Source organism: Zea mays, chromosome 1 (assembly GCF_902167145.1).
Source record: "Zea mays cultivar B73 chromosome 1, Zm-B73-REFERENCE-NAM-5.0, whole genome shotgun sequence".
NCBI lineage: Eukaryota > Viridiplantae > Streptophyta > Magnoliopsida > Poales > Poaceae > Zea > Zea mays.
Genome location: NC_050096.1, coordinates 167,959,176 through 168,031,264, shown reverse-complemented (window position 1 = coordinate 168,031,264; position 72,089 = coordinate 167,959,176). Strand labels below are relative to the sequence as shown.

The 72,089-nt window shown below is 47.4% G+C and overlaps 1 protein-coding gene across 1 annotated transcript; it reads right to left on the bottom strand.

Annotated features, from left to right (window-relative positions):
* Positions 1-39,514: 39,514 nt before the first annotated feature.
* Positions 39,515-44,019, bottom strand: LOC103640507 (putative disease resistance protein At5g47280). Its single transcript, XM_008663275.4, has 4 exons — positions 42,974-44,019; positions 40,932-41,682; positions 40,626-40,837; positions 39,515-40,494 (listed from the first exon to the last, which is right to left on the bottom strand). The coding sequence occupies exons 1-4, from the start codon at positions 43,785-43,787 to the stop codon at positions 39,656-39,658; spliced, it is 2,616 nt and encodes an 871-aa protein (XP_008661497.1). The 5' UTR covers positions 43,788-44,019; the 3' UTR covers positions 39,515-39,655.
* Positions 44,020-72,089: the final 28,070 nt, after the last annotated feature.

Genomic DNA, 72,089 nt, shown 5'->3' with positions numbered 1-72,089 from the left:
TCCCCCTTCGCCGGATAAGCACTGCAAGCTCACTGGATCCCTTTGATGCATAAATTACCTATGATTTTTCAACCACAACCCTCAGCCTGTTATTTTATGCATGATATGATTTTGAGACAAGTTATTATGGCCACCCAGCCGCTTGCCGCAATCAATCCCTAATATATATGTTCCAAATGATTTGAGAAAAGGTGTGAGTTTCAAAAGAAAATGCTTTTCAAAATGTGTATGATGAAGGGTTTTCACCCTTATCACCTTGTGAGTGGCATAATCAGGGACTCCCTGGTTTAGGGGAGGGCCTAAGGTGTTGGCTCAGCTGGTTTAGGCGTGAGCAGAAGGATTGTCTTCTCATATAAGGACCGGTTTGTCATCTTCACTACCTGTACTCTTTAATAGTACAACCACTCGAGGCTGTGTGGGCAGTCACTCAATCTGAACTCGTGCGGTCCGACCCCAGGGTTATGAAGGTTGGGGAGCACCGGGAGGATAAGGAGGGGGAAAGTATTGTCTGGTTTGGACATGGTGGTGGCCTGACTCCTTCTGGATAACCGTTAAGGTTAGGACGTGCGGGGAAAGAAAGAGATTCGGATTCGGGTCTCACTAGCTATGAGATCGCAGAGCCGGACTAGTGTAACGCCCTGAATTTGGGGGTAGAATTTTTTCTTCTTTGCTCACACCAAATTCAGGCGTTACCCTTTCCTTTTCCCTTTCCCCTCGCTAAACCTTGATCTTTTCCAAAGTTATAGCGAGAATTAGCTCGATATCTTGTGTAAGCAAAACCTAGAACTATTTTTGGTTGTTGCATCATGCCGGATTATGCACCCTTTTTATTTGTGGTTGGGTGAATTGGAGAATTAGGCATATAAGAAATAGGGGATATAGAAAATGGAAAAATAGGAAAAAGAAAAAACCTTTTCTTTTTCTCTCTCCCCCTTTCCCCATTTTGGCCCAACCGCCCCCCCTCCCCCTTCGCGTCGGCCCAGCTGGCGGCCCAGCCCCCCCCCCCTTCCCTCCCCCACTGTGGGCCGTCCCGGCCGGCCCAACTGCGCCCCCCTGCTTTGGGCCCATGGCCGGCCCAGCCGCCCCCTCCCCCCTTCTCCCCAAAATTTCCCTCCCCGCGGGCCCCGCCCGTCATCCTCCCTCCCTCTCTCCCTCTCCCTAACCCTAACCGCCGCCGCCACCCCTTCCCCAGCGCCGCCGCCGGCCGCCCCCACCTCGGTGAGGCCCCCCCTCCTCTCCCCCCCTTCCCCCCCGCCGGCGCCGCTCCCAGGCGCGCCACCCCTAGCCCGCGCCCGCCCCTCGCCGCAGCAAGGCCGCCCCGCCCCGTCTGCTCGGCGCCCCAGCTCGGCCGCCCCACTCCGCCCCGACCCCGCCCGGCCCTGGCTCGGCCGCCCCCCGGCGAGCTCAGCCCCGCCCCGCCGCGCCTCGGCTCGGCCGACCCGTGCTCGGCCCCCTCCGGCGAGCCGCCCCGCCCCTTCCCCGCCCTCGCCTCGGCCGCGTCCGGCGAGCCGCCCCCTGCGAGCCCGCCCCGCGCCCTGGCTCGGCCGCCCCCGGCGAGCCCGCCCCCCCCCCCCCCCCCCCCCCCCCCCCCCGCGGTGAGCCCGCCCGCCCCGTGCCCCAGCTCGGCCGCCCCCCGATGACCCGCCCGCCCCCATACTCGGCCGCCTCTCCGGCGAGCCGCCCCGCCCGTCCCCGGCCATGGCGCCCGCGCCCGGCTCGGCCGCCCCCGCCGCGCTCGTCCCCGGCGAGCCCCGCGCCCGGCCCGGCCGCCCTCGCCGTCGCCCGTGTTCGCCCGCCCGCCCCGGCGTGCCTTGCTCGTGTCGTGATGGCCCCGGCGCGGCCTCGAGCTCGGCCAGCGCGCGGCCCCGACGCGTGCGTGACTCGTTCGCGGCACGTTAAACGTGGCTTTGCGCGTGCGCGTGCCCGCGCAGCGCCTTGGCATAGCTCATCGTGCCCTCGACGCGACGCATAGCGCCCTATCGCGTCCACGACACGATCGTCTACCCCCCCTCGTATCTTATGCGCGCTAATCTCGTTGTTTATATTAATAAAATAGGAGTCTCAATTTAGAAATTTGTTGGGGGCCTTCGGCTTACGAAGGTCCTCAAAAGCAGGATTTAACAGTATTTCTGGAGCATAATGTGTGAACAGGTACCTTCGGACTCGAGTCGGAATCATAGTAGGAGAAGCCTAAAACAATACGAAGGTTGACACAGCGCCGAAGATGTGAGCGGGAAAGCTTCGGCGTGCAAGCAGAAAATGAAACCGACTTAAAGATAAAAAGGCTATTCAGACCTCGGTGGATTACTATAGAATTATTACCAAATGTAAAGGGCATGAATGTAATTTTGTATGGGCTGTGTCCCGTGTCTATAAATAGGTAAACAGTATCCCCGTACTGTTCACGGGAATTTGGCATTTGCTTTTGCGTCACACCTGTACTTTCATCTCCTTCCAAGATGAAGGTACATTTGTAATTCGATGTCATTTCTGTTTCTCCGCAATAATAATAAATTGATAATAATATTTAATTATCTATGTTATCCTTCATATTCCTTATGATTCATTCTTCGTCATCGTATGTTGTGTTTATGAAGGTAAGTCCTTCATAACCTTCGTCCGAAAATCATTATATCCTGAGGGAAATAATGCTTCGAAGGACGAAGGACTTTATCGATTAACATTTTCTGTGTTGCCTTGTTCTTAACTCATAGCGTTTGAGAACAAGTCTCCAACATTGGCGCCCACCTCCGGTGAACTCACTTCCACTCTTTGAGTTTTTTGAACACCTTCGGCGATCATAAACCTTCCCTATGGCGCCGAAGAAAGCTTCAGCAACTGGGACTGCAGCTCTCCAACCGCTGGACCACAATCAGGAGACTGTCTCCCTTCGGGAGGCCCGAAGCCAGAAAAGGAAGGCTATTAGCCCGACACCGCCAGAGGATGAGATAGACCAAGAAATCAGAGACATGGAGATGCTTCATCAACAGGTGCAGAGGAAGAAGGAAAAGATGGCCAGGCTAGCTGAATTGCAAAGGCAGATAGACGAAGCCTCTGAAGAAGTTCGTCATCTTACTCAGGATGAGCAACACCGAAGGCCTCAGCACCAAGACCTTCATCAGGAGGGTTTCCTCAATGAAGATGACTGGTATGACAATTTCCATCATGGGAATTTTGTTTTTGATGATGCTTCTCCTCTGTCCGCTGAGCTACAGGCTACACCTTGGCCTCCGTCCTACAAGCCGCCTCAGCTTCCCATATTTGATGGCCATACAGACCCGAAGCAGTTTTTGATGAGCTACGAAGCAACAGTATCTTCGTATGGTGGCAATGCTGCAGTCATGGCCAAATCTTTTGTTATGGCTATCAGGAGTGTTGCTCAAACCTGGTACTCCTCCCTTCGACCAGGAACGATCACTTCATGGCAAAAGCTGAAGGACTTATTGTTAACCAGCTTCCAAGGGTTTCAGACGAAGCCGGTCACTGCTCAAGCTCTATTCCAGTGCACCCAGGATCACGAAGAATACCTTCAGGCGTACGTCCGGAGGTTCTTGCGTTTGAGGGCACAGGCACCAACAGTGCCCAACGAAATTGTCATTGAGGCCATGATCAAGGGGCTTCGGCCAGGACCTTCAGCTCAGTACTTTGCTAGGAAGCCTCCTCAAACTTTGGAGAAGCTGCTCCAGAAGATGGACGAGTACATTCGGGCCGATAATGATTTTCGCCAAAGAAGGGAGGAGGCTTTCAGGTTTTCTGAAATGACCAGGGGCTTCGGAGGAAGATTCTATCCGAGGCACGTTAGGTCAATCCATAACTCTACTCAAAATGATGATAGGGGAAGCCAGCAGCAAAGGCCACAGTGCTCCTCACATGCTTCGGGGCAACAGCAAGGCTCCTTCCGACCACCAGCTCCAAGAGGCAGAGGCGCCAAGGGCTTCGGCGGAAGATTTGGAGATCAACCAAGAAGAATTTTTTGCTTATTCTGTGGTGAGAACAAGGGCCATACCACCAGGATGTGCCATGTTACCATCCAGAAGCAAAAGGAAATAGCCGAAGCTGCAGCACAACAGGCTCAGCCGAAGCAGGTCATGCACACTGCTTCGTATCATTCGCCTTACATCCCAGAATATGTAGGCAACCACCCTGCAGTTTCTGTTGCTTCAGCGAGTCAACCTCAAGCTTCTTGGCAACAGCCTCCGCCTCCACCACCGCTGCAACAAGGACAACAGCCAGAAGGGAGCCAATATGGCCCACACCAAAGGGACTTCAGAGAACAGTCCGAAGCTCGCACAGTCAACAGCACTGTGCCAGAGTCGAAGCACATCTATTGACAAATATCCTACCTTGATAGCGGTTTTTTTTCATTCAGTTTTATTTTCCGTGTAATAAAGGACATTTTTCAAATTTCATGTAATAGTTTCGTTCTTTGCCACAAGGAAAATATATTTTCTTCACAGGCTTAAGTCGTTGAAGCTTAAAGATTTGCGATAACAAGGAGGACCTTCGAATTATCAAAAATTTCTTCGAAGCAACAAAAAGTCGTTCTAAGGAACGCAGAGTAAGTTTGCCGAAGTCACAAAAAGCCGTTCCAAAGGGAGCGCAGTGTAAGTTTTTTGCTCCAAAGTCGTTCCCAAGGGAATGCAGAGCTTACAACGAAAAGTCAACGCTGATACCGCCTAAGTAAAAGGCGAAGTGCGAAAAGTCAACGCGAATACCGCTGAAAGTAAAAGGCGAAGAAGCTCCTAAGGGAGGCTTACAGCGAAAAATAAACGCTGATTCCGCTGAAGTAAAAGGCGAAGAAGCTCCTAAGGGAGGCTTATAGCAAAAAGACAACGCTGATTCAAAAAGATTATGTGTTTTATCGCAGGAATGTGTGTGTATCTTCGGAATAAACATCACCTTACATAACATAACATCATCGCATCATTTCGCATAGCATAAGCATCATACATCATGCTGCATATGGCACAAGAGGCGGACACAATATCGATCTTCAGAAGAATGTTTTGAAAAAGGGGAAAAAATCATGCTAAGTCACAAGGAGATAAACTATTGATCTTCACGAAGCTTGGATATTATTCATCAGAACATTACGGATATTGTTGTGACAAATAAAAATTCTTCTTCACAAAGCATGAAAAGAAGGGAAGGTGTTTTTTCGTCAAAGACTCAAAAACGGTACGTGTGTAAAATTTCATGCATCGTAAAGAATTGAACAATAAAAACAGGTATATTACATTCAGGGTTACAAAATGTTATACATATTACATTTCATAAGTCTTTACAATGGTACTTAATCCTCTCTCAAAACAACTTCTGCAGCTTCGTTCAGGAGCCGATTAACAACTTCATCCATGATAGCCTCAGCCATCTTTTTAATTTCGTCGTCTCCTTTCGGGTGAGGGCCCGGAGACGCTTTAGCAGGATCTGAAGAAGGACAGGATACGGCTACATTGCTATTACAAATTGCGAACGAAGTTTAAAATCGAAAATTACAACACAATAAAAACCATTAGTTAATACCTATTTGCCCTTCGGGTTCTGCGCTTTTTTCAGCAGCCTCAGCTACTTCTCTAGCATCGTGAATGCCTTTTTCGCTTTTTCGAATAATTTCTCGGGCCATTTCTCGGCCACCATTATCCCAGACATCGGTGAAAAATTTTCCACCAACCATGCTAGCTTCGGCCGAAGGATCTCTTGCATCTTCGAAGGACAAGGCAGCTTCGGATTGCGCTAAAATCTTTACATGCTCGCAGCCCTTTTTCTCCAAAATGGTGGCAATTCCCCTGGCACCCGAGAAAGCACATATGTCTCCGCGGCTATTTAAAATTTCCTCGAAGGCCTCAGCTTCGTGATCGATCCATTCGATGGGACCTTCGGGGTTGCCTCTTGTAAAGTTTTCTTCACTCGAGAATGCTCCGACGCTGGCGAAGCTAGCTTTCAACTTCTTGACACACTCCATAGATTTGTTGTAGCATCTTTTCTTGGACGAACGAAGCTCTTCAACAGTTCCCTCTAAATGATTTGCCCATTGGTCGCTAAGTTCTCGCTTCGTTTCTTCAAGAATGCGTTCCTCTTTGGCTCTGGCCAGTTGTCTTCGAAGATCTTCAATTTCACGCTTCTGAGCCTCAGCTTGACCTTTAAAAGTAGCCTTGTCTTCTTTTATTCTATTTATCAATGAATGTAATATTTTATCTTTTTCGAGACCTTCGTTCCTTAGTTCAATTACTTCGGAACGAAGGTTGCTCAGGGCAATAGCGCACCCTTCGTCTTCGGCATCTTTTTGGGCCATGAGGGCATTGCTAAGTATAAGGCCCTGCAAGGAAGAATGTGTGTGCGTCAATAGATTTAAGCAAACGAAAAATTTTGGTCTCAAGAAAAAGTACAAAGATCTCATTTTTTGTACCTTTAAGCTATTGTATGCCAGGCTGTCGGCCAGATCGTTTTTCGACAGCACCGAGAGCCCGTCTTCTAGTGTTGGGAATCCGAAGCTCTTGCTCATCTCCCGACAGACAGAAATCTCCTTGCTGTCAGGGAGACAATACAAAAAGTCCTATTCTCCACTGCCGTTGAATATTAACGCCCCCTTTGGATACTTCAGTTTTTGGGCGTAAAGCTGGGCCTCTTGCTTTTCTTTTTCCGATAATTTTTTCCCCGAAGCATGACGAACAATATAATCAAGAACTTTGGGGGATGCTTCGGGGGCAACAGCACTGATTTCTTCAGCAAGAATTGGCTCCGTTATTCTTTCTTCCTCGGTTTCCAAGGATTTTACTTTCGTGGGCTCTGAGGGCCCAGCTTCGGCTTCAGTTTCTTGCTCTAGAGCCTTAGTATCAAAAATTTCAGATTTCGCTTCGGAAGTTGCAACAGTCTTCTTCGGAGTTGTGCTTGAAGACTTAATTGTTTCCAGGACATCTAACACATTGACCATTCTCTTCCTTTTCGGAGTCACCGTTGGCCCCTTTTGGATTTTTGTCGTCTCAACATTTGCTGAAGGACTTAAAACTTCTGATATTTTTGATTCTTCAGTTGATCCTTTTGCTTCTTTCATTTTTTCTGACGATGGCGCTTCGGCCATCTCTTTGGTTTCTGATAACAAAATCTTTGGTTTTTCCAATTCTGTTTTTGTTGGCGCTTCGGCCATTTCTGCGACTTCTGGCAGCAAGGTTGGCTTGATTGGCTTTTCAGCTTTGGTGGCCGAAGAGGTCTCTCCGGCAAACTCAGGCACCGAGGCTGGTTCAATATAGCGTGGCCGATGTGTGAGGACCTTTATCCTTTTCCTTTTCGGTGCTGGCTCACTAGAAGCAGTTGCAGCTTCTTCTTTCGCAGAGGTTGTGCTTTTTCTTTTCTGCCCTCGAATGGGATAACGATAATCAGGGTAGACAAACCCGATTGCGTCAAACACTCGGTTCAGTCTTTTCTTTTTTCGGCCTCCGAAGGCTGCTGACAATGCAGTATCTTCGGCCTTCGAGTAAGTCCCAAGTAGTTCATCACTTAAATTTTCAATACTTTTTAGCCAGTCATCATCTGGCTCAACGAATTTATCTCCGAACTTGAAAGTATACTTCAGTCTGATAAGTCCACCTTCGTCAGCCTCCTTTATGGTCTTTTGCGGCATTTCCCATTTTTCCGCGAGCGGCCATACTCTGAAGGCAATATGCTCTTGGACCAAATCTCTCGTTCCAATAAAAGAACAAATAACTCCGAAGGCTCTCTGGCATTCTTCGGCAGCTTCATTCATCTCAACCTTCGACCTTCGCAGGCCGAAACTTTGCCAAATAGGGCGCATAATTATACCTTTAATATCTTCTCGTGCTGTCAGGTCATTCTTCACATAAAACCATTCTGTCATCCAGTCGCCGGGCCATCTCTTTCGAAAGGTTGGCACGGGACAGCTTGACCTAGACCGAGAAACGAAACTGTAGCAGCCAAAATTATTGTGATACTGTTCCTTACCCCAGGGTTTTGTCTCGTATGATAATTCGTGTATGTTGCAGAAGCTTTTCGCATCAGGTTCCAGACCTTGGCTTCTCACGGCCCACACGAAGATATTCAGCCTTATAATTGCTTCGGGGGTAAGTTGATGAAGATAGACTTCAAACATTTTCAGCACTTCTACGACAAAGCTGCTCAGAGGAAATCGTAGTCCAGCTTTCAAAAAGCTTCGGAACACTACGACTTCATTTTCCTCGGGGGTCGGGCAAGTTTTCTCTCCTTCGTCGACCCTCACAATGGATAAATCCCGGAAGTATCTTCCCCTCATGTTGACAAGATGATTTTCTTTGATACCTGACTTGCCAAAAACTGAATGGCTTGGTCGCCAGGGGCGATCTTCGGAATCTTCACCACCACTATCCACATCATAACTGTCGCTGTCATCAGTATCTTCAGACAAACCTTCTAAAATCTCTTTGGTGATTTTTTCTGTATTGGTCTTCGACATTGCTATAAGAAACCCCAGATTCTTCTCTTCATCAAGACTCAGCTTCATCTCGGCAGCAGCCTTCTTATCTTCAGACATCTTCGGAAGCACTAAAAAACCGTTTTCAATGCCGAAGCTTCAAAACTTAAAAGCTAAGAAAATCTTGGTGCGCAAGAGCTAAAAATTGAGTGAGCGGGAGCAGATGGCAAGAGAGCGTGCCAAATGAGCTTGCGGTATGATCTTATTTATACGCCCAGTGCGTTGAAAATTGAAAGACCCCGCCTGTCAGTGAATGTTGCTATTCTAGCAAGGGAAGGTGTTTTTTCGGACCTTCGGCTTAAAAGCCTTCGTCCATGTCGCAATCTAAATTTATTATTTTAAAACAAATTAATATTGCGAGGGGCTACTGTTGGGGGCCTTCGGCTTACGAAGGTCCTCAAAAACAGGATTTAACAGTATTTCTGGAGCATAATGTGTGAACAGGTACCTTCGGACTCGAGTCGGAATCACAGTAGAAGAAGCCTAAAACAATACGAAGGTTGACACAGCGCCGAAGATGTGAGCGGGAAAGCTTCGGCGTGCAAGCAGAAAATGAAACCGACTTAAAGATGAAAAGGCTATTCAGACCTCGGTGGATTACTATAGAATTATTACCAAATGTAAAGGGCATGAATGTAATTTTGTATGGGTTGTGTCCCGTGTCTATAAATAGGTAAACAGTATCCCCGTACTGTTCACGGGAATTTGGCATTTGCTTTTGCGTCACACCTGTACTTTCATCTCCTTCCAAGCTGAAGGTACATTTGTAATTTAATGTCATTTCTGTTTCTCCGCAATAATAATAAATTGATAATAATATTTAATTATCTATGTTATCCTTCATATTCCTTATGATTCATTCTTCGTCATCGTATGCTGTGTTTATGAAGGTAAGTCCTTCATAACCTTCGTCCGAAAATCATTATATCCTGAGGGAAATAATGCTTCGAAGGACGAAGGACTTTATCGATTAACATTTTCTGTGTTGCCTTGTTCTTAACTCATAGCGTTTGAGAACAAGTCTCCAACAAAATTGGTTACGTTAGTTATTTTGTATAGCTAATCGTCTATCTCATTTAATGTTAATCTACTAAAAGTGGTCACGTTTACACTAGTGCATGTAGCTAATCCTTATTATTGAAGCTAAGTAGAATTAGAGCACGTAACGTGTAGTTATTCGTCTACCCGTAGTGCACCTCGAGCATAAGCTTTAACCCTCGTGAGACCTTTCCCCGCCTCTTTCTAACCATGGTAAATTCATTATCGTATGTGATATTCTATGCATATTTACTTTATTTGTTCTCTTGTATGGTGTACTGTTTGTTTCCTAATTTGAATGGATGGATGTATGTATGCTTGCAAACGCATAGAGAACGATTCGGTCGAGGAGCCTGAAGAACTCGCAGGAGAAGCCCCTGAGCAGCAGTCGGTTGGTGGAGGCAAGTGTCCCTTGACCTATCTCTGTCCTATTCATTCTTTAATTCACCTCCCGCATTACACATTTATGCCTAAGGATTGACTAGTTTTGTTATCCATGTCCTTGTTTACCTATTTGGGTTGGATTATTATTGTTTAGCTTTATGCTATTGCTCAACTATAATCAATGAACATGATGAGATTATCTATGATACGCTGTTTTCCCCTCTTCTTATGATGATGTTCTACTTGTGGCCTTTAAGGGGGCTCGAGCGGTTTCTCGAGTGCCTCTCCGTAAGGACCTGTTCTATGGATGACCGCCCGGGAAAACAGTGCAACCATGAGGGTGGAATGGGATGCCCTTAGCTGAATAGTTAGAGGATCCGGGGTGTAGTTCGCTTCGCTGTCGTGCCGTCAATGGGGCTCGGTGTATGCGGCTCGCTCTACCAAGGTGGATTTGTCCCTTGGGGAGGAGTGCGGTACATTTAGGAAACCTAACGGGCGGCTACAGCCCCGGGGAATCTTTGTAAAGGCTACGTAGTGAGACCCTGCCTACACACCTTGGGAGTGTTCAAGGGTCCGTACAACCCGAGGCAAAAAGGGAATCACGACTCATGGGTAAAGTGCACAACCTCTGCAGAGTGTTTGAAAACTGATATATCAGTCGTGCTCGCGGTTATGAGCGGCCAAGGGAGCTCCAGTGATTAGTGGTACTTGATCAGAGACACTTTGGTTTTACAGGTGGCAATGAGACTGATGGTTTTGGTTATGACTATGGTGCTGGTAAGTGGTATTCTTTCCGTTTGGAAAGGGTACATCGGGCTAATAACTTGGGTTAATGCTCAAACCTGGCTTTCTATTAGTAAATAATAATCTGACCAACTAAAAGCAACTGCTTGACTTATCCCCACATAAAGCTAGTCCACTACAGCCAAACAGGATACTTGCTGAGTATGTTGATGTGTACTCACCCTTGCTCTACACACCAAACCCCCCCCCCCCCATCCCCAGGTTGTCAGCATTGCAACCACTGCTCATGCGAAGATGAAGCTGTGGAAGGAGACTTCCAGGAGTTCCAAGACTACAACGAGTTCTAGGCGTGGGTTAGCGGCAACCCCCAGTCGGCTGCCTATGAAGACCGCGTTTATCTACGTTTCTTTTCTGCACTTTGATTTATTGTAAAGACTATGTGGATGTCTCAGACACCATGATGTAATCGACTATTATTCTTTTTTTAATACTATTTGAGCACTGTGTGATGATGTCCATGTTATGTAACTATTGTGTATGTGAATTGCTGATCCTGGCACGTACATGGTTCGCATTCGGTTTGCCTTCTAAAACCGGGTGTGACAACTAGTGGGTAAAGTGTACACCTCTGCGCAGAGTTCAAACCTATTCGAATAGTCTGTGTCCACAGGAATGGACGAGTCTGGTATGGTATGGCAATTAATGTTTTGTTTTCAAAAAAAGGGTGCTTTTGAGAAAAGTGGTTTTTAAAAGGTTCGGCGGTTGAGCCGTGAGCTATGGTGGACGGGAAGTCCAGTAGCTGTTTTTGAAAAGGAAAACCAGTGGGAAACTGCTGGGATACCTGGATGGTTTAGTCCAGGGGATTTTGTTATAATACTGAAAAACTTCCTGCTCCTTTTGGAGAGGATGCGCTTTGCAAAAATACAAATTGTTTTTCAAAACAACTCTGCATAAAATATTGTTGTTTCTGCAAAATATCATGAGCTCCACATATTCCATGCATTATATCTGATTTCCCCATTCTGCGGGTGAAGGTGGGCTGCTGAGTATGTTTGTACTCACCCTTGCTTATTTGTTGTTTTTCAGAAAAAGGAGATCGGGTGAGAGTTACGACTGTTCCCAACCTTGCCTGTGGCTGTTGGACCGCTGATTTGCTTCGCTGCGTATATCGGGCTGGTTCAGCCCCACTCTGATGATATGTCCCGAGTTGTGGACCAACTCTTAAAGTTGTTCGCCACCTTTGTAGGTTTGTCTCGTTTAAGCAGATTTGGTATCATCGATGTATAAATGTGTTTACTAGCCTCCTGGGACTAGTAATTGTTTCACATTTGAGTCCCAGAGGATTGGGACGCTTCACCACCCCAGGCGTGGGGGACGCTACGACAGCGGGGAGGATCGGAGCCCCTCGCCCGAACCACCCGGTCCGCAAGCTTTCAGCCGGGCCATACGATGGGCGCCGTTCCCGACCTGGTTCCGAACCCCGACTACCATCACCAAGTACTCGGGGGAAACAAGGCCGGAACTGTGGCTCGCGGACTACCGTCTGGCCTGCCAGCTGGGTGGAATGGACGATGACAACCTCATCATCCGCAACCTCCCCCTGATCCTCTCCGACGCCGCCCGAGCCTGGCTGGAGCATATGCCTCCTGCGCAGATCTCCAACTGGGATGACCTGGTCAAAGCCTTTGCCGGCAACTTCCAAGGCACATACGTGCGCCCTGGGAACTCCTGGGATCTCTGAAGCTGCCGTTAGCAGCCGGGAGAATCCCTGCGGGACTACATCCGGCGATTTTCGAAGCAGCGCACCGAGCTGCCCAACATCACCGACTCAGATGTCATCGGCGCGTTCATTGCCGGTACCACTTGCCGCGACCTGGTGAGCAAGCTAGGCTGCAAGACTCCCACCAGGGCGAGCGAGCTGATGGACATCGCCACCAAGTTCGCCTCTGGCTAGGAGGCGGTCGAGGCCATCTTCCGGAAGGACAAGCAGCCTCAGGGGCGCCAGCCGGAAGACGTCCCCGAGGCGTCCGCTCAGCGTGGCACCAAGAAGAAGGGCAAGAAGAAGTCGCAAGCGAAACGCGACGCCACCGACGCAGACCTTGTCGTTGCCGCCGAGCACAGGAACCCTCGGAAGCCTCCTGGAGGCGCCAACCTGTTCGACAAGATGCTCAAGGAGTCGTGCCCCTATCATCAGGGTCCCGTCAAGCACACCCTTGAGGAGTGCGTCATGCTTCGGCGCTACTTCCACAAGGTCGGGCCACCGGCGGAAGCTGGCAAAGCCCACGACAACGACAAGAAGGAGGGCCACAAGGCAGAAGAGTTCCCCGAGGTCCATGACTGCTTCATGATCTACAGTGGGCAGGTGGCGGACGCCTTGGCTCGGCACCGCAAGCAAGAGCGCCGGGGGGTCTACTCGGTGATGGTGGCGGCGCCAGTCTACCTAGACTGGTCCGACAAGCCCATCACCTTCGACCAAGGCGACCACCCCGACCGCGTGTCGAGCCCGGGAAAGTACCCGCTCGTTGTCGATCCCGTCATCGGCAACGTCAGGCTTACCAAGGTCCTCATGGACGGAGGCAGCAGCCTCAACATCATGTACGCCGAGACCCTCGGGCTCCTGCAGATCGATCTGTCCACGATCCGGGCCGGCGCGGTGCCCTTTCACGGGATCATCCCCGGGAAACGCGTCCAACCCCTTGGGCAACTCGATCTACCCGTCTGCTTCAGGACTCCCTCCAACTTCCGAAAGGAAACCCTCACGTTCGAGGTGGTCGGGTTCCGAGGAACCTACCACGCAGTGTTGGGGAGACCATGCTACGCCAAGTTCATGGCCGTCCCCAACTACACCTACCTCAAGCTCAAGATGTTGGGCCCCAACGAGGTCATCACCGTCGGCTCCACGTACCGACACGCGTACGAATGCGACGTGGAGTGTGTGGAGTACGCCGAGGCCCTCGCCGAATCCGAGGCCCTCATCGCCAACCTAGAGAGCCTCTCCAAGGAGGTGCCAGATGCGAAGCGCCACGTCGGCAACATCGAGCCAGCTGAGACGGTTAAGTCCGTCCCTCTCGACCCCAGCAACAACACCTCCAAGCAAGTCCAGATCGGCTCCGAGCTCGACCCCAAATAAGAAGCAGTGCTCATCAACTTTCTCCGCGCGAACGCCGAGGTTTTTGTGTGGAGTCCCTCGAACATGCCTGGCATACCAAGGGATGTCGCCGAGCACACGCTGGATATCCGAGCGGGAGCCCGACCCATGAAGCAGCCTCTGCGCCGATTCGACGAAGAAAAGCACAGAGCCATAGGCGAGGAGATCCACAAGCTGATGGCTGCAGGGTTCATCAAAGAGGTATTCCATCCCGAATGGTTAGCCAACCCTGTGCTTGTGAAAAAGAAAGGTGGGAAATGGCGGATGTGTGTAGACTATACTGGTCTAAACAAAGCATGTCCGAAGGTTCCCTACCCTCTGCCTCGCATCGATCAAATCGTGGATTCCACTACTGGGTGCGAAACCCTGTCATTCCTTGATGCCTACTCAGGGTATCACCAAATCAGGATGAAAGAGTCCAACCAGCTCGCGACTTCTTTCATCACACCCTTTGGCATGTACTGCTACATTAATATGCCATTCGGTTTGAGGAATGCGGGTGCGACATACCAAAGGTGCATGAACCACGTGTTCAGAGAGCACATTGGTCGAACGGTCGAGGCTTACGTCGATGACATCGTAGTCAAGACGAAGAAAGCCTCCGACCTCCTCTCTGACCTTGAAACGACATTCAAGTGTCTCAAGGCGAAAGGCGTAAAACTCAATCCCGAGAAGTGTGTCTTCGGAGTCCCCCGAGGCATGCTCCTGGGGTTCATCATCTCCGAGCGGGGTATCGAGGCCAACCCGGAGAAGATCGCGGCCGTCACCAACATGGGCCCCATCAAGGACTTGAAAGGAGTACAGAGGGTCATGGGATGCCTTGCGGCTCTAAGCCGCTTCATCTCACGCCTCAGCGAAAAAGGCCTACCTCTGTATCGCCTCTTAAGGAAGGCCGAGCGCTTCACTTGGACCCCCGAGGCCGAGGAAGCCCTCGGAAACTTAAAGGCGCTCCTTTCAAGCGCGCCCATCTTGGTGCCCCCCGCTGCGGGAGAAGCCCTCTTGATCAACGCAGCCACAACCACTCAGGTGGTCAGCGCCGCGATCGTAGTCGAGAGACAAGAAGAAGGGCATGCATTGCTCGTCCAGAGGCCGGTCTACTTCATCAGTGAGGTACTGTCTGAGACCAAAATCCGCTACCCACAAATTTAGAAGCTACTGTACGCGGTAATTCTCACGCGGCAAAAGTTGTGACACTACTTTGAGTCTCATCCGGTGACTGTGGTGTCATCCTTCCCCCTGGGGGAGATCATCCAGTGCCGAGAGGCCTCGGGCAGGGTTGCAAAGTGGGCGGTGGAGATCATGGGCGAGACAATCTCGTTCGCCCCTCAGAAGGCCATCAAGTCCCAAGTCCTGGCGGACTTTGTGGCTGAATGGGTCGACACCCAGCTTCCAGCAGCTCCAATACAATCGGAACTCTGGACCATGTTTTTCGACGGGTCGTTGATGAAAACAGGAGCGGGCGCGGGCCTGCTCTTCATCTCACCCCTCAGGAAGCACCTCCGCTACGTGCTGCGCCTCCATTTCCCGGCGTCCAACAACGTGGCCGAGTACGAGGCTCTGGTTAACGGGTTGCGCATGGCCATCAAGCTAGGGGTCCGGCGCCTCGACGCTCGGGGCGACTCGCAGCTTGTCATCGACCAAGTCATGAAGAACTCCCATTGCCATGACCCGAAGATGGAAGCCTACTGCAACGAGGTTCGGCGCCTGGAGGACAAGTTCTACGGGCTCGAGCTCAACCACATCGCTCGATGATACAACGAGACTACGGACGAGCTGGCTAAGATAGCCTCGGGGCGGACAACGGTTCCTCCGGACGTCTTCTCCCGAGACCTACATCAACCCTCCGTCAAGATCGACGACACGCCCGAGCCCGAGGAGGCCTCGGCTCAGCCTGAAGCACCCTCGGCCCCCGAGGGTAAGGCACTGCGCGTCGAGGAAGAGCGGAATGGGGTCACGCCTAATCGAAACTGGCAGACCCCGTACCTGCAATATCTCCACCGAGGAGAGCTAACCCTCGACAAAGCCGAAGCTCGGCGACTGGCACGACGTGCCAAGTCGTTCGTCTTGCTGGGTGACGGAAAGGAGCTCTACCACCGCAGCCCCTCAAACATCCTCCAGCGATGCATATCCATCGCCGAAGGTCAGGAGCTGTTACAAGAAATACACTCGGGGGCTTGCGGTCACCACGCGGCACCTCGGGCCATCGTTGGAAACGCCTTCCGACAGGGTTTCTACTGGCCAACCGCGGTGGCCGACGCCACTAGGATTGTACGCACCTGCCAAGGGTGTCAATTCTACGCAAGGCAGACGCACCTGCTCGCTCAGGCTTTGCAAACAATACCCATCACCTGGTCGTTTGCTGTGTGGGGTCTGGACCTCGTCGGTCCCTTGCAGAAGGCACCCGGGGGCTACACGCACCTGCTGGTCGCTATCGACAAATTCTCCAAGTGGATTGAGGTCTGACCCCTAAACAGCATCAGGTCCGAACAGGCGGTGGCGTTCTTCACCAACATCATCCATCGCTTCGGGGTCCCAAACTCCATCATCACCGACAACGGCACCCAGTTCACTGGCAGAAAGTTCCTGGACTTCTGCGAGGACCACCACATCCGGGTGGACTGTGCCGCCGTAGCTCACCCCATGACAAATGGGCAGGTAGAGCGTGCCAACTTCATGATTCTACAGGGACTCAAGCCGAGGATCTACAATGACCTCAACAAGTTCGGCAGGCGATGGATGAAGGAACTCCCCTCGGTGGTCTGGAGTCTGAGGATGACGCCAAGCCGAGCCACGGGCTTCACGTCGTTTTTTCTAGTCTATGGGGCCGAGGCTATCTTGCCCACAGACTTAGAATACGGCTCCCCGAAGACGAGGACATACGACGCCCGAAGCAACCAGACCAACCGATAAGACTCATTGGACCAGCTGGAAGAGGCTCAAGACGTAGCCTTACTACACTCGGCACGGTATCAGCAGTCTCTACGACACTACCACGCCCGAGGGGTTCGGTCCCGAGACCTCCAGGTGGGGGACTTGGTGCTTTGGCTACGACAAGATGCCCGAGGGCGCCACAAGCTCACGCCTCCCTGGGAAGGGCCGTTCATCATCGCCAAGATTTTGAAGCCCGGAACATACAAGCTGGCCAACAATCAAGGCGAGGTCTACAGCAACGCTTGGAACATCCGACAGCTACGTCGCGTCTACCCTTAAGATGTTTTCAAGTCATTCATATACCTCGTTTACATACACAAATAAAGCCTAACCATCAAGGAAGGGTCAGCCTTGCCTCGACAAAGCCCGACCCTCCCTCGAGGGCTAGAAGGGGGGAACCCCCTCTGCGTCAAAATTTTCCTCGGAAAAAGTCTTTCTGCTAGAACATCTTTCATGCTTTTTGAATACTTCGATAGTGGGATCCTGAAAACGACGGAGTACACGTAAGCGGCGAGGCCGACTGAGCCGAGGGACTCCTACGCATCCGGGATACGGATACCTCACTCATCACCTTCTGCGATAAGTAACTCACGCTTGGATAAGCGATTCCGCTGGCTGAACAAGTCTTAACGCTCGAAAACTTTTCTGCCGAAACAATTTTTCGTGCCTTCTCGACTATATCGATAACAGAATCCTACGGATGAGTAAGAGTACACGTAAGCGGCAAGGCCGACCGAGCCGAGGGACTCCTACGCCTTCGAGATACGGATACCTCACTCATCACCTTCCGTGAAAAGTAACTCTCGCTCGAATAAACGATTCTGCTACCGACGAACAAGTCCTGATGCTCGAAACAAGGGGAAAAGAAACGCAGCTTTACAACACAACGACGGTATGTTTGGGCCTCGGCGGCCGCAAAAAAAACATACGCATACTACAGACAAACTGATCCTGCAGGTTCATACATCAATAGGGGGCAGCAGCACCCTCGGCGTCGACTCCACCTTCGGCGGAATCCAACCTGGCCTCGGACGGCGACATGGTCGGAGGATCTCCCCCTCGAAGGAAGACGTCAAGCACCGCGCCTGGGCCATCGCCGCCAGGGTCTCCTCCAGAAACCCGGCCCAAGCAGACGGCTTGATCAGCCGCCCCGTAGCCTCATCCAGCTGTCCCCCGAGGACATCAGCCTGGCTCATGGCCTCGGCAACCCGACTCCGGCGTTGGTCCCGCCAATGGACAACCCGGCCAGGTTCCAGCCGCCGCTGCTACACCTCCTCGGCCTGGGAAGCCACCTGCTCCTGGGCCGACGAAGTTTTCCTTTCGAGCCGACTCCGCCTCTGTCCATGTTGACACCGCTGCCTCCGGCTCTGGCTCATCGCAGAGCAGCAGAGGTTTTCCTTTAACTAAACAAGAGGGGCCTTGGGTGGCAAGGCCGACCGAGCCGAGGGACTCCTATGCCTCTGGGATACGGATACCTCACTCGTCACCTTCCGCACGGGGCAACTCGCACTTGGTTAAGCGGCCCAGCTAGCTGACAGGCGAGTCCTGCTGCTCGAAATGAGGAAGAAACACGGTATTGCGCTCAAATACCTCAATGTTCAGGACCCGACAGCCACAATGAACAGACACCGGCACTCAAGGTGCCATTACAAACGGAACTCCGGTTCCACTCCCGCGGGTATGAACAACCTCCACATCGGAGAGCCTGCGGGACGACAAACTCCGGGTGACTCGCCAGCGACCTCTGCAGCAGCAGCGATGGTCCCAGGACGGACGCTACCGCTGGAAGGCTCTCGTTCGCGTCCCCACTCGAGGGACGAGAACCAGACATTAAAGTCAAAGAGCCGGAGGTCGGTCCGCGGGTGGCGCTGACGGTCTCGTCGGCGGAGAAGCTTTCTCCAGCTGCCACCACCTCAGCACTGGCGGCGGCGTCCACCTGCCCACCAACACCGCACCAGCAGGCGCCGGCCGCCCCAAAGCGCACCGGCAGGTCCTCACTCCCGTCCTCGCCACGAAAACGAGAATGGGACCGTCCCAGAACACGAGTACCACCCTCGCGGCGTACGACGTGTTGTGAGACCCCCCCCCCCAGTGCAGCTGGCCACCGTTGCCTAGACAAAGGACGGAATGCTGCACCCTGGACTGGGCAGCAGCAGCTCGCCTTCCCCGGCACGGCTGGAGGGAGCCTCCTCCGCAGAGCTGGAGGATGGTTTCCACCCCCAAAAGCCGGAGGAAGAAGCGGGACGCCAGCCCACGCGAAGGCAGGCCCCGGCTCGCCTCGCCCTCCTCCCGAGCAAGGATGATGAAGATCCTTGAAGCTGAGGGCGGGGCAGAGATCGCAGCCCGGCTTGCTTCTCCCCACCATCAAACTGGTGGTCACCGTCTTGGGTGACCATCGGCGAGGGGATGCAGCCGGGCTGCCTGATGAAAATCCTTGAAGCCGAGCGATGGCTGAAAGGTACCAACTTCCGCGAAGTTGCGCTCCTCCAACGACAGCAAGACGAAAGCGACGCGGGCGCTCCACATCCGGGGGCTCGGAAGGTGGGAGGACGCGATGCATGAGGGGAGTGCGAAGGCATGGCTGCCATCCAAGGGGGTCGCCCCCTTTTTAAAGGCGACTCTCCTCACTAGCGTCCTCAGGCGTTGCAGACTAAGTCTTCACCAACACGCTCCAAGGTCCTCCCCCTATGACATGGGGGCTGGGTCCCACGCGTCATGCGAGCTAGCCCAGGACAGAAGAAGCCAAACCGCCACGCGCGGAGCGCGTAACTGCCCAGCGGTTACAAGCGCTCCTCCATCTTCGCCTAAACCAGTGGGCAAAAGGGCGGACCACCATGGAGGCAGCATGCAACTGCACCAAGGGGATGCACCCTTTCGACTTCGACGCGTCCAGCATGGAGGCCCAGGCCCACACGTCATGTAACCGGCGCGCCGGTTACTACGTGGGAGAAACTGCACCGCCACTTGCGCCAGTACTGCGCCTTCTCGACTGCGAAACCGGTGCCGTGACTCGAGGCGACCCTGCGCATGGCCCAACAGTGCCAACCGAGCACATCGGTCACGGGTCAGTCAGCCGCGGGAGAAGGTGCGACGGTCGATAGGCCAAAAGTGGGCCGGCAGTAATGGCGGCGGCAGGCGGGCGGAAGCAGCAGTCAAATTGTCTGCAGGCTCACGTCCCCTCCTAGGACAGCGAGAGAGCCCTCTCCCACGGCGTGAAGACGACGCGCCCGTGTTCCATTCCTCGAACGGCTCACGCATGCACAACGGCTGCCCCGCGAATCACTCGTCCCGTCGCATTAACTCCGCGGCAGGGCACGCGACACCTTTGGCAGGCGAAGCGGGCGACGCTTCACCTCGGCCATGATGACCGCGTCAAAAAAGGTGTGCCACGTCGTTCAATTTCGTATACTTTTCCTCTTCCCCTTTCTCTCTCTTGCTACAGGGACCGGGAAAGGGGATACTCCGAAAGGGATCCTTCTCCGCGAAGGAAGCGGGCCCCAAGCCCTCCTACTGATCAGAGGTTCGAAGGCTGGCCCTTAGAAGGGTTCGACAGCCGCCTCAGAGCACTCGGGCTCCGCGCCCACTACTGGTGAGAGGTTCAAAGGCTGGCCCCTCGGAAGGGTTTGACAGCCGCCTCAGGCCACCCGGGCTCTGTGCCCACTACTGATCAGGGGTTCGAAGGCTGGCCCCCCAAAGGGTTCGACAGCTGCCTCAGAACACGCAGAGCGAGGGATGACTCTGGGTACGTCCGATACATGGCCGAGGCTCGGGCTATGCTCCCGAGGTACCCTAGGACATTTCTGAGACCAGCAGTAGCGATTCTGTAACGGAATCCCATCAGAGGGAGGCATCGAGCCCTCAGACCCTATCAAACGGGACCGGGTCCGGCAAATCACCTGCAGGTACTTTTGGAGCGCGCCTCTGGGCCACTAGCTGACCCTTATCGAACGAGGCACGGGCGTTCACTCGGATCACCCGTTAGCAACTCACTGGAGACACCATGTTCGGCGCCCTCCGAGGGCAACATGGCGCTTTCCCCCTCCTCCTTGCGAAAAGGCGACGAAGGGGCGTATGAAAAAAGCCGAGTCAGTCCTTGACCGTCCTCTCGCTCTGTGCGGAGGCTCGAGGGCTGCTCTCGTAAACCCGGCTCCGGCCAAAGCGTTGACGGCGTCAACATACCAGGCCAAGAACTCGGAACCTGACTATGCACCCGGGCTACAACCAGTTCGCATGAGGGAACAATCAGACCGGCCGAGGCATCACGAAAGGCATTAAGACCTCGAAGGAGTGAAACCACTCCTCCGAGGCCTCGGGGGCTACACCCGGCGGGTGCACTCGCGCGCACCCACCGGAAGAAAATGCAACCGAGAGAGGCCGGTCCCCTTGTAAAAAAGTGCGACAAAGCCTCCAAGCGAGTACCCACACTCCCTTTGAGGCTCGGGGGCTACTGTCGGGGACCATAATTAGGGGTACCCCCAAGACTCTTAAACTCGGCTGGTAAACACCATCAGCACAAAGCTGCAAAGGCCTGATGGGCGCAACACAGGACAAAGCTTTGTCCGCTCAAGGGACACGATCTCGCCTCGCCCGAGCCCAGCCTCGGGCAGGAACAGCAGACCCAGGCAGATTCACGCCTCGCCCGAGGGCCTCCTCAAGCAACGGGCGCACCTCCGACTCGCCCGAGGCCCAACTCGGGCAGGCTTCGCAAAGAAGCAACCTTGGCCAAGATCGCCTCGCCAGCCGACCGGATCGCAGGAGCATTCAATGCAAGGATCGCCTGACACCTTATCCTGACGCGCGCTCTTCAGTCGACAGAGCCGAAGTGACCGCAGTCACTTCGCCCTTCCACTGGCTGACCTGACGGGAAAACAGCGCCGCCTGCGCTACTCCGACAGCTGTGCTACCCGTCAGGGTGAGGCTGACAGCCGCCAAGTCCGGCCTCAGGCGCCATAGGAAACTCCGCCTCGCCCGACCCCAGGGCTCAGGCTCAACCTCGACCTCGGACGACGGACTCCGCCTCGCCCGACCCCAAGGCTCGGACTCAACCTCAACCTCGGATGACGGACTCTGCCTCGCCCGACCCCAGGGCTCGGCCTCAACCTCGACCTCGGACGACGGACTCTGCCTCGCCCGACCCCAGGGCTCGGACTCAACCTCGACCTCGGACGACGGTCTCCGCCTCGCCCGACCCCAGGGCTCAGACTCAGCCTCGACCTCGGAGGAGCCTCCACCTCGCCCGACCTTGGGCTCGGACCGACCACGCCGCAGGGGGGGTACATCATTACCCTACCCCTAGCTAGCTCAGGCTACGGGGAACAAGACCGGCGTCCCATCTGGCTCGCCCCGGTAAACAAGTAATGATGGCACCCCGCGTGCTCCATGACGACGGCGGTTCTCAGCCCCCTATGGAAGCAAGGAGACGTCAGCAAGGACCCGAAAGCTCCGACAGTTGTGCTCCTACAGGGCTCAGGCGCTCCTCCGACGGCCACGACATCACATGAACAGGGCGCCAAAACCTCTCTGACAGCCACGTCGGCATGTACATAGGACTCTGGCTTCCCTCTACTAGACACGTTAGCACATTGCTACACCCCCATTGTACACCTGGGCCTTCTCCTTACATCTATAAAAGGAAGGTCCAGGGCCCTCGTACAAAAAAGGTGGCCGCGCGGGAGGACGGGCTGACGCACAGGCTCTCTCTCTCTCTCTCTCCCTCGTGAGCGCTTGTAACCCCCTACTGCAAGAGCATCCGCCCTGGGCGCAGGACAACACGAGGCCGCGGTTCCCCTTATTGTTCCCCCTTGTGCTCCGTCTCGCGCCGACCCATCTGGGCTGGGACACGCAGCGACAATTTACTCGTCGGTCCAGGGACCCCCCGGGGTCGAAACGCCGACACTCCCCCACAATGAAATTCTCCTCTTAGTGTTCAAGAGGGTTTTAGATATTAATTTTGAAAGAGGTCATATCAATTTGAAATTGTATCAAAAATATGATACCAATTGAAAAAACTTCTTCAATACCAATTGAAAGACTACATTTTTTTAAAAGTTTAAATTGGTGGTGGTGCGGTCCTTTTGCTTTGGGCTAATACTTTCTCCCCCTTTGGGATGAATCGCCAAAAACGGATACTTGTGAGTGAAATATAAGCCCTTTTTCAAACTTTCTCCCCCTTTGGTAAATAATATACGAGTGAAGAATTATACCATATCGGAGAGTGATGCGGAGTGACGGCAAAGGATGAATAATTTGATGGAGTGGAGTGGAAGCCTTGTCTTCACCGAAGACTCCATTTCTCTTTCAATCTATGACTTAGTATGTAATACAATTAAAAACCACATTAGTCATAGCACATGAAAGAGAGATGATCAAAGGTATAAAAATGAGCTATGTGTGCAAAATATCAATCAAAATTCCTAGAATCAAGAATGTTTAGCTCATGCCTAAGTTTGGTAAAGGTTTTCTCATCTAGTGGTTTAGTAAAGATATTGGCTAATTGTTCTTTGGTGCTAACATATGCAATCTCGATATCCCCCCCTTTGTTGGTGATCCCTTAAAAAGTGATACCGAATGGCTATGTGCTTAGTGCGGCTGTGCTCAACGGGATTATCCACCATGCGGATTGCACTCTCATTATCACATAGGAGAGGAACTTTGGTTAATTTGTAACCATAGTCCCTAAGGGTTTGCCTCATCCAAAGCAATTGCACGCAACAATGGCCTGCGGCAATGTACTCGGCTTCGGCGGTAGAAAGAGCTACAGAATTTTGTTTCTTAGAAGCCCAAGACACCAGAGATCTTCCAAAGAACTGGCAAGTCCCTGATGTGCTCTTTCTATCAATCTTACACCCTACCCAATCAGCATCTGAATATCCAATTAAATCAAAAGTGGATCCCTTGGGGTACCAAAGGCCAAACTTAGGAGTATGAAATAAATATCTCAAGATTCATTTTATGGCCCTAAGGTGAACTTCCTTAGGATCGGCTTGGAATCTTGCACACATACATACGGAAAGCATAATATCCGGTCGAGATGCACATAAATAAAGTAGAGATCCTATCATCGACCGGTATACCTTTTGATCTATGGATTTACCTCCAGTGTCGAGGTCGAGATGCCCATTGGTTCCCATGGGTGTCTTGATGGGCTTGGCATCCTTCATCCCAAACTTGGTGAGTATATCTTGAATGTACTTTGTTTGGCTAATGAAGGTGCCCTCTTGGAGTTGCTTGACTTGAAATCCTAGAAAATACTTCAACTCCCCCATCATAGACATCTCTAATTTTTGAACCATGATCCTACTAAACTCTTCACAAGTAGATGTGTTAGTAGACCCAAATATGATATCATCAACATAAATTTGGCATACAAACAAATCATTTGCAATAGTTTTAGTAAAGAGAGTAGGATCTGTTTTTCCGACTTTGAAGCCATTAGCAATAAGAAAATCTCTTAGGCATTCATACCATGCTCTTGGGGCTTGCTTGAGCCCATAAAGCGCCTTAGAGAGTTTATACACATGGTTAGGGTACTCACTATCTTCAAAGCCGGGAGGTTGCTCAACATAGACCTCCTCCTTGATTGGTCCATTAAGGAAGGCACTCTTCACGTCCATTTGGTAAAGCTTAAAGCCATGGTAAGTAGCATAGGCAAGTAAAATGCAAATTGACTCAAGCCTAGCTACGGGTGCATAGGTTTCACCGAAATCCAAACCTTCGACTTGTGAATAACCCTTTGCCACAAGTCGGGCTTTGTTCCTTGTCACCACACCATGCTCATCTTGCTTGTTGCGGAAGACCCACTTGGTTCCTACAACATTTTGATTAGGACGTGGAACTAAATGCCATACCTCATTCCTTGTGAAGTTGTTGAGTTCCTTTTGCATTGCCAACACCTAATCTGAATCCCTTAATGCGTCTTCCACCTTGTATGGCTCAATAGAAGACACAAAGGAGTAATGTTCACAAAAATGAGCAACACGAGATCGAGTGGTTACCCCCTTTTGAATATCGCCGAGGATGGTGTTCACAGGGTGATCTCTTTGTATTGCTTGGTGGACTCTTGGGTGTGGCGGTCTTGGACCCTCATCATCTTTCTTGTCTTGATCATTAGTATCTCCCCTTGACCATTGTCCTCCTCTTGAGGTGGCTCCTCTTGATCTTCATCTTCATCATCTTGAGCTTGATCCTCATCTTGGGTTGGTGGAGATGCTTGATTTGAAGATGATGGTTGATCTTGTGCATGTGGAGGTTCTTCGGATTCCTTAGGGCACACATCCCCAATGGACATGTTCCTTAGCGTGACGCACGAAGCCTCTTCATCATCTAGCTCATTAAGATCAACTTGCTCTACTTGAGAGCCGTTAGTCTCATCAAACACAATGTCACAAGAAACTTCAACTAGTCCAGTGGACTTGTTAAAGACTCTATATGCCCTTGTGTTTGAATCATATCCTAGTAAAAAGCCTTCTACAGCCTTAGGAGCAAATTTAGATTTTCTACCTCTTTTGACAAGAATAAAACATTTGCTACCAAAAACTCTAAAATATGAAACATTGGGCTTTTTACCAGTGAGGAGTTCATAGGATGTCTTCTTGAGGATTCGATGAAGGTAGAGACGGTTGATGGCGTAGCAAGCGGTGTTGACTGCTTCTGCCCAAAACTGGTCCGAAGTCTTGTACTCATCAAGCATGGTCCTCGCCATGTCAAGTAGAGTTCTATTCTTCCTATCCACTACACCATTTTGTTGTGGTGTGTAGGGAGAAGAGAACTCATGCTTGATGCCCTCCTCCTCAAGAAAGCCTTCTATTTGTGAGTTCTTGAACTCCGTCCCATTGTCGCTTCTAATCTTGTTGATCCTTAAGCCGAACTCATTTTGAGCCTGTCTCAAGAATCCCTTTAAGGTCTCTTGGGTTTGAGATTTATCCTGCAAAAAGAACACCCAAGTGAAGCGAGAATAATCATCCACAATAACAAGACAATACTTACTCCCGCCGATGCTTATGTAAGCGATCGGGCCGAATAGATCCATGTGGAGTAGCTCAAGCGGCCTGTCGGTCATCATGATGTTCTTGTGTGGATGATGAACACCAACTTGCTTTCCTGCTTGACATGCGCTACAAATCCTGTCTTTCTCAAAATTAACATTTGTTAGTCCCAAAATGTGTTCTCCCTTTAGAAGCTTATGAAGATTCTTCATTCCAACGTGGGCTAGTCGGTGATGCCAGAGCCAACCCATGTTAGTCTTAGCAATTAAGCAATTGTCGAGTTTAGCTCTATTAAAATCAACTAAGTATAGCTGACCCTCTAACACTCCCTTAAATGCTACTGAATCATCACTTCTTCTAAAGACAGTAACACCTATATCCGTAAAAAGACAATTGTATCCCATTTTATATAATTGATAAACTAAAAGCAAGTTATAATCTAAAGAATCTACAAGAAAAACATTGGAAATAGAATGGTCAGGTGATATAGCAATTTTACCAAGTCCTTTGACCAAACCTTGATTTCCATCCCCGAATGTGATAGCCCTTTGGGGATCATGGTTTTTCTCATAGGAGGAGAACATCCTTTTCTCCCCAGTCATGTGGTTTGTGCACCCACTATCAATTATCCAACTTGAGCCCCCGGATGCATAAACCTACAAAACAAATTTAGGCCTTGTTCTTAGGTACCCAAACGGTCTTGGGTCCTTTCACATTAGAAACAAGCACCTTGGGTACCCAAACACAGGTCTTTGAGCCCTTGTGTTTGGATCCAACATATTTGGCAACTACTTTGCCTGATTTGTTAGTTAAAACATATGAAGCATCAAAAGTCTTAAATGAAATGTTAGGCTCATTTGATGCAATAGGAGATTTATTTTTAGGCAATTTAGCATGAGTGGATTGCCTAGAACTAGATGCCTCACTCTTATACATAAAAGCATGATGAGAGCCAGAGTGAGACTTCCTAGAATGAATTCTCCTAATTTTGTGTTCGGGATAACCAGCAGGGTATAAAATGTAACCCTCGTTATCCTGAACCATGGGAGCTTTGCCCTTAACAAAGTTAGACAATTTTTTAGGGGCATTAAGCTTGACATTGTCTCCCTGTTGGAAGCCAATGCCATCCTTAATACCAGGGCGTCTCCCACAATAGAGCATGCTTCTAGCAAATTTAAATTTTTCATTTTCTAAGTCATGCTCATTAATCTTAGCACTAAGTTGAGCTATGTGATCATTTTGTTGTTTAATTAAAGCTAGGTGATCATGGATAGCATCAACGTTAATGTCTCTACATCTAGTACAAATAGTGACATGATCAACACTAGATGTAGAGGGTTTGCATGCATTTAATTCATTAATCTTAGCATGTAAAATAGCATTTTCATTTTTAATATTGGAAATAGAAACATTGCAAACATTTAAATCTTTAGCCTTAGCAATTAATTTTTCATTCTCAATTTTAAGGCTAGAGAGAGATGCATTCAACTTGTCAATCTTAGTTATCATACTAGCATTATCATTTCTAAGACTAACAATTGAATCATCACAATCATTTAACTTCTCAACCTTAGCAATCAATTTAGCATTTTCACATCTAAGGTTGGAAATAGTGTCATGGCAAGTGCTAAGCTCACTAGTCAATTTTTCACATTTTTCTACTTCTTGAGCATAAGCATTTTTAACCTTAACATGCTTCTTATTTTCTTTAATTAGGAAGTCCTCTTGGCTATCCAAGAGTTCATCCTTCTCGTGAATGGCTCCTATCAATTCATTTAGTTTTTCTTTTTGTTGCATGTTGAGGTTGGCAAAAAGGGCAAGTAAATTATCCTCATCATCACTAGAGTTCTCCTCATCACTAGATGTTGCATATTTAGTGGAGGCTCTAGATTTTACCTTCTTTTTGTCGTCCCTTGCCATGAGGCACTTGTGGTCGACGTTGGGGAAGAGAAGACCCTTGTTGACGGCGATGTTTGCGGTGTCCTCGTCGGAGGAGTCGGTGGAGCTCTCATCGGAGTCCCACTCCCGACAAACATGGGCATCGCCGCCTTTCTGAGAGCACCTAGAGGGGGGTGAATAGGTGATCCTGTAAAAACTTGAAACTTAATGCCACAAAACTTGATTAGGAGTTAGCACAATAAAGCCAAGTGGCTAGAGAGGAGTTCTTGCAAAACACAATAACCATAAAGATATCAACACAGAGAGGCACAGTGGTTTATCCCGTAGTTCGGCCAAGTCAACACTTGCCTACTCCACGTTGTGGCGTCCCAACGGACGAGGGTTGCAATCAACCCCTCTCAAGTGATCCAACGATCCACTTGAATACCACTGTGTTTCTTTTCCTTTCACTATATCCCGTTTGCGAGGAATCTCCACAACTTGGAGTCTCTCGCCCTTACAAAAGATGATCACAAATGAACACGGAAGTAAGGATGGGATGAGCAACACACACAAGTCCCAGCAAATACGCACACACACGGTCAAGACTTGAGCTCTAATGAATATCACAAAGTTCTCACTAGAACGGAGCTCAAATCACTAAGAAAGTCAAACGAGTGCGCAAAGACGAAGTGTGAGTGATCAAGAATGCTCAAATTGTGCTTGGTGTCTTCCTCCATGCGCCTAGGGGTCCCTTTTATAGCCCCAAGGCAGCTAGGAGCCGTTGAGAGCAATCTAGGAAGGCAATTCTTGCCTTCTGTGGACTGGCGCACCGGACAGTCCGGTGCACCACTGGACACTGTCCGGTGCAGATTTCTTTCCTATTTTGGCGCAGCCGACCTTTGGAGCCGTTGGCGCACCGGACACTGTCCGGTGCACACCGGACAGTCCGGTGCCCCCTTCAGACCGTTGGCCCGGCCACGCGTCACGCGCGGATTGCGCGGCCGACCGTTGGCTCACCGGACAGTCCAGTGTACACCGGACAATCCGGTGACTTATAGCCATACGCCGCCGACGAATTCCCGAGAGCGGCCTTTTCACCAGAGCCAGCCTGGCGCACCGGACACTGTCCGGTGCACCCAGACTTAGCAGAGTCTTGGCTGCTCGAGCCAAGTCTTTTCCAATTGTCTTTTCTCTGATTCAAGCACTTAGACAAATATGTTAGTACACAAAAACCAATGTACTAAGTCTAGAATCATACCTTTGTATTGATTTGCACTTTGTCCATCCTTTGGCATATACTCATTCCCTTAATGTGTGTTGGGCACTTAATCACCAAAATCTTATAGAAATGGCCCAAGGGCACATTTCCCTTTCAATCTCCCCTTTTTTGGTGATTTATGCCAACACAACAAAAAGCAACTAAAAGAAGTGCAACATCAATGCCAATAAGAACACAAATTTGTTTTGATTCAAATTTGGCATATTTGGATCATTCTTTGCCACCACTTGGTTTGTTTTTGCAAATCAAACTCAATTTCCTATCTCTAAGTCAAATTCACTTGTTGAGTCATAGAGAAAGATATTCCAAGAGAAATTGATCACTGATTCAAAAACTCCCCCTATTTCCCATAATCAAACATTTTCCCCACAAGAGACCAACTTTTGACAAAAAGAGACAATGAGAATTTTGACAAATAAAAAAGTCCTAACTCTACTATTTTCAGAATTCTCAAGTGGTAGCTGATCCATTTGTTGCTTTGGCCCTTAATTTCTCCCCCTTTGGCATCAAGCACCAAAACGGGATCATTTTTGGCCTTTTAACCCCATTGCCTCACCAAAATCTTCAACTGAGAGTAAAAAGGCAATAAGAGCATGAAGATGAACTTGGAGTTAGTTACTTTCTCATCAGAGTGCAGTGGAAGTCTTTCATGGTCCAAGTCCAACATTCCCTTTCATTCCACCTTTGAGACTAAATCAAGCAAACTCAAGCACACAGTTAGTCTCAAAGGGTCAAGTTGTAGCACATCTCCCCCTAAATATGTGCATCACTTGCAAATGGAATTGTGAGGTCCGGGGAGTGTTTGTACAACTTGAGCACCATAAATAAACAACAAAATGCATAGGGAACATGATCAAGGCATAAAACACATGTATGCTATAAATCAATCCAGGTTCCGCGAATCTAAGACATTTAGCTCACTACGCAGCCTGCAAAAGGTCTTCTCATCTAGAGGCTTGGTAAAGATATCGGCTAGCTGGTTCTCGGTGCTAACATAAAACACTTGGATATCTCCCTTTTGTTGGTGGTCTCTCAAAAAGTGATGTTGGATGTCTATGTGCTTTGTGCGGCTGTGTTCAACAGGATTATCCGCCATGCGGATAGCACTCTCATTATCACATAGGAGTGGGACTTTGCTCAGATTGTAGCCAAAGTCCCGGAGGGTTTGCGTCATCCAAAGTAGTTGCGCGCAACACTGTCCTGCGGCAACATACTCGGCCTCAACGGTGGATAGGGCAACAGAAGTTTGTTTCTTAGAGCTCCACGACTGTAACACCCTGAATTTGGGGGTATCAAATTTTTTTCCTAATATTCACCAAATTCAGGTGTTACCCTCTCCTTTGTCGTCTTTCTTCTCTTTTTTCTAAATAGTGTAGAGTTAATTTATTATATAATAGGTATATATATGTATAAGTTTTTAGCGTAGTAAAATAAAACCCAAACAGGGTCATGATTGTTGCACAACATGCTGAATCATCTTTTTCTTTTTGGTATGTTGATTTACCATGGTTGTGCATTCCTGTAGTCCGCAAATTTGTGCTTTGCATTTGAATTCAAAAGAAAATTACAAAAAGCGGGCAAAGAAGATAAAAAATAGAAAAATGAAAGAAATCCCCATGCCTGCCCCCGCCAGCCCAGCGTTGACACGTCCCGCGCGCGGCCTTGATCTGTTTCTGTGTCCGCGGCCTAGCTCCGGCTGCGAGCTTGCGCGCGGCCAGCCACTTCCCTGCGCGGGGACCACCTAGCAGCGTCTGTAGCCCAGCGCGCAGCGCCCACAGCGGCCCAACCACCAGTGCGCAGAGCGTGGACGCGCTCGTCTGCCTCGCGGGTGCTGGGCAGTTGCCCAGCGGCTTCAGCCGCCGCCATGTGCGGGCTCGCGCACCTGCCCCGTCTCCACGCCACCCTGGCTGGTGGGCCTACAGGCGCAGCCCTCTAACCTGCTGCTTGCTTCCCTCTCTAACCTCCTTCCACGACGCACGTTCTAGATCTCCCCATAAACTCGAAACCGTTCGTCCCTGCACAACCCTCTCACCCTCACCTCCCTAGTGCTGCTCGTTGTGCCGTCGTTCGTCGGACCCGCGCCGCCACTGCTCGTCCGCCGAGGTGAGCTCCCTTCTTCTTCTCTCCCTAACCTTCGATTTTGCCTTCTTCCTCGTTGGGGTAGCCAATTCGACGTGCCTCTCCATTCCCGGCGTGCGCGTCGAGGGGCCATGGCCACGGTTCCCTCGGCCTATCATCTGCTTCCTTGCGTGCGGCGGCGTGGCACCGCACCCAATCCCCTGCGCGGATAGGCCAGGCCACCAGCAGGCGCGGCACCTGCGTTCCTCCCCTCGCGTGCCCTCTCCCGGCGTGAGCGCGTCCCTGCGCAGTGGAGCCGGTTGGCCGTGCTCCGACTATGGCCCTGTGCCTGCGGCCTCCTCGTTCTAGGTGTGGGTGGTATGCCTGTGCGACGCGGCGTGGCCCGGCCCGGCGTTCCGCGGCGGTCAGCGGGTGCGTGCGGCAGGCAGCGCGGCAGCCTTGCGCATGCCCAGCGCGGTGGCCAGGCCTCGACGAGATCGCTTACTGGTCAGTCCTTTATTTCCTGCGTGCGGTTGAGAAGACCGGACCCCAGCCATATCCGTGCGTGTAGTTGAAGCTATAGAAAAGTAGAAAATGGTGAGTGGGCCCCAGATGCATTTCGATCCTCCACTATTTAGATTTTTTCCCCTTGCTATTTAGAAATGAGAAAACGACTAGCTTCAAGTCTCCACGTGCATTCAGCCTGACATGCAATGCAATCAACCAATAGAAAAATTGCCACCACACTAGATCCCGCGGATCATCTGCGCATGCACTTCGTATGGTCCTCTATGTGATTTAGCTCCGACCAATCACGTTGCGCTACTTTGTAAATAATCTGTGAGCTATTAATTATTCGATATATTCTGTGTTACGATTCAGTTTCGATCAATTTTATATTGTTAGCTTAATAATATTGTCGTCAACTTGTTAGAAACATTATTTTGTCGCAACACATGTTTTAGTTAATTATATAGTTATTTGGTTATCCGTTGATTATTAAAATAACTTTCCAAATAAAACTAATTTTTATTTTTAATTTGCGCTTTTATAAATACAAGTTAATGTGATTAATGTCAACTCGCACGTTCTGAATTAATACTCGTTTATAATAAACACGCCATTCAGTTAGTGATTCTCGTGTGTCGCGCGTGCGGATCGCGCGCGTCGCTGCATGTCGTCCGCACGCCATGGTTGCGTGCTGATTCGTGCATCGTTCACGCTTGTCGCGCCGTTTTCGCGAGTCGCGCGCTGTTCGCGCAGCGCCGCATATTGTTCGCGCGCTAAGTAGTGCGTGTCCGCGCGTCGCGCACATCGTTTTTGCACGTCGCGCGTCGTTAATTTGCCTCGTTTAGAATCGCTCATATTAATTAAGTTCCTTGGTTAACTGTCAACTATTAAAATAGTAAGTTAGCCAAAACTAATTAGTAGTATTAATTTACATTTGATTAATATTAATTAATATAGAAATGTCGGATTTAAATATTCTAATTAATATTTGCTTAGTGTAAACACGCTAACCCCTCGACCGTAGCTTCGACTATCGTAGTCCTTTTCCTCGCGTAACCGTAGATGCGCTCTCTATTTTATTTTGCTCGCTTTTATAACATTTTATATTGTATGGTGTAATGTTCTTATGCATATGTATATGTTTGTTTGCTTGTGCTTGTTCGTCTTCGTTTCGCGTTGCGATTAGATCGCGATTCGTTTCTGAGTTTCGAGGAATCGATGATCAAGCATGGCGACCAAGTGATCGAACTCTTCGAGTTCTACGAGATCAAAGACCCTGAGCATCTGTTTGGTGAAGGCAAGTGTCCTCTGACCCGTTATGTCCTATCTATTTATAATTCACTGTCCTGCACTACTTAATTGAAACCTAAGGATTTACTAGCTTTCTATTTACCTTGTCCTTGATTTACCTTTTGGGTTACTATGGTTAGCTACATGCTAGCGCTTTACTTTAATCTATGAACATGATGAGATACAATGATGATACTATGATTTTATTCTGGATATGATGATATACTTGTGGCATTTAAGGGGACTCGGGCCGTTTCCCGAGTACCTCTCCGTAAGGACCTGTTCGTTGAGAGACCACCCGGGATAACAGTGCAACCATGAGGGTGAAATGGGATGCCCTTAGCTAATTAATTAGAGGAACTAGAGGTGTAGTTGCTTTGCCGTCGTGCCGTTAATGGGGTCCAGGCACAGTGCTTGCTCTGCCGAGGCTGAGTGCCGAGGTTCTTTCGTTCTGCTTTTGTTAGTCACCCTCCTGCGGGGAGAGGTACTGTGTTTATCAAACTGGAGAAACCTAACGGGCGGCTATGACCTCTAGGGAATCTTTGTAAAAGCTACGTAGTGATACCCTGCCGGACCACCTAGGAAGTGATCAATGGGGAGTCATGATCCCCGGGCAAAATGGGAATCACGGCTCATGGGTAAAGTGTGCGACCTCTGCAGAGGGAATGAAACTGATATATCAGCCGTGCTCACGGTTAAGAGCGGCCTTGGGATCCTCTTTGATTAGAGATACAGATGATATGAGACACAATGGTTTTATTTATGGTTTTGGTTCGAGGCTGATATTGGTGTTCCTCGATGAGGAAAAGGTTCACGGGTTGGGTATATGATAAAACTTGGCTTCTACTAATAATAAATACATGACCAACTAAAAGCAACTGCTTGAGCTTAACCCCACATAAAGCTAGTCCACTTTAGCCAAACGAGACATTTGCTGAGTACGTTGATGTGTACTCACCCTTGCTTTCACAAAACACCAGGTTGCCTTTGGTGCAATCTATGCTCAGGTAAAGAAGTAGGTGTCGAGGCAGATCTCTAGGAGTTCCAGGACTTCGACGAGTTCGAGGAATAGGCTAGCGACCTCCCCCAGTCAGCTGCCTGTGGTGGGTTGTTTACGTTGGCTACGTTTCGATTCTGTGTACTTTGATTTATATTATGTAAATGGCTCTAGTCTGTAATATTATTACTTACTCTTTATTGTAATTCGAAGCATTGTGCTATGATGAGTCATTTATGTAATCGCCGTGTGCGTGAATTACTGATCCTGGCACGTACATGGTTCGCATTCGGTTTACCTTCAAAACCGGGTGTGACAACGACACCAGGGACCTTCCTAAGAATTGGCACGTCCCCGATGTACTCTTCCTATCGACCTTACATCCAGCATAGTCGGAGTCTGAATATCCAATCAGGTCAAAGGTAGACCCCTTTGGATACCAGATCCCGAAGCAAGGCGTAGCGACTAAATATCTAAGAATTCGCTTCACGGCCACTAAGTGACACTCCCTTGGATCGGATTGAAATCTAGCACACATACATACACTAAGAATAATATCTGGTCTACTAGCACATAAATAAAGTAAAGACCCTATCATAGACCGGTATGCTTTTTGATCAACGGACTTACCTCCTTTGTTGAGGTCGACGTGTCCGTCAGTTCCCATTGGAGTCTTTGCGGGCTTGGCGTCCTTCATCCCAAACCGCCTTAGCAAGTCTTGTGTGTACTTCGTTTGGGAGATGAAGGTGCCGTCCTTGAGTTGCTTCACTTGGAACCCAAGGAAGTAGTTCAACTCGCTCATCATTGACATCTCGAATTTCTGCGTCATCACCCTGCTAAACTCTTCACAAGACTTTTGGTTAGTAGAACCAAATATTATGTCATCGACATAAATTTGGCATGCAAATAAGTCACCATCACAAGTCTTAGTGAATAAAGTTGGATCGGCTTTCCCAACCTTGAAAGCATTGGCAATTAAAAAGTCTCTAAGGCATTCATACCATGCTCTTGGGGCTTACTTAAGTCCATAGAGCGCCTTAGAGAGCTTACACACGTGGTCGGGGTACCGTTCATCCTCAAAGCCAGGGGGTTGCTCCATGTACACCTCCTCCTTGATTGGCCCGTTGAGGAAAGCGCTCTTCACATCCATTTGGAACAACCTGAAAGAGTGGTGAGCGGCATAGGCTAACAAAATGCGAATGGACTCTAGCCTAGCCACAGGAGCAAAAGTCTCCTCAAAGTCCAAACCTGCGACTTGGGCATAACCTTTTGCCACAAGTCGTGCCTTGTTCCTTGTCACCACTCCGTGCTCGTCTTGTTTGTTGCGGAACACCCACTTGGTTCCCACAACGTTTTGCTTGGGACGAGGCACCAGTGTCCAAACTTCATTTCGCTTGAAGTTGTTGAGCTCTTCCTGCATGGCCAACACCCAGTCCGGATCTAGCAAGGCTTCTTCTACCCTGAAAGGCTCAATAGAAGAGACAAAAGAGTAATGCTCACAAAAATTAACTAATCTAGAGCGAGTAGTTACTCCCTTGCTAATGTCACCCAAAATTTGGTCGACGGGATGATTCCTTTGAATCGTTGCTCGAACTTGAGTTGGAGGTGCTGGTTGTGCTTCTTCCTCCATAACATGATCATCTTGTGCTCCCCCTTGATCACGCGCCTCTTCTTGATGAACCTGTTCATCGTCTTGAGTTGGGGGATGCACCATTGTTGAGGAAGAAGTTGATCTTGCTCCTTTTGTTCCTGTGGTCGCACATCGCCAATTGCCATGGTACGTATTGCGGCCGTTGGAACGTCTTCTTCATCTACATCATCAAGATCAACAACTTGCTCTCTTGGAGAGCCATTAGTCTCATCAAATACAACGTCACTAGAGACTTCAACCAACCCCAATGATTTATTGAAGACCCTATATGCCTTTGTATTTGAGTCATAACCTAACAAAAACCCTTCTACAGCTTTGGGAGCAAACTTAGAATTTCTACCTTTCTTTACTAGAATATAGCATTTGCTCCCAAATACACGAAAGTATGACACATTGGGTTTGTTACCAGTTAGGAGTTCGTACGACGTCTTCTTGAGGAGGCGATGAAGGTAGACCCGGTTTATGGCGTGGCAAGCCGTGTTCACAGCTTCCGACCAAAACCGCTCGGGCGTCTTGAATTCTCCAAGCATCGTCCTTGCCATGTCTATGAGTGTCCTGTTCTTCCTCTCTACCACACCATTTTGTTGTGGTGTGTAGGGAGCGGAGAACTCGTGCTTGATTCCTTCCTCCTCAAGGTACTCCTCCACTTGAAGGTTCTTGAACTCGGACCAGTTGTCGCTCCTTATCTTCTTCACCTTGAGCTCAAACTCATTTTGAGCTCTCCTTAGGAAGCGCTTGAGGGTCCCCTGGGTTTCAGATTTATCCTGCAAAAAGAATACCCAAGTGAAGCGGGAAAAATCATCAACTATAACAAGACCATACTTACTTCCTCCTATGCTTAGATAGGCGATGGGTCCGAAGAGGTCCATATGAAGTAACTCCAAGGGTCTTGATGTAGTCATCACATTTTTGGAATGATGAGAGCTTCCCACCTGTTTACCTGCTTGACAAGCTGCACAAGGTCTATCTTTTTCGAAGGTTACATTTGTTAGACCTATCACATGTTCTCCCTTTAGAAGTTTGTGAAGGTTCTTCATCCCCACATGTGCTAGACGGTGATGCCACAGCCAGCCCATGCTAGTCTTAGCAATTAAGCATGCATCTAGACCGGCCTCCTCTTTTGCAAAATCAACTAAATAGAGTTTGTCGTCTAATACACCCTTAAAAGCTAATGAACCATCACTCCTTCTAAAGACAGACACATCTACATTTGTGAATAAGCAATTATATCCCATATTACATAATTGACTAACGGACAACAAGTTATATCCGAGTGATTCTACTAAAAACACATTAGAAATGGAATGCTCGGATGAAATTGCTATTTTTCCTAGTCCTTTAACCTTGCCTTGATTCCCGTCACCGAATATGATTGAGTCTTGGGAATCTTTGTTCTTGACGTAGGAAGAGAACATCCTCTTTTCCCCCGTCATGTGGTTTGTGCATCCGCTGTCGATAATCCAGCTTGAGCCCTCGGATGCATAAACCTACAAGGCAAATTTAGGCTTGGGTCTTAGGTACCCAACTCTTGTTGGGTCCTACAAGGTTAGTTACAATAGCCTTAGGGACCCAAATGCAAGTCTTGTCTCCCTTGCATTTGGCCCCCACCTTCTTAGCAATCACCTTTTTATTTTTGCATGAAAGAACAAATCTAGTATTGCATGCAAGAAATACAGTGGTAGATTCATTACAAACTTTCCTAGGAGCATGAACAACATTTTTGCTAGGCATATTTCTACCATACACATTAGAGGAACTTGAAGCAATCATGGCATGTGAAACAAAAGTATTATAACTTCTATTATAATGAACATCCCTAGAATGTCTCCTATCATGGTACATGAAAGCATGGTTCTTTTGAGCACTATTAGCCGTAGGGGCCTTCCCTTTCTCCTTGGCAGAGATGGAAGCCTTATGACTTGTTAAGCACTATTTGAGCACTATGAGCACTATTAACTCATATTGTTTCTTTCTTTTTAGGAGAATAGTATTTTGATCGTGGGACAAGAGTTAAAAGTTACTTTAAAATTAAATGTTCATGTAAGTAAATGCTGATGGTGCATCATTTAATGATATGCATAATCATTTAGTTGAAAAGAAAAATTTTCTATTACTTCTTTTCTAAAATAGTTCTTAGTTTTCAAAAATCAGTTCTCAAATTTCAACACTCAAGTATAATTTGAGATATGAATTTACTATTTTATCTTTATTTATTTTATTATTATTATTTTTTATACTAATTTTGGGTCTTACAAGGTGGCACCAATCTCTCGATCGAACGATAAGTGTCTGGACATTTTCTTACAAGAACTAGCGTCTGAACCTGAAATGCTCGATCGCTGAAAGTGTTGTCGCCGGATGGATGGGTGTTAGCGCCGATCTAGGCGTCAAACACTAGATCGAACCGTCTGGCAGTGCTCTCTGTGAAGGCGTGGACGATCCACGACCTGGGCGCAGTAGTGGCTCCTTCTTTACGTACGTCCGGACGGTTCGCGCGTGTGACTCGGACGGTCCGTGATAGTGCAGAGTGTCGTCTTCTTCGTAGCAGACCTATAGCTCGCCTCTCGGGAGGGACTCTGATGGGGAGGAGAAATCTTAGGGTGTGTTTTGGCGTCAACAGGCCACCCAAGACGCCTCTAGTCGACGTAGAATCGAAGAGAGGTGAAAATTTGAGGTAGAGGGAGGCTAAACTAGGACTAAACTAGAGCTACTACTAATGTATAAGGTAAAACGATTAGTAGAGTTGATTGTATCGATTGAGGGGGATTCAATCGGCCGTAGCCCTTCATGTATATATAAACGGGAGGCTGGACGCATTACAAGTCGGTTCTCGAGTTAATTTCACAGGTTTAGCTAATAAATCCCGTAATAAATCTGGAACACTAACTAACTTTGTGTACGCGCGGATGATACACACCGCTACGATGGATGGTCCAGATTACGGACCATCCGGCCTCAGAGCCGAACCCTTCGCAAGGACGTTTTTTTGTGCTCAACCATGGGATCGCCGATGACTGGTCCTTTTCTTACAAGAACTAGCGTCTGAACCTGAAATAATGGAACGCTGATAGTGTTGTCGCCGGATGGATGGGGATCGCCGATGACCGGTCAGGTTCCCCTTGTTAATTGCTCTCTAAGGGCTAGTTTGGAAACACAATTTTTCTAAAAGATTCTTATTTTCTTAAACGAAAATAAACTAATTTATCTTGGAAAAATGGAAATCCCTTACAAAAATAGTGTTCCAAACTAGCCCTAAACATGTATTCCAGCTCTACTCCTACTCGCAGCAGTCCAGTCCTCGTATATCCAAAATCTAGTCATCTAAATGCCGATGCCAATTTGCAGAATAATATACTGGGTGTTCGGTACGCGGTTCCTGACTACGCCCGCGTATCTCCAGAATGCGAAGGTTTTTTTTTTGGCCAACCCAGCAGATGTGAATGATGCCATACTAGCTTATTCCCCTTTGCAGCGTCAGTCACTTTGATTGTTCAGAACTTTCAGATCGATGTGCCATAACGCATGCTCTTTGCAGAGAATCACGACGATGCCTGAGATAAAGAGTCATCCTTGGTTCGTCAGGAACCTCCCAGCTGACCTCATGGGCGACGGCACAGTGAACTACGAGGAGTCGGAGAGCATGGCGGAGACAACAGTGCCGGCCGATGGCGCCCGCTGGACGACCCAGTTTCTGTGCATCGACGACGTCCTTGACGACGACATGGACCTGGACCTCGAGTCCTCGACATCGGGAGCAGTGGAGTGATAGTATGTGAAACGTAACCACGAACGGTTGGGGTGGAAACTGTAGATCAGGTCATGTTTAAGAAGTACTCGCTGATGCTCTGGACGAACAGCTCAAGCTTAAGAAGTGATCGGTGTTCAAGCTGTTGCATGGTGATCGTTTTGACGCCATTGCTGATTCTAACCGTTGATCCTTAGTTCGTTACTGTACAGCTATCCACTGTGTACCTATGTAGTTCCTGCATTTTGAGAACCCTGCTTGGCCTCTCTTTGCTGGCATTGCTGCAGCTGAAAAATCGGAATGTTGTATCTTTAGCCTTTTGTACAGTTGTGTTTTCTGTGGTTATTTGTTTTGTGTGCATTTGTATTTTGGATGAAGGGGAGGCTTTGCCACCCAAGAATAAAGAGTGGATGGATGCATGACGAACACTGACTGAACACGTCAAAATTGGCAGGTGGATTGATGAGTTTCCCTACGCTCGGTTTGGGGGGAAGCAACATCACATATGTACAAGGTCAGTTTGGACGCCGCAGCATCCATCCAGGAACGAGACATCAGTCCGCGAGCCAGTCCAGGTTGTAGCACTCCTCGGCCACCTGCACGCGGAGGTCAGGGATGACCTGCTCGGCCTCACGCCACAGCAGCGCCGTCTCCTCGTCGCACACGACGTGTCCGAGGGACTTGAGCGAGGACGACGACCTGGGGAGGCTCCTGAGGCGCGAGCACTCGCGCATGTCGATCTTCTCCAGGCTCGTCAGGTGGCCGAGCTCCTCGGGGAGGTCCGTCAGGTTGATGCACTGCGAGATGTCCAGGTACTTGAGCCGCTTCAGGCTGCACACCGACGCCGGCAGCCGCCACAGCGCCGGGCAGGCGTACACGCGGAGGATGCTGAGGCAGCGCAGCCGCCCCAGCTCGTATGGCAGCTCGGTGAGGTCGTGGCAGTTGGAGATGGAGATGGTCTCCAGGGACCCGATCTCGCAGACGCTCGGCGGCAGCTCCTTGAGGTCTATGCAGTGGTCGATCGTCAGGTTGGACAGGCGCGGGAACGTCGTCGACAGGTCCATCGTCGACCCTCTTAGACTGCTGTTCAGCTCGCAGAGCACGAGCGAGATCTTGTGCAGGTTCCTCAGCGGGATCGTCGTCTTGGGCAGCGGCGGCAGCCTGATCTTCTCCAGCCACAGGCTCCTCAGCCCGCTCAGCGTGGTGAAGGCGGAGAGGTTGTCCAGGGCTGCGCTGCTGCTGCTGCTGCCGTAGTTGATCAGCACCAGGGCCTTCAGGTTCTGCATCGTCGCGATGAACGGCGGCAGGTAGTACAGGCTCGACGCGAAGTTGAGGATCAGCACTTCTGCCTTGGGGAAGCTCATCTGGAACCAGTCGGATTCTTTCATTTCGCCTGGAGTTTTGGAAATAGTTGGAAATTTCAGTAGGAATTCAGAATAAGCGCACTAAATAAGTTGGATGACGAGTTGTTAGCGATGAATATCTACAAATGTAATGAAGAACAATTAACTACTAACGCTATACCTGTATGAATGGAGACTATCTGAGCTTCAAACGGAGCATCCTTGTTCCTCTGCCAATCCCTCGGAAGTGTTTCTTCCCTTCTCGGCATCACCAACCGCCTGCGCTTGTTGAGCGGGTCACGCCCGCTCATGTGAAGAGCAAGATCTCTCAACACGTCGTGCTGTGTCACCGAGTAGTCATGGTAGCTACTGTACAGATCTCCAGCCTTGTTCCTGCACGTATAGAACAGCAGAGTTAGAAAAACCTGTTATTGGGATATCTAAGTTCTGAACATTTTGAAGCACATAAATGTCCGATGATACGTACTGTGCATCGTTAACGAGGGTAAGAAGGTTCTTGTTCGAAAGCTCAACCAAGATGGCAAAAGCATCTGGCTCATCAAGGTCATGGATCTCCATCCAGATGTTGATCAAGACGTCGAGGGGGATCTTCTTGTCCTCCGGGAAGCAGCCCAGGTCAAGGAAACAGTCCCTAACCTTCTCGGACAAGCACTCGACACTGGCCGCCATCCTCTCCAGAAGCTTGGTCTCATGGCAGTCAGAAATGGCCTCTCCTCGAGACAACCGGTTTTTGGCGCTGAGCCAAATCTTCGGAGGCTGGTCGCGCAGCGACGCGCCGATGACCTTCAGAGCCAGAGGGAGACCTCTGCACTCTGCAGAGACCTGCCTGACCAATCTCTTGTCGGCGGTCTGCGGAACACACTCCTGGTCGAACGCAGCGCGGCAGAAGACGGACAGAGCCGCCGCCTCGTCTAGCAGCTGCATCTCATACGTCTGTTTCACCAGCGTGGGGAACTTGAACCTTGATACGACTAGGGTCTTGCACCCAGGGAACTTGAAGATGAGCTCCTCAAGCTGCGGGAGAGACCAAACATCGTCGAGGATCACAAGGACGGGTCCTCGGTCCCTTGGTCCTAGCTTGAGCTGCCATTCTGGGATCTGGTTGTATGTACCCAGCACCATGTTGCCGCTGATCTGCTCCCACAGCTTCATCTTGATGGCCTCCAGATTCGCGGACTGCGAGATCGTCTCGAAGAAGATCCTGTCGTTGAAGTAGGCTGTAGAAAAAAAGAAACTATGTCAGAATCATGAAAAGGGGTGGGGGAGAGAGAGAGCTTGCAAACAGGGAGCAGATATGTAGCCATGGGCTTTTGATGAGATCCATAATCACCATGTTGACCACAAAGCATACCATGAAGTTAAGGACATGTACAGTGGTGTTTAATGTGGAGGCTCTTAAGGTGTTTAAGGGGTTATTTGCAAAAAAATCTTAGAGCCGTCTCTCCGTGAAGAGACGCCTCTGGCTCGTAAACCAAGTAGCAACAGACGCCTCACTTCCCACTGTACGAATTTGTCGTCTGTTCTATCGATCTGATGCTATACAAATACATTTAATTTTGTATTTATTAATAGACTACGTTTATAGACACTCCACTGTACAATAGAGTCTCTTAGTTGTCTCCTGTGCTTGGAGAACCGTTTTGGTGTCTCTCCACTGTACATGCCCTAAGATCAGCTACGGTTTGGGATAGCAGTCACTTAAAATCGTTGAATATATGTTGTTGTGACAATTGAATTTAAGTTTACTATGAGTTTTTTGGTGGAAAACAGAGATGATGGAGCTACAAACCCGGGTTGCGGCATTAGGGGTATTCTGGTATTGACCTCAATCCACATGTGTTAAAGTGGATTGGGGTGTAAATTAGTTTAAGTTACACCTTAATCCACCTCAATATATATAGATTATGGTCAATACTAGAGTACCTAAACTAGGTCTAAATCAACATCGTCATCCCAATTCCTTGCACTGAAAGGAGATCCTAAAATTAGCACAGCTCCAGATTTTTTTTTCTTCAAAAAAGCAGGTTACTTGGATCTGAATTGGGTTTATTCTATGTGAAATAGATTTGATTAGTCTCATGTGCGGTTCGTTAAGCAGATACGTATCTTGATTTAAGATTAAGTAGCCACCATGGTCCATGAACACGACACGATAAGGTTACTCAAGTCCAAGCATGGTAATTCACAAAAGCAATCTGAAACCCCATCACAACAGTACAGTTGTCACTAGCTGGTGGTCAAAGCGCCAAATTTGACCGAACATGTGGTTTGGGGAAAAACGAAAGCATCAACCTCGCCTTTACCTAATTGCACGACACGCACGCAAACCAACCACCTACGATGCTATGCCGCCAATTTGGAGAATTTAGCACCCACTATTCATGGGGAAGATGCAATTTTTGCAGGGAAGGACAGGACGATTCCTGTGAAAGACGCGACCTTTGCACAGGATTTGGAAAGAACTGAAGGAAAAGAAGGTTTGGATCTGGTGGTCGATGTTCTGCTTACCTCGGACCTTGTGATCCCTGAAGACCTCCATGGCGAGCGTGGTCTTGCCGCTGCCGCCCATGCCGGAGATCCCGACCACCTCCCAGCTGCCGCCGCCGCTCATAACCATCTCCTTCACCTTTTCCTTGGCCACCTTGACGCCGCCGCCAACCATCCCCTCCGCGTCTTCGTGTCCGTCGGCGATGTCCATGGCCATCACCCCGGCTTTGGCGGGCGCCGCCTTCGCCGGCACCGGCTCCGACATAGCCATGCCCTTGTGCTGCGGCACCTCCTTCGTCATAGCGACGAAGGCGGGCTTAGCGAGCGGCGCCTCCATCGGCATGGGCACGCCCTTGTGCGGCGGCGGCGCGACGGGGACGGAGAGGGCGGGGGGCGGCGGCTGCGCGGTGGCGGCGGCGATCTCCTCGACGCGGCGCTCGAGGCGACCGATGCGCGCGTCGGCCTCGTCGCGGAGCCTGCGCACGCCGCCGATGACGTGCGCGGGGGCGTGGCGCTCCAGCCAGCGCGCGATGCCGCGGTCGGCCGCCTCCATCCGGCGCGACAGCTGCGCGGCGCGGTAGACGTTCCAGCGCGGGGACGCGGCGGCGCGGCGCGCCAGGTCGAGCGCCTCCCTGACCCGCGCCGCGAGCTCGCCGAGCTCCCCCGCGGAGCGCTGGGTGCTGTGCGGGCCGAGGCCCTGGACGAGCGGCAGCAGCGGCTCGACGCTCCGGCGCAGGCGCTCGGCGGTGGAGCGGCAGAACAGGGTGCCCTGCACCGCGTGCAGCACCTCCCGCAGGGCCTCGCCGGCCAGCTGGTCGAGCAGCATCCGGTCCATGGTCGCCGCCGCTAGCAGGTGAGACCGAGCTCCTCGTCGATCGCCTTCCTCTACCTCTATTCTCTGTCGCCGCCCTCGGCTCCTGCTCCTGCTCCTGCTCCTTCTCCTGCTTGCGTGTGCTTGGTGGAGGGAGTTGTTCAGCTGGGTCTGGGTGAGTGAGGGGTCGCCATCGGCGTGGTGGAGGAGGCGGCCGCCGCGTGTGGTTTCGCGCGGCGGGGAGTGGAAAGGAGGAGATTAGTTATAGGGAGGCGGGAGAGTGCGAGACGGCGGTTTGGGGGTCAACCTCCGCGGTGAAGGGTCGCCGCCCACTGGAGTTCAGATCTGAGGAGCTCTCCGTCACTGACACCGCTGGCGCCCACGTGGGGCCATCCCGCCGTGTCGACACCGCTAGTGGTCACCAGAATGAAACCTCAGCTCCCTCACTTAACCAGTAGACCTGAGCTACCTTGGTTTACTTTGGAAAAAGAATGAAAAAAGGGGCACTAGTAGTGCCTTCATGTTTTTATATCATCATAAAATGTGATTGAATTATACATGTCAAACGCCCTTTATTAAACTGCATAGTACACTTAGGTTAGCATCCATCTCACATGCATACTGAGTCGTTGGCAAAATCCAGCATGGAGTCCACTGTCCACATGCATCTTCCCCTCCCTCATTCTCTCCCTTAACCTCTCAACCTCAACCACAGGAGAAATGAAAACCCATGTGATCAAAGATTTCAACGCCTTGAGAGTCTTGGAGATGTATCTTAGAGAGTCCTTGTCTGGTTAATGATTCGTGGAGAGTACATTTGACACTTGACAGCCAAATAGTCTTTGTAGGGTTGGGAATCCATGTAGCAGATGGTACAAGGTGACATTAGCTTTGCAAGATTAGATTGGTAGTTGCCACCTTGTTAGCCACCCAACATGGCCTTTTATTCGCATGATCGCTCACTATTAGGTTGACCATCCATTATGAAAATCGCTAGCGATGACACCGGGTATCAAATCACCGTAGTTATTTGTATATTCCATGTTTAAAAGAGCAAAACATTCAAGTTTTTGTCTAAACTTATGTATATGTATGTAAAAAAATACATATATCTATATTACCAAATAAACATTATTAGATTATCCTGGAACATATTTTTGCAGTACACTATTTCGGAGAAAAATATGGACAAATTTATTAGTCAACCTTAAGTTTATTTGACTTAGGACAAAATATTACCATGACAATGTCTTGTGGACAAAGGGAGTCGGTGTTATACAGATAATCTATAATTTAGCCACTTACCTAAAAGGCCCTTATAGTTGATCAAAAGCTCATATAATCCTTTCATGAATGACAAAATACTCACGGCAATGATTAAACTCGAGAAAAAATTAAATAAATATTGAGTTGTTGAGAAGATGATGCCTGAAGCATTGGTAGTTGTTTAATTTATTGTTTTTTCCTTGCTGGCGGGTGCATGCTTGAGTACATCTCTGGTATGGACGATTTTTTATATGGGCGTCAGCCACAGCACTCGATCGTAGCTATTTGAGCAATTAAATGAGCACCGCCAAACTTTATTCATTTATTCATCACACTGCACGGACTATGATTATTTATGAGATATCCAGAACTCTAGCCCGGCACCTTGTTTTCAAACCTGTACCTTCTTGTATATTTCAGTATAAATTCAACAAACTACGGGAGCAGCTTTGAAGCCAAACGAGTACACATAGTTGTACACGTACCTGCTCATCACTGTTGGTGGTGAAGAGTTTTTCATGCGGTCAAACATGTTCTTGGCGTTTTTTTAATACCATGCACTAAATAAACCATAGGGCCTACGTGCGACATGCGGGCAGCCATTGAATTCAGATCTAACGGACCAAAAGGCTCGCTTATAAGGATAAAAGTTGGATGAGAAAATCTAGAATCGACCGTTATCGTATAACTGATTTTATTAGTTTTGTTCGGATTATTTTCGATCCCGATTTAAAAAAACAAAAACATGATGTAAAAACGGTAAACGAAAACGAAAATTGTAGAGTTGTTTTCCCAACTCTTTAGCTGGGACCCCTTTTTAATCGGGATGATCCCGTGATGTATTCCGTATTTGTAATTCGGAAACAACTCCATTCGTCATGATCCAGAAATGAAGTAATCAACTTATGTGCTATAGTTAACTATGTGTGCTACAGATTTATGGAGCTTTTTATCTAAGACTTGTGTTTGCCATTTTTTATTTGTTGTTAAGTTATGAACATATGGTTTTATGGTGTGATTTTACCGATCTAAAATATCGGTTCCCATTCGATTTCAGCATTTACCCGACCGAATTTTATCGTGTTTCGATTTTCGTATTCATCCCATTCGTTTTCGTTTCTGATATATCCTATTTTCGTTTTCGTCCCGCAAAATAAATATGAAAATAAAAACGGTAGAGGTGTTTTTCCGACTATTCCCGACCACTTTCATCCCCTACTTGCTTGCACTCTTACCCCTAATGACTGCTTGACTGCTTGTATAGTAGTCATTGACGTTGCCTTGTTGGTCTAGCTTATAAGTAACCATTTGTAGGATTATAAATACCCATGTTTGGTATTATCTGGATGTCGTCGGATGCATGATCGATTTAGATGAAATTTAATTCAAGTCCCTTTGTCGTCCTGTTGTACCTCCTCCGCCGTCCTACGGGTGCCTCCTCCCAGTGAATAACATTAAAGTGTTTCCATACTGCACCATCGGATGCGTGCACCATCTTGTCAGGATTGTTTGACCCATTTAGATGAATTTAGACCAATATCATCAAAAACCTCCCTTTGGGAAAATCCCCGGGTCCTGATGGGTTTAATTCGGATTTTATAAAGAAATGTTGGCCCACCATTTGCGAGGATTTCTATGACCTATGCAATGGGGTTTATGATCACAAGATCTGTCTCTAGAGCATTAATAGATCATTCATCACGTTAATTCCCAAAAAGGATAATCCAGTTTCGGTCAATGATTCCAGACCCATCTCGCTTCTAAATTCCTCTGCCAATTTGATCACTAAAATCTTGGTAGACAGGTGAAAGGGAAATAATCTCAAACATTTTCTATAATCGATTTTGGTGTTTGACGACCATCACAAACCTTTTGGACTAACCAGTTTGCCTAGTTGATAATTTCACAGGTGCATAAATTCATCTACAACCATTCTAAGTCGACTGTCCGGAATACCGTAGATTATTCCGGACAGGAGAAGTTTTTTTGGAAAAACACCTAAGCGCGGACCGTCCGGGCCCTTGCGGCAGACCGTCCGCGACACCAAAGTGAGCCTCAGACAGGAACACTACATAAACGCAAGTCAACACTACGGACTGTCCGATGGAGAAGCGAGCACCGTCCGAGACCAAGCGCGGACCGTTCGGCCTCAGGCCCGGACCATCCGGTCGGTGAAAACCAGAAAAACCCAAAGGTGACGGGTTCGGTAAAATGTATTTTTAGCATCCTCGCAGACCGTCCGTGGTGCACGATCGGACCATCCACGACTGCTTTATCTGACATCTGACGACACATTTAATGCAAAGTAGCCGTTGATATATCCGTTACTGCTGACCGTTGCGATTTTAGCCGTTGATGTGCAGGGGCGGACCGTCCGCGGTCGGAAGAAAGGGAAAGGGTTGAAAGAGACCCGGTCTTTGTGACCACCTCAACGGGGACTAGATTCTTTGGAACCGAACCTCGATAAAACAAATCACCATGTTCATCCGCTTTATTTCTTGGTTGATTTGTTTTCCCTCTCTTTCGGACTCGGATTTAATTCTAACGCTAACCCCGGCTTGTAGTGTGTGCTTAAGTTTGTAAAGTTCAGATTCCGCCTATCCACCCCCTCTAGGCGACTTTCAATTGGTATCAAAGTCCGGTACTTCATTAGAGTCTAACCACTCGAAGTGATGTCGGGAGGATCCACCAAGAGGGAGATGTAAACGGGCACAAGGCACAGGAAGGCTCCATCAAGGGAGTCCGGCGCCAAAGGAAGGGAGGAATCACCTCCCCGTGTCAAGTCGCATCGGAGTGGCGACAAGAAGAAAAAGATGAAGAAAGTGGATTACTACGAGATCGACTCTTCGTCGCCCTCCACCTCCGGCTCCGACGCGTCGTCCGTCACTTCTAAGCGCCATGAGTGCAAGAAGTTTAGTAAGATCCCCCTACGCTATCCTCACATTTCTAACCACACTCCTTTACTTTCCATTCCATTAGGCAAACCACCGGTTTTTTATGGTGAAGATTATTCTATGTGGAGTGTTAAAATGAAAGGTCATCTAACCTCACTCCACAAAAGCATATGGGATGTTTTTGAGTATGGAGCGCAGGTACCACAGGTAGGGGATAAGGACTATGATTCGGACGAGGCCGACCAAATACTGCACTTTAACTCCCAAGCAACAACTATACTCCTTGCCTCTTTAAGTCGAGAGGAGTATAACAAAGTGCACGGGTTAGAGACTGCCAAAGATATTTAGGACGTCCTCAAGACCGCACACGAAGGGGACGAGGTGACCAAGATCACCAAAAGGGAGACGATCGAGGGAGAGCTCGGTCGATTCGTCCTCAACCATGGGGAAGAGCCGCAAGCCATGTACAACCGGCTAAAGACCATGGTGAATCAAGTGCACAACCTCGGGAGCACCAAATGGGATGACCATGAAATGGTCAAGGTTATTCTAAGATCACTCGTTTTTCGCAATCCTACACAAGTTCAATTAATTCGTGGTGATCCTAGATATAAGCTAATGTCTCCCGAGGAGGTTATAGGAAAGTTTGTGAGCTTTGAGTTGATGATCAAAGGCTCCAAACAAATTGTCAACTTGGAGCAAGGCAGTACCTCCACACCCGAGGTGCAACCCGTCGCATTCAAAGCGACGGAAGAGAAGAAAGAAGAGTATGCATCAAGTAGGCTCCCCATCGACGCCTCCAAGCTCGACAACGAGGAAATGGCGCTCTTCATTAGGAGCTTCCGCCAAATCCTCAAGCAAGGGGGGGGAGGACTACTAACCCTGCTCCAAAAGGGTGTGCTACAAGTGTGGTAAGCCCGGTCATTTCATTGCTAAATGTCCTATATCTAGTGATAGTGACAGGGGCGACGACAAGAGAGAGAAGAAAAAGGAGAAGAGATATTACAAGAAGAAGGGCGACGATGCCCATGTGTGTCGGGAATGGGACTCCGACATGAGCTCCACCGACTCCTCCTCCGATGAGGGTGCCGCCAACATCGCCGTCAACAAAGGTCTCCTCTTCCCCAACATCGACCACAAGTACCTCATGGCAAAGGACGACAAAAGGAAGAAGGTAAAATCTAGAGCCTCCACTAGATATACAACTAGTGATGAGGGTAGCTCTAGTGAGGATGGGGATAATTTACTTACCTTTTTTGCCAACCTTAACATGCAACAAAAAGAAAAATTGAATGAATTGATAGGTGCTATTCATGAGAAGGATGAACTCTTGGATAGCCAAGAGGAATTCCTTATTAAGGAAAACTGAAAGGGAAATGTGCCCTTGGGCCATTTCTAAGTATTTTGGTGATTAAGTGTCCAACACAAGTGCCTAAGTGTTAAATTGTGCCAAGGACTCAAGAAGTGAAAATCAAGATTAAAGGTAAGTTTCTATACTTAGTACATTGTTTTGAAGACTAATGTATTGTGTCTAAGTGCTAGAAACAGGAGAAACAATTTTGGAGAAGTTAGTTGTGTACAGCCAAAAAGGCTGCTCGGTCTGGGTGCACCGGACTGTCCGGTGGTGCACCGGACAGTGTCCGGTGCGCCAGGCTGGCTCTGGTGAAAAGGCCGCTCTCGGGACTTCGTCGGCGGTGTACGACTAAAATTCACCGGACTGTTCGGTGTGCACCGGACTGTCCGGTGAGCCAACAGTCGGCCGGGCCAACGTTCGACCGCGTAATCCGTGCGCGACGCGTGGCAGAGCCAACGTTCAGAAGGGGGCACCGAACAGTGTCCGGTGCGCCAACAGCTCTGAATCTCCAACGGTCGGCTTCGCCAAAGAAGGAAAGAAATCCGCACCAGACAGTGTCCGGTGGTGCACGGGACTGACCGGTGCGCCAGGCGGCTGAAGGCAAGAATTGTCTTCCTGGAATGCTCTCAACAGCTCCTAGCTGCCTTGGGGCTATAAAAGGGACCCCTAGGCGCATGGAGGAGAAAACCAAGCATTCTCTAAGCATTCCTAAGCACCAAGACTCCAATTCCGCGCATTCGATTCTTTGTGATAGCAACTAGAGCTCCATTTGAGTAGAGAACTCTTTGAGTTGTGTTGAGAGCTCGTGATGTGACTTGTGTGCGTGTGTTGCTCTGATTTTGTGTCTTGTGTGCGTTGCTCATCCCATCCTTACTTCCGTGCTTCTTTGTGAACATCATATTGTAAGGGCGAGAGGCTCCAAGTTGTGGAGATTCCTCGCAAGCGGGATATAGTAAAAAAGCAAAACACCGTGGTATTCAAGTAGGTCTTTGGACCGCTTGAGAGGGGTTGATTGCAACCCTCGTCCGTTGGGACGCCACAACGTGGAGTAGGCAAGTGTTGGACTTGGCCGAACCACGGGATAAACCACTGTGTCTATCTGTGTTGATCTTCTTGTGGTTATCGTGTCTTGCAAGAACTCTTCTCTAGCCACTTGACTTTATTGTGCTAACTCCTAACAAAGTTTTGTGGCATTAAAGTTCAAGTTTTTACAGGATCACCTATTCACCCCCCCTCTAGGTGCTCTCAATTGGTATCGGAGCCGTTCTCTTCAAGAAAGGGACTAATCGCCCGAAGAGATGGATCCTAAGGGCAAGGGGATGGTGGTCAATGATAAGGAGAAGGAGTCCTTCGTCAATGATCCAAAGGATGACAAGCCTACTGACTCAGGCTCGGGCCACAAAAGAAAAGACGGGAGGAAGAAGAAAACAAGGCGCATCAAGGAGATAGTCTACTACGACAGCGACGAATCTTCCTCTTCCCAAAAGGACGACGACAACGACTACGAGAAAAAGAAGACGGTTAATTCAAACTTTTCCTTTGATTATTCTCGTATTCCGCAAAGTTCCAATGCTCATTTGCTTTCCATTCCCCTCGGTAAACCCCCCCCCCCCCACTTTGATGGAGAGGACTACGGATTTTGGAGTCACAAAATGCGTAGCCACTTGTTCTCTCTTCATCCAAGTATATGGGAGATAGTAGAAAATGGAATGCACTTTGATAGTACGGATAGTCCCATGTTCATTAATGAGCAAATTCACAAAAATGCACAAGCTACTACTGTTCTTCTAGCATCATTGTGCAGGGATGAATACCATAAGGTGAGCGGCTTGGATAACGCCAAGCAGATTTGGGACACCCTCAAAATCTCACATGAGGGGAACGACGTCACCATGCTCACCAAGATGGAGTTGGTGGAGGGCGAACTTGGGAGATTCACAATGATCAGGGGCGAGGAGCCAACCCAAACGTACAACCGGCTAAAGACCCTCGTCAACAAAATAAGGAGCTATGGAAGCACGCGATGGATGGACCACGACGTCGTCCGCCTAATGCTAAGGTCTTTTACTGTCCTTGATCCACATCTTGTGAACAATATTCGTGAGAATCCTAGGTACACCAAGATGACGCCCGAGGAGATACTTGGAAAGCTTGTAAGCGGGTGGATGATGATCAAGGAGGCAAGATACGTTGACGATGCGTTGAACGGCCCAATCCACGAGCCTCAAACCGTTGCTCTCAAAGCAACGAGGAGCAAGGAAGTGCTACCTAGCAAGGTGGCACAAGTTGAGGCGGCGGGACTCAATGAGGAAGAGATGGCCCTCATCATTAAGCGTTTCAATACGGCGCTAAGGGGTCGCAAGGAGCATCCCAACAAGACCAAGACGAAGGGGAAGCGCTCATGCTTCAAATGTGGTAAGATTGGTCTTTTTATCGCTAATTGTCCCAATAATGATAGTGACCAGGAACAAGGGAACAAGAAGGAAAAGAAGAAGGCTTACAAGAAGGCTAAGGGCGAGGCACACCTTGGAAAAGGAGTGGGACTCGGATTGTTCGTCGTCCGACTCCGACAACGAAGGACTCGCCGCCACCGCCTTCAACAAGTCGGCCCTCTTCCCCAACGAGCATCACGCCTGCCTCATGGCAAGGGAAAAGAAGGTAAGCACTCATAATACTAGTACTTACGCTTCCTCAAGTGATGAAGAATCTAGCGATGATGAAATAGACTATTCATGTTTATTCAAGGGCCTAGATAGAACTAAGATTGATAAGATCAATGAATTAATTGATGCATTGAATGATAAGAATAAGTTATTAGAAAAGCAAGAGGATCTTTTGTATGAAGAACATGATAAGTTTGTAGAGGCACAAAAATCCCTTGCTTTAGAAATTAAAAGGAATGAAATGCTTTCTTATGAATTGTCTACATGCCATAACTCTATTTCTAGCTTAAAGAGCATAAATGATGATTTGAATGCTAAGTTAGAAATAGCTAATAAACCAACATCTTGTATAGAACATGTTGCAATTTGCAATAGGTGTAAAGATTTTAATATTGATGCTTGTAGTGAACATCTAGTTTCAATTTCTAATTTGAATGATGAAGTGGCTAGTCTTAATGCCCAACTTAAGACTTGCAAGAGTGAATTTGACAAACTAAAATTTGCAAGGGATGCCTATACGATTGGTAGACACCCCTCAATTAAGGATGGTCTTGGCTTCAAGAGGGAAGTCAAGAACTTAACAAGGCATAAGGCTTCCATCTCCGCCAAGGAGAAAGGGAAGGCCCCTATGGCTAGCAGTGCTCAAAAGAACCATGCTTTCATGTATCATGATAGGAGACATTCTAGGAATGTTTATAGAAGTTATGATGCTTTTGATTCTCATGCCATGATTGCTTCTAGTTCTTCTACTATGCATGATAGAAATTTGGCTAGGAAAAATGCTATGCCTAGAAGAAATGTTGTTCATGTTCCTAGGAAAGTAAACTATGAATCTTCTACAATTTTTCATACTTGCAATGCTTCCTTCACTATTTGTAGAAAGGATAAGAAGGTGATTGCTAGGAAGTTTGGGGAAAGATGCAAGGGAGATAAAACTTGCATTTGTGTCCCTAAGACAATTATCACTAACCTTGTAGGACCCAACAGGAGTTGGGTACCTAAGACCCAAGCCTAAATTTGCCTTGCAGGTTTATGCATCCGGGGGATCAAGCTGGATTATCGACAGCGGATGCACAAACCACATGACGGGGGAGAAGAAGATGTTCTCTTCCTACGTCAAGAACAAAGACTCCCAAGACTCAATCATATTCGGTGACGGGAATCAAGGCAAGGTGAAAGGGTTAGGAAAAATAGCTATTTCATCCGAGCACACCATTTCCAACGTGTTCTTAGTTGAGTCGCTTGGATATAACTTGTTGTCTGTGAGTCAGCTTTGTAATAATGGGATATAACTGCTTATTCACAAATGTAGATGTGTCTGTCATTAGAAGGAGTGATGGTTCATTAGCTTTTAAGGGTGTATTAGACGACAAACTCTACTTAGTTGATTTTGCAAAAGAGGAGGCCAGTCTAGATGCATGCTTAATTGCTAAGACTAGCATGGGCTGGCTGTGGCATCACCGCTTAGCACATGTGGGGATGAAGAACCTTCACAAACTTCTAAAGGGAGAACACGTGATAGGTCTAACAAATGTTACTTTCGAAAAAGATAGACCTTGTGCAGCTTGTCAAACAGGTAAACAGGTGGGAAGCTCTCATCATGCAAAAAATGTGATGACCACATCAAGACCTTTGGAGTTGCTTCATATGGACCTCTTCGGACCCGTCGCCTATCTAAGCATAGGAGGAAGTAAGTATGGTCTTGTTATAGTTGATGATTTTTCCCGCTTCACTTGGGTATTCTTTTTGCAGGATAAATCTGAAACCCAAGGGACCCTCAAGCGTTTCCTAAGGAGAGCTCAAAATGAGTTTGAGCTCAAGGTGAAGAAGATAAGGAGCGACAACGGGTCCGAGTTCAAGAACCTTCAAGTGGAGGAGTACCTTGAGGAGGAAGGAATCAAGCATGAGTTCTCCGCTCCCTACACACCACAGCAAAATGGTGTGGTAGAGAGGAAGAACAGGACGCTTATAGACATGGCAAGGACAATGCTTGGAGAGTTCAAGATGCCCAAGCGGTTTTGGTCGAAAGCCGTGAACACGGCTTGCCATGCCATCAATTGGGTCTACCTTCATCGCCTCCTCAAGAAGACTTCGTATGAGCTTCTAACCGGTAACAAACCCAATGTATCTTACTTTCGTGTATTTGGGAGTAAATGCTACATTCTAGTGAAGAAAGGTAGAAATTCTAAGTTTGCTCCCAAAGTTGTAGAAGGATTTTTGTTAGGTTATGACTCAAATACAAAGGCGTATAGGGTCTTCAACAAATCATCGGGTTTGGTTGAAGTCTCTAGCGACGTTGTATTTGATGAGACTAATGGCTCTCCAAGAGAGCAAGTTGTTGATCTTGATGATGTAGATGAAGAAGACGTTCCAACGGCCGCTATACGCACCATGGCGGTTGGAGATGTGCGGCCACAGGAACAAAAGGAACAAGATCAACCTTCTTCCTCAACAATGGTGCATCCCCCAACTCAAGACGATGAACAGGTTCCTCAAGAGGAGGCTTGTGATCAAGGGGGAGCACAAGATGATCATATAATGGAGGAAGAAGCACAACCGACACCTCTAACTCAAGTTCGAGCGACGGTTCAAAGGAATCATCCCGTCGACCAAATTTTGGGTGATATTAGCAAGGGAGTAACTACTCGCTCTAGATTAGTTAATTTTTGTCAGCATTACTCTTTTGTCTCTTCTATTGAGCCTTTCAGGGTAGAAGAGGCCTTGCTAGATCCGTACTGGGTGTTGGCCATGCAGGAAGAGCTCAACAACTTCAAGAGAAATGAAGTTTGGACACTGGTGCCTCGTCCCAAGCAAAACGTTGTGGGAACCAAGTGGGTGTTTCGCAACAAACAAGACGAGCACAGAGTGGTGACAAGGAACAAAGCTAGACTTGTGGCAAAAGGTTAGGCCCAAGTCGCAGGTTTGGACTTTGAGGAGACATTTTCTCCTGTGGCTAGGCTAGAGTCCATTCGTATTTTGCTAGCATATGCCGCTCACCATTCTTTCAAGTTGTTCCAAATGGATGTGAAGAGCGCTTTCCTCAACGGGCCAATCAAGGAGGAGGTATACGTGGAGCAACCCCCTGGCTTCAAGGATGAACGGTACCCCGACCACGTATGTAAGCTCTCTAAGGCGCTCTATGGACTTAAGCAAGCCCCAAGAGCATGGTATGAATGCCTTAGAGACTTTTTAATTGCTAATGCTTTCAAGGTTGGGAAAGCCGATCCGACTTTATTCACTAAGACTTGTGATGGTGATTTATTTGTGTGCCAAATTTATGTCGATGACATAATATTTGGTTCTACTAACCAAAAGTCTTGTGAAGAATTTAGCAGGGTGATGACTCAGAAATTCGAGATGTCAATGATGGGCGAGTTGAACTACTTCCTTGGGTTCCAAGTGAAGCAACTCAAGGATGGCACCTTCATCTCCCAAACGAAGTACACGCAAGACTTGCTAAAGCGGTTTGGGATGAAGGACGCCAAGCCCGCAAAGACTCTGATGGGAACTGACGGACACGTCGACCTCAACAAAGGAGGTAAATCCATTGATCAAAAAGCATACCGGTCCATGATAGGTTCTTTGCTTTATTTATGTGCTAGTAGACCAGATATTATGCTTAGTGTTTGCATGTGTGCTAGATTTCAATCCGATCCAAGGGAGTGTCACTTAGTGGCCGTGAAGCGAATTCTTAGATATTTAGTCGCTACGCCTTGCTTCGGGATCTGGTATCCAAAGGAGTCTACCTTTGACTTAATTGGATATTCAGACTCCGATTATGCTGAATGTAAGGTCGATAGGAAGAGTACATCGGGGACATGCCAATTCTTAGGAAGGTCCCTGGTGTCATGGAGTTCTAAGAAACAAACTTCCGTTGCCCTATCCACCGCTGAGGCCGAGTACGTTGCCGCAGGACAGTGTTGCGCACAACTACTTTGGATGAGACAAACCCTCCGGGACTTTGGCTACAATCTGAGCAAAGTCCCACTCCTATGTGATAATGAGAGTGCTATCCGCATGGCGGACAACCCCGTTGAGCACAGCCGCACAAAGCACATTGACATCCGGCATCACTTTTTGAGAGACCACCAGCAAAAGGGAGATATCGAAGTGTTTTATGTTAGCACCGAGAACCAGCTAGCCAATATCTTTACCAAGCCTCTAGATGAGTCGACCTTTTGCAGGCTGCGTAGTGAGCTAAATGTCTTAGATTCGTGGAACTTGGATTGATTTATAGCATACATGTGTTTTATGCCTTTGATCATGTTCCTTATGCATTTTGTTGTTTATGTATGGTGCTCAAGTTGTACAAGCACTCCCCCGGACCTCATAAGTCCATTTGCAAGTGATGCACATATTTAGGGGGAGTTGTGTTACAACTTGACCCTTTGAGACTAACCATATGCTTGAGTTTGCTTGATTTAGTCTCAAATGTGAATTGAAAGGGAAAAGGTGAACTTGGACCATGCAAGACTTCCACTGCACTCCGATGAGAGGGTAACTTATTCCAAGTTCATCTCCATGCTCTTATTGCCTTTTTACTCTTAATTGAAGATTTTGGTGAGGCAATGGGGTTTAAGGGCCAAGATTGATCCCGTTTTGGTGCTTGATGCCAAAGGGGGAGAAAATAAGGCCAAAGCAATAAATGGATTAGCTACCACTTGAGAATTTTGAAAATAGAGCTTTTGGTTTGTCAAAAATCTCTTAATGTCTCCTTTTGTCAAAAGTTGGTCTCTTGTGGGGAGAATGGTTGATTATGGGAAATTGGGGGAGTTTTTGAATTAGTGATCAATTTCTCTTGGAATACCTTTCTTTATGTCTCAACAAGTGTGTATGACTTAGAGATAGGAAATTGAGTTTGATTTGCAAAAACAAACCAAGTGGTGGCAAAGAATGATCCAAATATGCCAAATTTGAATCAAAACAAATTTGAGTTTTCATTTGCATTGATGTTGCACTTCTTTTAGTTGCTTTTTATTGTGTTGGCATAAATCACCAAAAAGGGGGAGATTGAAAGGGAAATGTGCCCTTGGGCCATTTCTATGTATTTTGGCGATTAAGTGTCCAACACAAGTGCCTAAGTGTTAAATTGTGCCAAGGACTCAAGAAGTGAAAATCTAGATTAAAGGTAAGTTTCTAGACTTAGTACATTGTTTTGAAGACTAATGTATTGTGTCTAAGTGCTAGAAACAGGAGAAACAATTTTGGAGAAGTTAGCTGTGTACAGCCAAAAAGGCTGCTCGGTCTGGGTGCACCGGACTGTCCGGTGGTGCACCGGACAGTGTCCGGTGCGCCAGGCTGGCTCTGGTGAAAAGGCCGCTCTCGGGACTTCGTCGGCGACGTACGGCTAAAATTCACCGGACTTTCCGGTGTGCACCGGACTGTCCGGTGAGCCAACAGTCGGCCGGGCCAACGGTCGGCCGCGTAATCCGCGCGTGACGCATGGCAGAGTTAACGGTCAGAAGGGGCACCGGACTGTCCGGTGTGCACCGGACAGTGTCCGGTGTGCCAACGGCTCTGAATCTCCAACGGCCGGCTTCGCCAAAGAAGGAAAGAAATCCGCACCGGACAGTGTCCGGTGGTGCACCGGACTGTCCGGTGCGCCAGGCGACTGAAGGCAAGAATTGCCTTCCTGGAATGCTCTCAACGGCTCCTAGCTGCCTTGGGGCTATAAAAGGGACCCCTAGGCGCATGGAGGAGAAAACCAAGCATTCTCTAAGCATTCCTAAGCACCAAGACTCCAATTCCTCGCATTCGATTCTTTGTGATAGCAACTAGAGCTCCATTTGAGTAGAGAACTCTTTGAGTTGTGTTGAGAGCTCGTGCTGTGACTTGTGTGCGTGTGTTGCTCTGATTTTGTGTCTTGTGTGTGTTGCTCATCCCATCCTTACTTCCGTGCTTCTTTGTGAACATCATATTGTAAGGGCGAGAGGCTCCAAGTTGTGGAGATTCCTCACAAGCGGGATATAGTAAAAAGCAAAACACCGTGGTATTCAAGTGGGTCTTTGGACCGCTTGAGAGGGGTTGATTGCAACCCTCGTCCGTTGGGACGCCACAATGTAAAGTAGGCAAGTGTTGGACTTGGCCGAACCACGGGATAAACCACTGTGTCTATCTGTGTTGATCTTCTTTGTGGTTATCGTGTCTTGCAAGAACTCTTCTCTAGCCACTTGGCTTTATTGTGCTAACTCCTAACAAAGTTTTGTGGCATTAAAGTTCAAGTTTTTACAGGATCACCTATTCACCCCCTCTAGGTGCTCTCAAAAACAAAAAGCATGTTATGGTGAAAAATGCTTATGCTCAGGAGATAGAAAAATGTGAAAACTTGACTAGAGAGCTTAGCACTTGCCATGAATCAATTTCCAACCTTAGAACTGAGAATGCTAATTTGTTTGCTAAGGTTGAAAAATCAAATGTTTGCCATGATTCAATTGTCAATCATAGAAATGAAAGAGCTAGTTTAATTCCTAAGATTGATAAGTTGAATGAATCAATTGCTAGTCTTAGAACTGAAAATAAAAGTTTAATTTCAAAGGCTAAAGATTTAACTATTTGCAATAATTCTATTTCCAATCTTAAAAATGATAATGTTGTTTTACATGCTAAGATTGATGAATTAAATGCTTGCAAACCATCTACATCTACTGTTGGTCATGTCTCTATTTGTACTAGATGTAGAGATATTAATGTTGATGCTATCCATGATCACCTTGCTTTAATTAAACAACAAAATGATCACATAGCTCAACTAACTTCTAAATTAATGAGCATGAAATTGAGAATGAAAAATTTAAATTTGCTAGAAGCATGCTCTATAGTGGGCGACGCCCTAGCATCAAGGATGGCATTGGTTTCCAACAGGGAAGCAATGTCAAACTTAATGCCCCCAAAAGATTATCTAATTTTGTTAAGGGCAAGGCTCCCATGGCTCAGGATAACGAGGGTTACATTTTATATCCTGCTGGTTATCCTGAGCACAAGATTAGGAGAATTCATGCTAGGAAGTCTCATTCTGTTTCCCATCATGCTTTTATGTACAAGAATGAGGCATCTAGCTCTAGGCATTCTACCCATGTTAAAATGCCTAAAAAGAAAACTCCTACTGCATCAAATGAGCCTAATGTTTCATTTAAGACTTTTGATGCTTCTTATGTGCTTATTAACAAATCAGGCAAAGTAGTTGTCAAATATGTTAGGGGCAAACACAAGGGCTCCAAGACTTGTGTTTGGGTACCCAAGGTGCTTGTTTCTAACATCAAAGTACCCAAGACTGTTTGGGTACCTAAGAACAAGGCCTAAATTGTTTTGCAGGTTTATGCATCCGGGGGCTCAAGTTGGATAATTGATAGCGGATGCACAAACCACATGACAGGGGAGAAAAGAATGTTCTCCTCCTATGAGAAAAATGAAGATCCCCAAAGAGCTATTACATTCGGGGATGGAAATCAAGGTTTGGTCAAAGGACTTGGTAAAATTGCTATATCACCTAACCATTCTATTTCCAATGTTTTTCTTATAGATTCTTTAGATTACAATTTGCTTTCTGTATCTCAATTATGCAAAATGGGTTACAACTGTCTTTTTACGGATATAGATGTTACTATCTTTAGAAGAAGTGATGATTCAGTAGCATTTAAGGGAGTATTAGAGGGTCAGCTATACTTAATTGATTTTAATAGAGCTGAACTCGATACTTGCTTAATTGCTAAGACTAATATGGGTTGGCTCTTGCATCGCCGACTAGCCCATGTTGGGATGAAGAATCTTCACAAGGTTCTAAAGGGAGAGCACATTTTGGGACTAACAAATGTTCATTTTGAGAAAGACAGGGTTTGTAGCGCATGTCAAGCAGGAAAGCAAGTTGGCTCTCATCATCCACACAAGAACATAATGACGACTGACAGGCCGCTTGAGCTACTCCACATGGATTTATTCGACCCGATTGCTTACATAAGCATCGACGGGAGTAAGTATTGTCTTGTAATTGTGGATGATTATTCTCGCTTCACTTGGGTATTCTTTTTGCAGGAAAAATCTCAAACCCAAGAGACATTAAAGGGATTCTTGAGACAAGCTCAAAATGAGTTCGGATTAAGGATAAAGAAAATAAGAAGCGACAATGGGACGGAGTTCAAGAACTCTCAAATAGAAGGCTTTCTTGAGGAAGAGGGCATCAAGCATGAGTTCTCTTGTCCTTACACACCTCAGCAAAATGGTGTAGTGAAGAGGAAGAATAGAACTCTATTGGACATGGCAAGGACCATGCTTGATGAGTACAAGACTCCGGACCGGTTTTGGGCTGAGGCGATTAACACCGCCTGCTACTCCATCAACCGACTCTACCTCCACCAAATCCTCAAGAAGACATCATATGAACTCCTCACCAGTAAAAAGCCCAATGTTTCATATATTAGAGTCTTTGGTAGCAAATGCTTTATTCTTGTTAAAAAGAGGTAGAAAATCTAAATTTGCTCCTAAGGCTATAGAAGGCTTTTTACTTGGTTATGACTCAAACACAAGGGCATATAGAGTCTTCAACAAATCCACTGGATTAGTTGAGGTTTCTTGTGACATTGTGTTTGATGAAACTAACGACTCCCAAGTGGAGCAAGTTGATCTTGATGAGCTAGATGATGAAGAGGCTCCGTGCGTCGCTCTAAGAAAATGTCCATTGGGGATGTGTGTCCTAAGGAATCCGAAGAGCCCACATAAGCACAAGATCAACCGTCATCTTCCAATCAAGCATCTCCAACTCAAGACGAGGATCAGGCTCAAGACAATGAAGATCAAGAGGACAAGCCACCTCAAGAGGAGGACAATGATCAAGGGGGAGATGAAGACAAGGAAGATGAGCAGGAAATTCAGGGTCAAAGACCGCCACACCCAAGAGTCCACCAAGCGATTCAAAGAGATCACCCTGTAAACTCAATTCTCGGTGACATTCAAAGGGGGTAACAACTCGATCTCGAGTCGCTCATTTTTGTGAACATTACTCTTTTGTGTCCTCTATTGAGCCATACAGGGTGGAGGATGCACTAAAAGATTCGTATTGGGTGTTGGCAATGCAAGAGGAGCTCAACAACTTCACGAGGAATGAGGTATGGCATTTAGTTCCATGTCCTAATCAAAATGTTGTAGGACCCAAGTGGGTTTTCTGCAACAAGCAAGATGAGCATGGTGTGGTGACAAGGAACAAAGCCCGACTTGTGGCCAAGGGATATTCACAAGTCGAAGGTTTGGATTTCGGTGAAACCTATGCACCCGTACCGTAGCTAGGCTTGAGTCAATTCGCATATTACTTGCCTATGCTACTTACCATGGCTTTAAGCTTTATCAAATGGACATGAAAAGTGCCTTCCTCAATGGACCAATCAAGGAAGAGGTCTATGTTGAGCAACCTCCCGTCTTTGAAGATAGTGAGTACCCTAACCATGTTTATAAAATCTCAAAGGCGATTTATGGGTTCAAGCAAGCCCTAAGAGAATGGTATGAATGATTGCGAGATTTTCTTATCACTAATGGCTTCAAAGTCGGTAAAGCCAATCCTACACTCTTTACTAAAACTATTGCAAAAGATTTGTTTGTATGCCAAATTTATGTTGATGATATCATATTTAGGTCTACTAACAAATCTACTTGTGAAGAGTTTAGTAGGATCATGATACAAAAATTCGAGATGTCGATGATGGGGGAGTTGAAGTATTTCCTAGGATTTCAAGTCAAGCAACTCCAAGAAGGCACCTTCATCAGCCAAACCAAGTACATTCAAGACATTCTTACCAAGTTTGGAATGAAGGATGCCAAGCCCATCAAGATACCCATGGGAACCAATGGGCATCTCGACCTCGACACGGGAGGTAAATCCGTAGATCAAAAGGTATACCGGTCGATGATAGGATCTTTACTCTATTTATGTGCATCTCGACCGGATATTATGCTTTCCGTATGCATGTGTGCAAGGTTCCAAGCCGATCCTAAGGAAGTTCACCTTAGGACCGTGAAAAGAATCATGAGATATTTAGTTTATACACCTAAGTTTGGACTTTGGTACCCCAAGGGATTCACTTTTGACTTAATAGGATATTCAGATGCTGATTGGGTAGGGTGTAAAATTGATAGGAAGAACACATCAGGGACTTGTCAGTTTCTGGGGAGATCCCTAGTGTCTTGGGCTTCAAAGAAACAAAACTCAGTAGCTCTTTCTACCGCCGAAGCCGAGTATATTGCCGCAGGCCATTGTTGCGCGCAATTGCTTTGGATGAGGCAAACCCTCAGGGACTATGGCTACAAGTTGAGCAAAGTCCCTCTCCTATGTGACAATGAGAGTGCAATCCACATGGCGGATAATCCCGTTGAACGTACAACCGCACTAAGCACATAGACATTCGGTATCACTTTTTGAGGGATCACCAATAATGGGGAGATATCGAGATTGCTTATGTTAGCACCAAAGAATAATTAGCCGATATCTTTACCAAACCATTAGATGAGAAAACCTTTACCAAACTTAGGAATGAGCTAAACATTCTTGATTCTCGGAATTTTGATTGAAACTTTGCACACATAGCTCATTTGTATACCTTTGATCATATCTCTTTCATGACTACGACTAATGTGTTTTCAAGTATATTTCTATGCTAAGTCGTAGATTGAAAGGGAAATGGAGTCTTCGGCGAAGACAAGGCTTCCACTCCACTCTACCGGTATCATTTACCCTTCGCTGTCACTCCACATCACTCTCAATGGGTATAATCCTTCACTCATATTTACTTGTACCAATGGGGGAGAAAGTAAAAGGGCTCTCAAACATCTCCGTTTTTGGCGATTAATGCCAAAGGGGGAGAAATTTTAAGCCCAAAGCAAAAGGACCGCACCACCAATTTCAAAAAATTTTGAAATAAAGTTTTAAATTGATGTTCTTCACATTGGTATCCATAGAAATCTCTTCATTTGGTATCTTTAAAAATAAATTTTCAGAATTGGTATCTATTTCAAAACCCTCTTGAGCTAAGAGGAGAATTTCATTCAGGGGGAGTTTTATTTAGTCAAAGGAAAAAACATTTGAAACAGGGGGAGAAATTTCAAATCTTGAAAATGCTTCTTGCAAATCTTACTCATTTACCTTTGACTATTTGCAAAAGACTTTGAAAAGATTTTCCAAAAGAATTTGCACAAACAAAACAAGTGGTGCAAATGTGGTCCAAAATGTTAAATATATCAAATCAAACTTATCTACTTAGAAATGCCTTCATGACAAAATAACTTATGCACATCTGCCAAAATGCAAACTAGTTACATTTCTATATTTTGTATTTGCTTTGGTTTGTGTTGGCATCAATCACCAAAAAGGGGGAGATTGAAAGGGAAATAATCTCAAACATTTCCTATAATCGATTTTGGTGTTTGACGACCATCACAAACCTTTTAGACTAACCAGTTTGCCTAGTTGATCATTTCACAGGTGCATAAGTTCATCTACAACCATTCTAAGTCGACTGTCCGAAATCCCGTAGATTATTCCGGACAGGAGAAGCTTTTTTGGGAAACACCTAAGCGCGGACCGTCCGGGCCCTTGTGGCGGACCGTCCGCGACACCAAAGTGAGCCTCGGACAGGAACACTGCATAAACGCAAGTCAACACTACGGACTGTTCGATGGAGATACGAGCACCGTCCGAGACCAAGCACGGACCGTCCGGCCTAAGGCGCGGACCGTCCGGTCGGTGAAAACCAGAAAAACCCGAAGGTGACGGGTTCGGTAAAATGTATTTTTAGCGTCCTCGCGGACTGTCTGGGGTGCACGACCGGACCGTCCGTGACTGCTTTATCTCACATCTGACGGCACATTTAATGCAAAGTAGCCATTGATAGAGCCGTTACTGCTGACCGTTGCGATTTCAGCCGTTGATGTGCAGGGGCGGACCGTCCGGACCAGGGGCGCGGACCGTCCGTGGTCAGTAGAAAGGGAGCAACGGCTAGGAAGTGGTTGGGGCTATAAATACAACCCCAACCACCTCCATTCACTTCACCCAAGCACTCCAATCCTTCACATTCAATACAGAAGCTAGCAATCCATTCAAAGACACAATCAAAGCTTCAAATCTCTCCAAGTTTCACATTTGAGACAAGTGATCATTAACGATTAGTGACTTGAGAGAGAGTGATATGTGTGTTATTTGTCGCTCTTGTCGCTTGGCTTTTGCAATCGTGCTTTCTTCTTTTCCCGTTCTTATTCTCAAGTGACTTGTAATCAAAGCAAGAGACACCAAGTGTGTGGTGGTCCTTGTGGGGTCTAAGTGACTCGTTGATTAAGGAGAAAGCTCATTCGGTCTAGGTGACCGTTTGAGAGAGGGAAAGGGTTGAAAGAGACCCGGTCTTTGTGACCACCTCAACGGGGACTAGGTTCTTTGTAACCGAACCTCAGTAAAACAAATCATTGTGTTCATCCGCTTTATTTCTTGGTTGATTTGTTTTCCCTCTCTTTCGGACTCGGATTTAATTCTAACGCTAACCCCGACTTGTAGTGTGTGCTTAAGTTTGTAAATTTCAGATTCCGCCTATCCACCCCCCTCTAGGCGACTTTCAACAGGCTTCAGGCGGTCATCTTAAAATTAAATCATGTAAATCAATATGGATTCTGGAAAGGAAGATCAATTCAAGACTGCATTTTTTGGGCTTTCGAATATATACATTGTTGTCATCAATCGAAGAAAGAAGGTGATTGTCAAACTAGACTTTGAAAAAGCTTTTGATATGGTTGGCATCATCTCATTATTGACGTGTTAAAGGCTAAAGGTTTTGGTCAAAGATGGATAAAATGGATCTATGATATTCTATCCTCTGGAACTTCTTTAGCCCTTCTTAATAGAGTTCTTGGAAAAACCTTTGTTGTCGAGGTGTCAGGCAAGGGGATCTGTTATCCCCACTTCTTTTTATAATTGCTTCATGTCTTTTGCAGTTTCTTGTAATTTGGGGGGAACTTAGGGATGCTATCCTATCCCATTCATCCGTCTTCTTCCACAGATTTTCCAATTCTTCAATATGCAGATGACACTCTCCTTATTATGGAAGAAAACTAGCAGCCAATATTATTCTTGAATTCTCTCCTGCATACCTATGAAATGGTGTCTGGGCTAAGGTTAAACTATACTAAATCCATCATAATTCCTATTAATGTCAATGAAGACAAAATGAAGATTCTTGTCGGTACTTTTGACTGCTAGATTGGCTCTCTTCCTTTTACCTATTTGGGTTTGCCTCTAGGAATCTCACAGCCCAAGCTTGTAGACTGCCTTCCCCTAATCAATAGAGTGCATAATAGGTTGTCTAGTATGAAAAGACTTTTGAGCCTTGGAGGGGAACTTCAAATGATTAATTTTGTTCTATCTTCCCTACCAACATACTACATGTGCTCTATAAGGATTCTCGTCGGGGTTATTGAAAGGGAAATAGGGTTAATCTATTCCCACAACTAATTTTGGTGGTTGAATGCCCAACACAAATAAATGGACTAACTAGTTTGCTCTAGAATACATGTTCTACAGGTGCATAAAGGTTCAATAAATATTCAAGTTAGGGATCCAATTTGAAGGAGCAAAAGAAACCAAGTGTTCTCTGGTCTGGCGCACTGGACTGTCCGGTGAACTAGGCCCGTACAAGGTTGAACCAGCCACTCTCGGGTTTCGGCAGGCGCACTCCGCTATAATTTAGCGGATTGTCCGGTGTGCCACCAGACTGTCCGGTGTGCCAGCGGAGCAACGGCTAACTCGTGCAACGGTCGACTGCAAAAGCCGCTAACAGAGGAACAGTGTGCGCAGAGTCGGCGCCGCAGAGTCAGAGGCATCCGGTGTGGCACCGGACTGTCTGGTGCCACAAGAAGACAACGACGCCAATGGTCGACTGCTCCAGAACCCTAAAGGTTGGGTGATGTGGCGGCGCACCGGACAGTGAACAGTGCCTGTCCGGTGCGCCCATCGCTAGCAGTCTTCCCCAACGGCTTCTTAGTGGTTGAGGGCTATAAATACCCCCCAACCACCACAACTCCAAGCATCCAAGTTTTCTGAAGTTCTCATTCAATACAAGAGCTAGTGCGTTCAATCCTAGACACAATTCAAAAGATTAAAGTCTCTCCAAGTCCCAAATTCATTCCAATCACCTAGTGACTTGAGAGAGAGTGTGTTCGTGTTCATTTGTGCTCTTGTTGCTTGGATCGCTTTCTTCCTTCCTCATTCTTATTCCAAAGTGACTTGTAATCAAAGCAAAAGACACCTAAGTGTGTGGTGGTCCTTGTGGGGTCTAAGTGACCCGTTTGATTAAGGAGAAAGCTCACTCTGTCTAAGTGACCATTTGAGAGAGGGAAAGGGTTGAAAGAGACCCGGTCTTTGTGACCACCTCAATGGGGACTAGGTTCTTTAGAACCGAACCTCGGTAAAACAAATCACCATGTTCATTCGCTTGATTTCCATTTGATTTGTTTTCCCCCTCTCTCTCCCGGACTTGATTTAAGTTCTAACGCTAACCCCGACTTGTAGTGTATGTTTAAAGTTGTAAATTTCAGATTACGCCTATTCACCCCCCTCTAGGCGACTTTCAGTTATTCAACAGATTGGTAAGTTTAGAAGGAATTACTTGTGGAAATGTTCGAACTTAAACAACAATAAACCTGCTCTTGCTTCTTGGAAAATTGTTTACAGGCCAAAGTCAATGGGAGGTCTTCGCATTATCAACATCAGATGTCAAAATGAGGCTTTGCTCCTGAAACATCTCTCAAAATTTTACAATAAAGATTACATTCCATGGGTCATTTTTGCTTGGGAAAAATATTATATCAATGACTCTCTTTCCCTGAAGAATGCAAGATTCTCACCTTGGTGGAAAATGGTCTTATCCTTGAATAACTTGTTCAAAGCTATTGCTCGTGTTCTGCTAGGAGATAGTTATACTATTCTTCTTCGGGAAGTTTTTGGACTTCACATCCATTGAATATTTTACTTCCCCAACTTTGCTCCTTCTCCAAAGATCAGAGCATCACTTTTCTCCTAGTGCCCTTGCCCCTTTCGGGTAAGGTAGTCCTCCACTAGCTTTCCTAGTTAATCAGCCAAGGGCATCCCATTCCACCCTTGTGGTGGCACATGTTTCTAAAGTTAAGCTCGATGTTCCAATTAACATAATTGTCTTGTTATGAAAAGAAATATAACAGTAATAAAGAATGATCATGTGTAATAGTTATCTCAACACCCAAAACCATATATAGCAATAGCAAAGACTACCCAAAAGTTTAGGGATAAACAAGGTGAAAAGATAACCATACTAGGATGACATATTGGATCCCATCAAAATTAAGCCTATGCATGATAAAATGATTATAGAGAATATTATTAGGTAAATAAAAGTGGTCAAGAGCACAACTTGCCTTCAATGAGCTCCTGCTCAGCAACTTATACCTGCTGAACACCTGGATCCTCGGCCACTGGCTCGTCTACTCACCACAATACAAATAAACATGGTACAAGGGATAAATTAACGTTACACCAAACATGAATACATAATACATAATAATAATCTACGCATCTTAACGAGATCGTAGGAACAAGAATCACTAAATTCGGAGTTACATATTTCAAGTTATGATTTTCCGAAGGTTTTATGTGTTTGGTACAAAATTAATCAAGTGATCAATTTTAATAGGGGTTTCATGCTAAAACAGTGTTACCAAGTGATAAAAAATATTAATACAAAATTATAGAAACTGGAATGGACTAAAAAGGAGTAAAAATGAATTTTCTAGGAATTAAATATAATCCAACATAATTTTTTGCCTAGAAAATCATTTCCTAAATTGTTTTATTAAATTATCATGCCTCTGGTCTGCGCGCACAAATAAACCGAAGTCCAGGGGCATCTACACAAAAAGTCCTAAGACTCAGAACCCATCTGCCGTGGACTACGGGTTGGTTTCTGTGTTTTGCAGGGGCTCTTTTGCATAAGCGCTTGGCCGAAAGGGTATTGGATGCTCTCACCCGTTCGATCTGGTCCACGATCCAGATTAAGTCACGCTGTAAACGAATCGTTGTGGAATGTGGACCGTAGGATCCATATCTTACGGGCCACATTAGATCTAGCATCACAATGAATCGGTACTCGATGTCGACCTGAGGTTCCGAAATCTACGACGCAGATCTCATCCGTCCCAGGACTGCCTCGATCCATATAATCGGATCATAACGGTTCAGATCTCGCTTACCCAATCGCTACGCCAGGATCAAATTCGAGCCATTGCTACGGAATCTAATGGTACCGGTCACTACTGCCAACTCCGACCATCGGACACGACCACCGTGGCGGCGCCATGGCCATAATACGCGCCACCAACAATTTCTATAGCTATTTGCCAATCCGTCCTTTGGTACAGGCAGAGGAGGACTGTGCGAATTTGATAGAGGCATACTCACCGCGGTGTATGCCGGAGATTTAGCGGACCCGGCGCCGGACGGATCCGCGGCGGCGGTGTGACGATGGTGAGGAATCAACTCGGTCTCGATGCACCGCAACCCCTGCCAAGGCCACGGACGTTTTCCTAGAGGTTCAACGTAGCGCCACAACCCCACACTGAGGCCCCAACAGCGGCGCCAAGAGGTCTTTGACGATGGCCACCCCCTGCACCGCCGCTGCTCACGACGAATCACTCTGACAAGGTACTACTGATTCGGGTTAGGGTGGAGGGTTCGTGGGTGAGGTCCATATTTATTCCCCCGGACCCACAGAATCGGAGACGTAGCCCAACTAGCTCCGGAAGAAGGGGAAGAAGGTCACGCCGTGCGCCCGGGTGGTTGCCGCGACGATGAGAGAGATGACACGCGGGCCCTAGGCCACAGTGAGACAAGCGCCTATGCGCTGATTGTGGCTGACCCGGGTGTCCCACGCCACAGAGACAAGAGGTGCTCGGTGCACGCAGAGGCTGACGCCTTGGGTCCACACGTCGACGCCGTCACTCCGCTCTGGGCCACGCGCATGGTGACATGTTCCTGGCCGAAATGGTACCCGCGGCCCAAACCAGTTATTTTCTCTTTTCTCTTTTTCTTTTACAATTTCTGATTTCTTTTTCCTTTTCAAATTTTAGATTTCGAATTTTGAATTTAAATTTGTTTGTGAACAAACATATATCAAATGTACAAATTCAAATCTTATGATGGAAAGAATATATTTATTTATACATTTATTTCTTTTATATTATGTGGCATTTTCTTTTTTCACTCCAAAGCTTTGTTTCCAAATTAGGCTTTAAATTCCAAATTTGAACATTAATGTGTTTCTATAAATTTTTATTATTGTATGCACACACAAACTCCAGCATGATGCAGGATTTATTTTAGATGTCATTGGCTAATCACTCACTTAAAATGTGGTTGTTCACATGTGCTAATGAATAAAGGCAAAACATATAGGGGAATTATCTCCTTTCTTATGATTTACAAATGTCGGTATTACAAATCCTACCCCCTTAGAAAGAATCTTGACCTCGAGATTAGGAAGGATTAGGAAAGAGGTGGGGAAATTCTATGCGTAGCTCTTCTTCTCTCTCCCAAGTAGCCTCATCTTCACCATGGTGACTCCATTGCACTTAGCACATCTTTATCATTTTATTCCTTGTAACTCAAGTCAAAGTGTCAATAATCTTGATAGGATACTCTGTGTAAGTTAGATCACCCTGCACACTCAGTTCCTCTATTGGTAGTTGTTCCTCGGGGACACGAAGGCACTTCTTGAGTTGAGATATGTGGAATACATCATGCACCTCAGATAGATGGTTAGGTAGCTCAAGCTGATAGGCCATCTCCCCAACTCGCCTAAAGATTCTGAAGGGTACAATAAAGTGAGGGGATAGCTTGCCTTTAACTTTGAATCTTCTCATTCCATGAATTGGTGACACCTTGAGGTACACGTGATCACCCTCCTCAAATTCCAGTGGTCTTCTTCGATTATCAGCATAGCTCTTCTACCGAGTTTGTGCTACCCTCAAGTTCTCCCAGATCATACAGACTTGTTCTTCTGCCTCTTGAATAATCTCAGACCCAAAGAACTGCCTTTCACCAGTCTGATCCCAATACAGAGGAGTTCTGCACTTTTTGTCATATAAAGCTTCAAATGGTGACATCTTCAGACTGGCCTGGTAACTATTATTATAAGAGAACTCAACATATGGTAGACTCTTGTACCAACTGCCTCCATGCTTAAGGGCACAAGCTCTCAACATATCCTCAAGTACTTGGTTAGTTCTCTCAGTCTGGCCATCTAATTGGGGATGATAAGTAGAATTGAAATTCAACTTCGTATCCATGTTCTCATGAAGGCTCTTCCAAAATCTTAAGGTAAACTATGATCCTCGATCAGAAACAATCTTCTTCAGTACTCCATGTAAGCACACAATTCGAGCCATATACAATTCTGCCAACTGAGAACCTTTATAAGTAGTCTTTACCGAAATGAAGTGAGCCACTTTGGTCAGTCTATCCACGATCACCCATATGGAATCATAGCCCTTCGGGGTGCGAGGCAACCCATTAATGAAGTCCATACCAATTTCTTCCCACTTCCATTCGGGTACTTTTAACGGGTGTAGTAGTCCAACTGGTCTTTGATGTTCAGCTTTGACTCTTTGACATACATCACACACAGCCACATGTGCAGCTACATCTCTTTTTAACCCATACCACCAGTATTTTTGCCTTACACAGCCACATGTGCAGCTACATCTCTTTTTAACCCATACCACCAATATTTTTGCTTCAGATCCTGATACATCTTAGTGCTACTAGGATGAATAGAGTAATCAGAGCCATGGGCTTCCTTCAGTATGGTTTCACGGAGGCTGTCTATCTCAAGAACACATATTCGGTTCTTGAACCATAACGTGCCTTACTCATCCTCCGTGAAGTCTGGACCTCTTCCTTCAGTAATCAGATCTTCGATTTCTTGGATTTTAGCATCACCAATCTGACCCTTGCGTATTTCCTGCTCTAAGGTAGGTTCTACTTTAATAGTGATCCCTTCAGTGTGTGCAACTATCCCCAGGTTGAGTCTTCAAAAATCTTCTACTAGCTCATCGGGTAACTGGACAAATAGCTGCATCAACATGCTCCTTCCGACTCAAGGCATCCGCAACCAGATTCGCCTTGCCCGGATGATATTGAATCTCCAAGTCATAGTCTTTAATGAGCTCCAACCAACGACATTGCCTGAGGTTGAGATCTTTTTGAGTGAAGATATACTTTAAGCTCTTATGATCGGTGTAGACTTGGCATTTGGTCCCCATAATGTAATGCCTCCAAATCTTGAGAGCGTGCACTATGGCTACCAATTCTAAATCATGAGTGGGGTAGTTCAACTCATGTTTCCGCAACTGGCGAGAAGCGTAGGCGATAACATGTCATTCTTGCAAAAGAACACATCCCAAGCCCTGGTGGCATGCATCACAATATATATCAAAGCCCTTTTGTAGGTCTGGCATAACCAACACTGGGGGTGACATCAATCTTAACTTTAGCTGATTGAAACTATCTTGGCATTCCCAGGTCCAATTAAACTCCTTTCCCTTCTCTAACAGTGAGGTCATAGGCTTAGCAATCTTGGAGAACCCTACAATAAATCCCCGGTAGTAGCCTGCAAGTCCCAAGAAACTCCGGATTTCAGTAACCGTGCTTGGTATCTTCCATGCCACTATCTCCCTCACTTTAGCAGGGTCCATTGATAATCCACCATTAGAGATGATGTGTCCAAGGAATGGTATTTCGTCAATCCAGAATTCACTCTTGCTATACTTGGCACAGAGTTCATTATCTCGTAGCTTCTATAGCACCATCCGCAGATGTTCCTCATGATCACTATCATTCTTGGAATAAGTAAGAATGTCGTCGATGAACACCACGACGAATCTATCAAGATACTCCATGAACACCTTGTTCATCAGATTCATGAAGTAGGCTGGTGCATTAGTCAAGCCAAACGACATGACTGTGAACTCATATAAACCATATTGGGTAGAGAAAGTCGTCTTGGGAATATCAGATGGCCTAATCTTCATTTGATGGTAACCCGACCGAAGATCAATCTTAGAGAATACTCTAGCACCTCTCATCTGATCAAATAAATCT

Coding starts and splice junctions, on each gene's coding strand:
- LOC103640507 (XM_008663275.4), bottom strand. CDS start 43,787: ATGGACCGGATGCTGCTCGACCAGCTGGCCGGCGAGGCCCTGCGGGAG. Junction 41,683..42,973: donor CAGGGATCACAAGGTCCGAG/GTAAGCAGAACA, acceptor TTTTTTCTACAG/CCTACTTCAACGACAGGATC. Junction 40,838..40,931: donor ACCCTCGTTAACGATGCACA/GTACGTATCATC, acceptor CTATACGTGCAG/GAACAAGGCTGGAGATCTGT.